This window comes from Dasypus novemcinctus, chromosome X, assembly GCF_030445035.2.
Source record: "Dasypus novemcinctus isolate mDasNov1 chromosome X, mDasNov1.1.hap2, whole genome shotgun sequence".
NCBI lineage: Eukaryota > Metazoa > Chordata > Mammalia > Cingulata > Dasypodidae > Dasypus > Dasypus novemcinctus.
Window position 1 is genome coordinate 171,567,087 of NC_080704.1, and position 72,089 is coordinate 171,639,175.

Here is a 72,089-nt window from a genome sequence, read left to right on the forward strand (position 1 = left end):
TTACTGTGGGGGGAGTGGTGGGGTGGGAGCGGTGGAGGTGAGTAGGGATTAATGTAATATTTTTTTAAAAATGAATAAATTGAGTAGAATTTGAAAAAAAAATAAAGTGATAATAAGATAATACTATGAAAAAAAGAAAAAGAAAGCAGGGCTTCACTCTGGACTAAATGCTCTGTCAGAAAGTGGGGCAATTTTAAGATTGGGTATCTCAATAAATCTTATCTCTAGAAACGACAGACTAGATAAAGTAATGATGAAGCTGTAATTGGATTTTTAAAAAGTAGCAGTCACTCATTTTAACAGAGATTTTTGGGATTTTGTGGGCGGCACAGTGATGTTGTTTTTGTCTGTACCTGGACAAAATTACAAAGTTGCTGTGTTCCATTTCACTTTGTTGTGGGCTCCGTGTAACCTTGTCTGACGCTGGTGTTCAGTGAGCTTACTGATATCCAACAGGAGATTAACATAGCCAGGCCAGCTTCCAGAGAGCAGGGCCAGCTCTTTATCTTTCTCACTAGCACTCCTGTTTTCATTGTTGTCTTCTTCTGATTCATCTTCCACACTTTAATCAAGAGGCCCTCCTAAAATCCTAAAATACAAATCTGCATCACACATAAATTTCTTCATGTAGTCTTTTTCTAAGGCCCCTGCCAGATCCACCCCCTGCCCCTTTGAGAAAGCATGTTGCCATTGCTATCACAAAATCACGTTTTACCTTGTTGAATTGCATTTTTTTATGTATGACTCAACACACCCCTCCCACCAATTCTAAGTTTTCTATATGATGCAGGTTGTCAATCAGCTATAATCTGAAAGTTACACCATTTTGGTTCAGATCACAAGAATGCAGGCTATAGCTGCATTGCTTATAAATCACCATGAATTTTAAAGACTGAGGTATTCAGATCAAAGACCAGTAGATGGTGTTGAATCATCATCAAAGGCATTTTTGCATAATAAGTGAACATTTCAAGCAATGCTAAAATTAGTCTTCAAACTGAGCTAAGCAGATTCAGCCCTGTCCCCTAGGAATTTACAACATATGATAACCAATCTAGACTAAGACATGCATATTAGGAGTCCAGTAGACACTAAGCAAATACAAATATTAAAATTAAGTAGTTATAGTACATTCATACAAAAGAAATAGTGAGTAAAGAGTAGTGATGAAGACAGCTAGAATTATAAGGCTTCTGTATTAGAGGACAGTAAACATGAACCTATCAGTTAATTAAGGAGAAATTCTAGAAGGTGGCATCAAAGAAGTTCATGTAATAGTAGAAAATAGAATAAATTAAATAAAGATTGATACCCTATCATGTGCATGGCACTATATTAAGTTCTAAAGAAAATACAAAGATAATAGTGGCAAATAAATGAGAGAAGTACGCAAACAACCACCAGACAAAATATGATGTGATAAACATCACATAAAAAAAGTGCAGGCACCTCTTGACATAGAGGTGCAATGGACACAACCAATCCAATGTCCACATAGAAGAGGTGGCATTGGATTGGGAAAAGTGGACATGGTGGACGATGGGCTTGGGGAAAGGCAGGAAGAGATGAGAGGTGGAGGCGTCTTTGGGACATGGAGCTGCCCTGGATGGTGCTTCAGAGGTAATCACCGGACATTGTAAATCCTCACAGGGCCCACTGGATGGAATGGAGGAGAGTATGGGCCATGATGTGAACCATTGTCTATGAGGTGCAGAGGTGCCCAAAGATGTACTTACCAAATCCAATGGATGTGTCATGATGATGGGAACGAGTATTGTTGAGGGGGAGAGAGGGGGGGTGGGGGGGTGGGGTTGAATGGGACCTCACATATATATTTTTAATGTAATATTATTACAAAGTCAATTTTTAAAAAAAGGTAAAAAAAAAATCAATGTAGGCCACAAATCTTTTAAGTAAAAGGATTATTTGAAAAAAAAAAAGTGCAGGCAAAATTGAAAGGATTCAAAAGAAAAAGAAATTATACACAGTTGGGGGGGGTCAGAAGATTTCACAGACAAGAGTCCTTTTGAAATTAAGCTCTGGAAGAATTCCAATAGCCAATATATTTCTGAAATTCAGGAATAAAGTCTGATTGGGGTTTGGAAGTTAGAATCACAGGTTGGAATAAAGGCATCTCTGGGGAGAAGAGATTAGCACAAAGGCTGAAATCCTGAGGAGCATCCATGTGTAAGAGGCTGGCAGGGAAGATGAAAGAGCCACTGAATGAAATTTAAGAGGACAGTTTTTATTTAAAAAATAGGAAAACAAGAGACTGGTGTTGTGGATGCGAAAGAGGGAGAGAATTTCAAGAACACTGAGGGAATCACTACTGTCAAAAGTTGAAGGTCCAAAGGAATGAAGACTGAAAATAAGCCATTGGATTTGGCAATCCTGAGGTCCATGAAAACCTTAGTGCAGTCACTACATTGAATTGACAAATGAATGGAACATGACAAGGAGAAAAGATATTTTTCTTTGCAGAACAAAGAGCAGCTTTAAAGAGAGGATTGAGTGAAGGAGGTTCTTTTTTTTTAATGTTGATAGTTACAAGATTAGGAGAGAAAGGAGATAATTGCTAGAGAAAGATCCAAAAGGGGCAGGAAAAGATGGGTTCCAAATGCTACTTGGATAAGAAATGGAGAGAAGGAAGAATAGAAATCAGAAGAAGGTAAGGATAGAAGGATACAAGTAAGTCTACAAAGGATATAAGAGGGGAGTTGGGTGAGCTCACTCCAGTTGCCTCTATTATCTCTATAATGTATGAAGGAGATAAGCATGGCTCTGGAATCAGTAGTCCTGAGTTCAGGTTCCAGTTTAGACAGTTGTTACCTCAGTGACCTTTAGTATATTATTTACTCTCTGAGACTCTGTTTTCAATCTGTAAGGGAGAGAAAACAATTCTTTCCTTGCAACAATCCTTAATGATAATGCATGTAAAAAACGTTGCAGAGGTCCTGACATATAGTAGTTACACAATAAATAATACCTATTATTATTATTGACAGCAAAAGATAGGAAAAGTATTATTATTATTTTCTAGTAACTAAAATGGGCAGACTAATACCTATCACACTGGTGTCCTGGCAAAATAAAAAAGATGATGTGTGTGAAACCCAAGTTAGTCTACTCCATTGCAAGGATTATCTTCTTCTAATATATACCAAGAAAAGAATTATCTCATGCCTGCTCCTCAGGCTCCCACATTGCAGCAATGACTCCTTGCTATTCACAGCTTGGCCATGGGCCACCTCTCTGAGATGCTGGTCATCTTTGGAAACTCTTGGACATAGTCATCTACTATGTAACATGCTGCTCCCAGATAAGGACAGCAGCAGTGGGGACAATATGGGGCAATTCACCTTTCCTTTTACCACTCTGTCCCTTTGTTCCTCACATCTACATCATCCAAAGTGGTGGCAGGTCAGTCTTTATTCTGGGGGGTGGAGAGTGACTAAAGGGAATTGGGACCTAGGAGGAAAAAGATTTAAATCCATATTCTTCATATGAATGTTCTGATAACCCAAGAGAAAAGCACCCCAAAAGATAAACTCTTCATAGAGTTCCCATTTTGAATATTCCCACCTCCTGGACTTCCCTGCTCAATCCCTAGATGCCTCCTCCTGGACCATCAGCACAACAGTCTGGGTGACTTTCTTACTCCCAAACCCGAGGAACCCAAGGTCTTCCTGCCTATGGGAACAGCAGATGAGTCTTTTGGGCCATCCAGAGGGTAATAAAAACCCAATACATACTACTCCCCCAACTTACCCTGGAAAAAACATTAGCATTAATTTCCAGGGAGTAAAAGCTAGATCCAATTTGAAAAAGAAGAAAAGCACTGTAAATTCAACATAATCTTCACAGATCTCTGTCCACAAAAAAAGACAGTGTGAGACCAGGAGGCAGAGGGGACAGAAGGCAAGTACAGAGTTTTTATCTGTATATTGAGGGCTTCCCAAAAACCCCACATAATCTTTGGAATTGCTGCTTTCCTGTACCTAGATGTCATATTCCTAGGTGTAATCAAACTCTTCTCTCTAGGTGAGAGGGAGTAAATTAAGGATTTATGTTCCTCCTGTCCAAGTACATCCCACCAATGACATACGTAAAGCAGCTACTGTAACACAGGGTATTTAGTAGACACTCAATAAATAGTCGCTATTGAGAAATATGAGGTTCAACCTTTATAAAAGCCCCACACTTTCTCAAGTCTAATTCTCTTGACAAAAACATAAGCCTGGAAAAGGCACGGAGGTAGGTAGGCACAGCGCAACTCTTTCACAAAAAGGATCGAAGAACGGGCAAGAACTTGCCCAAGGGTCTACTTTGGGTGTATATTTAGAGGGAAAGTGCTCTGCATCATCCAGGAGGGAACTGGACAGATAGATAAAGAAACCCAAGGAAAACCATGAGTTGCTTGCCCCTGTGACTGGAAGCAGCACATGTACCCTGCCCTCAGGGCAAGTGGACAAGATGAAGCCTGTCATTCACTGATGCCAACTGAGTGGGAGGGACCATTCCCTGGGAGGAAGAGGGATCCGCTGGAGAGTGGAAAGTGGTTTCCTTGTGGTGATTTTGGCCAGCTGAGCCCCCTTTGAATCACAGAAGGGACCTCGACCAGATAGAGAGAGGGGAGGGGGGATCTCCTCAGGTAGGCTGTCAAGACCAGCTGCCCAGACAAAGAGAGGACCTAGATTAGAGAGGAAGCGGGAGGCAGGGGACTAATCAGCAGGGCTCTGGCAAACTTTTAAACTCTAACTTTCTTGAGGGAAAGAGGGCTGATAGAGCCAGATAAGGGTTATGAAGCACAGTTAACCTGTAGAGCTAGTTTAGCTCAGTGGAATAATTCCTACCTTATATATACAAGGTTGTTGGCTTGATTCTTGGATCTCCTTAGAGAAATGATCCAGAGAGTGAGTCACTAGATTATCAAGCACCCAGTTGATACCTTATGACAGGGAACATAGAGACATTTTCATTTTGTTTTGTTTTAGGTTTTCTTGGATCTGTTATTTTTTAGTTTTTAAAGGTTCCTTTTTTTCTCCTCTTTTTTAACTCTCTAAAACCTGATACATCACCTGTGGAGGGCAGGCTACAGGGTGATTGATTGAAGAACACCAGCAGCCTGAGAAGCTCCCATCACACAGGCCTGAGATGGAAAGCTGGTTATCCTGGGTTGTTTGTGTTGTGGTTTGTTTTTGTTTTTTTTGTTTTTGTTTTTTTTTTAGTTGTTCCTGTTTTGTTTCTTGTTTGTTTTGTTGTGTTTCCTCTTTTTTTGTTACCTTTATTTTTCTTTTTTTTTTTTTTTAATTTTTTTATTTTTTATTGACTTTGTAATAATATTACATTAAAAATATATATGTGAGGTCCCATTCAACCCCACCCCCCCACCCCCCCTCTCCCCCCCCCCAACAACACTCGTTCCCATCATCATGACACATCCATTGGATTTGGTAAGTACATCTTTGGGCACCTCTGCACCTCATATACATTGGTTCACATCATGGCCCATACTCTCCTCTATTCCATCATGTAGGCCCTGTGAGGATTTACAATGTCCGGTGTTTACCTCTGAAGCACCATCCAGGGCAGCTCCATGTCCCGAAGACGCCTCCACCTCTCATCTCTTCCTGCCTTTCCCCATACCCTTTGTCCATTATGTCCACTTTTCCCAATCCAATGCCACCTCTTCTATGTGGACACTGGATTGGTTGTGTCCATTGCACCTTTATGTCAAGAGGAGGCTCAGATTCCACCTGGATGCTGGATGCAATCCTCCCATTTTCAGTTGTAATCACTCTAGGCTCCATGGTGTGGTGGTTGTCCTTCTTCACCTCCATCTTAGCTGAGTGTGGTAAGTCCAATAAATCAGATTGTAGGTGCTGGAGTCTGTTGAGGCTCAGGATCTGGCTATCACATTGTCAGTCCAGAGATTCAAATCCCCTAAATATATCTTAAACCCCAACATTAACTGCACCTCCAGCACATTAGCATGAAAGTCTTATGAAGGGAGATCCCATCTGAGTCCAGATTCATCACACATAAACACCATTTCCAAAGAGGGGCCATCTGCCCTGGTAGTTAACCCCATCGGCCATGACCATAACTCCCATGGGTCTCTTTAGCCCTCAAAGGAACCAATATCTGGGGGTTGTATCTGCTTTATCTGTCTCTCTGACTCTGCTCAGTTGTGCATGAGGGCAAACCTTCTGCCAGCCTCCAGACTCTTTTTTAGAAACTCGTAGCCATATAAACTCATTTCTCCTTTCCATTTCCCCCTTACTTTAGGTCAAACAGCATTTTAAAGTCATGGTATTTTATGTAGACATGGATATTCTGCTGATCCGCATTGAACCTTCCGTATAAGGTCATTTTCCAGTTGCATCATCAGTTGGTAGTTGATAGTGGTCCCTCGTTGCCAGGGAGGCTCATCCCCGGGTGTCATGTCCCACGCTGGGGGGAAGGCATTGCATTTACATGCTGAGTTTGGCTTCGAGACTGGCCACATTTGAGTAACATGAAGGCTGACAGAAGGAAATTCCCAGGCACAAAGTTGCTCTAGGCCTTGTTATTATTTTGGGTTTATCAGCTCACAAGCATAGTCATTAGTATCAGGGGCTCACTGTTGAACCCTCACTCCCTCCCGGTCCCCACCACTGTACCTGGAAGACTGTCGCTGCTCCCCTAGGGACCACGACAGAGCACCACTGGCCAGGAACCCAGTACCCCCCCTACTGTGGTTTTTAATTGTTGCCACTATGAGTATATCCAAACATTACCATGCACCCTGGACATATGTTCTGTACAGCTCCCTGTCAGTCATATATCATCTGTCATTGGTATCCCATACCAATATCCCTCCATTGCCATTGTTGAAACACTCTGTGATCCAGAACTCCCCGAAATTTGAAGCCCAATATAATGTCATGGTCCCTTACTAGGGAATGGCATATAGCGATGAGTTTAAAGGATAGATAAAGAACTTGGATAAAGTTAGATAAAGAACTTAGATAAAGAATGTTGACTTGAAAAAATTCCACATCCTATTTTTTTCTTTTTTTTTTTTTTTCCCCCCCCCCCTAATTATTCAGCTTTTCTTCACAGGAGTCCTAGACCACAGCAATGTATATATATAATATACAGCACTCCCACACATCCACCAGAAAACCTTTTCCCTTCCACAGTGATACTCTTACGCCCTATTCATATCATATTTACTTAAAGTGATGTACAGAGTCTGAGACATTAGCTTTCTAACAAGGTGACATCTGTGTTTACATTATGGTGCATACTTTAGGATACACAGTTCTTTACATTTTTAGTTATCCTATGTTTTACATTATGGTTTACATTATCAGTCTGTCATCTCCTATATGTTATGGTGTAATATTACATGTTTTATATCCATCCTTGTGTACTCTCAAGAAACTCCTCTCTTACCCCCCATTTACTTTGGTTCCACACATTTAACGTCCATTTTCCCTTCCACCTTGGTGCCCTCAGTGATAGCCAACCTCCGTTTCCTGAGGAGCCACTTCCAGAGATAGATGGAATAGTGTTCAGGGCCTAACTTGCTCAACTGCCCCAATGCCCTGGGAGCCACCCTTTCTCTCGAGGGATACAGTTCCCTCTATTGGATGGCATTAGTCCTCCCCAGGATGTGGGTCCACCCCCACTCTCACTACTTGGGTTTCTACCCCATGGTGTCACCCACTCTGGCAGAATGAGCATTTAGACATTCCCCAGGAGCCCGTCCTGCATCAGACCCTCCCCTCCGAGCATTCTAAACAGGTAACCCTCTTTATTATATTTTGATATGATTTTCTCGGCATTTTACTCTCCACCAACACCTGACCCTCTCCTGGTTCGTATGCTACCCCTCCCTCCCCCCACTTTTGGGCAACGTTACCCACCCGTCCCTCCCCAGCCACCCTCAAACCCGCAAAGCCCCAAGAAAAGGCAACCCCTTGCCCCCCTTTTATCTCTTCTTTGTGTTCATACTTACCACCATCTCGTCTTAAATTCCACCCCTGCAGACATCGGCTCATATCCTTCCTCCACCCTCCGATTTCCTGCAAGCCTATCGTTCAGTCTCTTGCTATCTAGGGCAGCTTGTTTATTTCATATCATTGAGGTCATGTAGTATTTGTCCTTCAATGTCTGGGTTGCTTCACTCAACATAAGGTTCTCAAGATTCATCCATGTTATCACATGTGTTTGTAGTGTGTTTGTTCTTACAGCCGAGTAGTATTCCATTGTGTGTATATACCACATTTTATTGATCCACTCGTCTGTTGATGGGCATTTGGGTTGATTCCAACTTTTGGCAATAGTGAGCAATGCTGCTATGAACATTGGTGTACATATATTGGTTTGTGTTCTTGTTTTCAGTTCTGCTGGGTATATTCCCAGCAGTGGTATTGCTGGGTCATATGGCAAATCTATGGCTAGTTTTTTGAGAAACCGCCATACTGTTCTCCAGAATGGTTGGATCCTTCTGCATTCCCACCAGCAGTGGATGAGTGTTCCCCTTCCTTCACATCCTCTCCAGCACTTGTATTCTTCTGTTTTTTTCATAGCTGCCAATCGTATGGGTGTAAGATGGTATCTCATTGTGGTTTTGATTTGCATTTCCCTGATAGCTAGAGATTTGGAACATTTTTTCATGTGCTTTCTTGCCATTTGTATTTCTTCTTCGGAGAAGTGTCTGTTTAAGTCTTTTTCCCATTTTTTAAATGGATTGTTTATCTTTTTATTTTCAAGATGTAGGAGTTCTTTATATATGCAAGTTATAAGTTTCTTATCAGATATATGATTGCCAAATATTTTCTCCCACTGTGTGGGCTCCCTTTTTACTTTCTTGACAAACTCCTTTGAGGTGCAGAAGGCTTTAATTTTGAGGAAGTCCCATTTATCTATTAGTTCTTTTGCTGCTCGTGCTTTTGGTGAGATATTCATAAATCCATTACCTATTACAAGGTCCTGTAGATGTTTCCCTACACTGCTTTCTAAGGTTTTTATGGTCTTGGCTTTTATATTTAGGTCTTTGATCCATCTTGAGTTGATCTTTGTATAAGGTGTGAGATGGTAATCCTCTTTCATTCTTCTACATATGGCTATCCAGTTCTCCAGACACCATTTGTTGAATAGGCCACTCTCTCCCAGTTGAGAGGGTTTGGTGGCTTTATCGAATATTATGTGGTTGTATATGTGAGGTTCTATATCAGAGCTTTCAATTCGATTCCATTGGTCTATGTGTCTCTCCTTATGCCAATACCATGCTGTTTTCACCACCGTAGCTTTATAGTATGTTTTGAAGTCAGGTAGTGTGATTCCTCCAATTTCGTTTTTCTTTTTCAGTATGTCTTTGGCTATTCGGGGTCTCTTTCCTTTCCAAATAAATTTCATAGTTAGTTTTTCTAGTTCCTTAAAGAAGGCTGCATTGATTTTTATTGGGATTGCATTGAATGTGTAGATCAATTTTGGTAGGATAGACATCTTAATAATGTTCAGTCTTCCTATCCATGAACAAGGAATAGTCTTCCATTTATTTAGGTCTTCTTTGATTTCCTTGAACAATCTTGTATAGTTCTCAGTGTATAAGTTCTTTACCTCTTTAGTTAAATTTATTCCTAAGTATTTGATTTTTTTATTTACTATTGTGAATGGTATTTGTTTCTTGATTTCCTCCTGATCTTGCTCATTATTGGTGTACAGAAATGCTACTGATTTTTGCGCATTGATCTTATAACCTGCGACTTTACTAAACTCATTTATGAGTTCTAGAATCTTCGTTGTAGATCTCTCAGGGTTTTCTATGTATAGGATCATGTCATCTGCAAATAATGAAATTTTGACTTCTTCCTTTCCAATTTGAATGCCTTTTATTTCTGGTTCTTGCCTCAGTGCTCGAGCAAGTACTTCTAAGACAATGTTAAATAGGAGCGGCGACAGTGGGCATCCTTGTCTTGTTCCTGAGTTTAGAGGGAAGGAGTCTAGGATTTCTCCATTGTAAACAATATTGGCTTTAGGTTTTTCATATATACTCTTTATCATGTTCAAAAAATTTCCTTGTATTCCAATCATTTGGAGTGTTTTTATCAAGAAAAGGTGCTGTATTTTGTCAAATGCTTTTTCTGCATCAATAGATATAATCATGTGATTTTTTTCCTTCAATCTGTTTATATGGTGTATTACGTTGATTGATTTTCTTATGTTGAACCATCCTTGCATACCTGGGATGAATCCCACTTGGTCGTGGTGTATAATTCGTTTAATGTGTTGTTGAATACGATTAGCAAGTATTTTGTTAAGTATTTTTGCGTCTAGGTTCATTAGAGAAATTGGTCTGTAATTTTCCTTTCTTGTGATGTCTTTGTTTGGCTTTGGTACTAGGGTAATGTTGGCATCATAGAAGGAGTTGGGTAATGTTCTTTCTGTTTCGATGGTTTGGAATAGTTTCAGCAGGATTGGTGTCAGTTCTTTCCGGAATGTTTTATAGAATTCACCTGTGAAGCCATCTGGCCCTGGGCTCTTCTTAGTTGGGAGATTTTTAATAACTGATTCTATCTCTCTGCTTGTGATTGGTTTGTTAAGATCATCAATTTCTTCTTTTGTCAATATGGGCTGTTTATGTGTTTCTAGGAATTTGTCCATTTCCTCTAGATTGTCATTTTTGTTGGAATATAGTTTTTCAAAATATCCTCTTATGATAGTCTTTATTTCTGTGGGGTCAGTGGTGATATCGCCTTTCTCATTTCTTATTTTGTGTATTTGCATCTTCTCTCTTTTTTTCTTTGTTAGTGTCACTAAAGGTTTGTCAATTTTGTTAATCTTCTCAAAAAACCAGCTCTTGGTCTTGTTTATCTGTTCAAGTGCTTTCTTATTTTCTATTTCATTTAGTTCTGCTCTTATCTTTGTTATTTCCTTCCTTCTTCTTCCTGTTGGGTTACTTTGTTGTTGTTTTTCTAATTCCTTCAAATGTGCAGTTAGTTCTTCAATTTTTGCTCTTTCTTCTTTTTTGATATATGAATTTATGGCTATAAACTTCCCTCTCAGTACTGCTTTTGCTGCATCCCATAAATTTTGGTATGTTGTGTTATCATTATCATTTGTTTCAAGGTAGTCATTGATTTCTTTTGAGATTTCCTCTTTGACCCACTGTTTTTCTAAGAGTGTGTTTTTTAATTTCCAAATCGTGGTGTGAAATCTGGGCTTCTTTCCCTTGCAAATCTCCAGCTTGACTCCACTGTGGTCAGAGATAATGTTTTGTATGATTTCAATCTTTCTGAATTCGTTCAGCCTTTCTTTGTGGCCTAGCATATGATCTATCTTGGAGAATGATCCATGTGCGCTTGAGAAAAATGTATATCCTGCTGTGTTTGGGTGTAGCGATCTATATATGTCTATTAGATCGAGCTCCTCTAATATACTATTCAGATGTTTTGTTTCTTTGGTGATTCTCTTTTGAGATGTTCTGTCCAGAATTGATAGTGGTGTATTAAAATCCCCCACTATAATTGTAGATGTATCTATTCTTTCACTTAGTTTTTCCAGCGTTTGCCTGACGTATTTAGAGGCACCCTTGTTAGGGGCATAGATATTTATGATTGTTCGATCTTCTTGACAGATTTTCCCTTTGACTAAAATGTAGTATCCTTCTTTGTCTCTCACAATTGTTTCACATTTAAAGTCTATTTTGTCTGATATTAATATAGCTACTCCTGCCTTTTTTTGGTTATTGTTAGCTTGTATGATTGTTTTCCAGCCTTTCACTTTCAATCTCCATGCGTCTCTGGGTCTAAGATGTGTCTCTTGTAGACAGCATATGGATGGGTCATATTTCCTTATCCAGTGTCCCAGTCTGAATCTTTTGATAGGTGAGTTTAATCCATTGACATTCAGTGTTATTACTATCAAGGAATTATTTGTGTTAGCCATATTTTGATTGGATTTGTGTTTGTCATATTTTGTTTGTATATTTTTTTTGGTCTTTTTTGTTGTTGTTGTTGGTCTTATACTCTCCTCCAACTTTGCCTTTCCTGTTTTTTCCTTTCTTCCTGCAGAACTCCCTTTAGAATTTCTTGAAGGGGAGGTTTCTTGTTGGTATACTCTTTCAGTTTCTGTTTGTCTGCGAATATTTTGAACTCTCCATCATGTTTGAATGCTAGTTTAGCTGGATAGAGTATTCTTGGTTGGAAATTTTTTTCCTTTAGTACCTTGACTATATCATACCACTGTCTTCTTGCCTCCATGGTTTCAGAAGAGAAATCAGCACTTAATCTAATTGAGCTACCCTTGTATGTGATGGTTTTCTTTTCTCTTGCTGCTTTTAGGATTTTCTCTTTGTCTTGAGCATTGGATAATTTGACAAGTATATGTCTTGGGGTGGGCCTGTTGGGGTTTATGACTTGTGGAGTGCGCTGTGCTTCTTGGATATGTACATCTGTCTCTTTCAGTAGATTTGGGAAGTTTTCAGCCATTATTTCCTGCAACACTCTTTCTGACCCCTTTCCCTTCTCTTCACCTTCTGGAATGCCTATAATACGTATGTTTGAGCGTTTTGCATTGTCATTCAGGTCCCTAAATCCTAATTGGATTTTTTCTATCTTCTTATTGACCCCTTCTACTATCTGTTTGATTTCTGATGTACTGTCTTCCACATCACTAATTCTCTGCTCTGTCTCTTCTAGTCTGCTGATATTTGCTGCAAGTGTATTTTTGATTTCTTGAACTGTGGTGTTCATTCCCATCATATCTGTTATGTTTTTGCGTATGTCTGCAATTTCCCCTCCAAGTGATGTCTTCATGTTGTTAACCTCTTTCATTACTGCATCAAATTTGTCGGTGATAAATGTTCTGAGATCTTTCATTGCTTGTGCCAAGTTTTGCTCCCCTTCGTGATTATTGGTTTGTTGATTGGATTCAGCCATGTTTTCCTGATTATTGGTTTGGTTCGTAGATTTTTGTTGCTTTCTGGTCATCTCTTTATTTTGACGAATTTAATCAGTTCCTTAGCTTCTTTGTCTGCTCTTGGAGGTTAATTAGTTGTTATTTTTGCACAGGTGTTATATCTTCTCTTTGTCACTTTTTTCTTCTTATTCTAGTTACTTGTTGTTGGTTAAGTTCACTTTAGAGGAAAGTATTAGTGTTGGGGAAAGGCAATTGTGTAAGCAAGGGAAAAGTGTAAAGTTGTATTGGTGATGTATGTTAATAAAGCAGGAATATGAGATCTGGAAGGATGGAGGTTAGATTCATGTAGATTGTATGGGTTATAGCTGTAGGTAGAGTACCTTTTATGAAGTTGATGACTGAATTTGGGAGGAATATGGTATGAACTACACAGCTATTGTTGTCATGAGAGAGGGAAAAAGAAAAGAAAGGTAATAGTTTCAAGAGTGGATAATAGACAGAAAACAGAACAAAGGTATTAGAAATTAAGAGTTAGACACTTTGTGGATCAAAGAACGGGAGGTGGGGGGTGGAATATAGGAGAGACAGTAGATGATAGTGGATATCAAGATGCAGGGGAAGGGGGATAGTGTAGGTAGCCTAAATCAGTTCACACAGAAATGAGGCAGTGGAGGATGGGAAAACCCAGCAAATGTGAGGTGTTCCCTGTAGCACCTATTGTATACTTGAATTAAAGTAAAAATAAGTGGAAGATGAGGGACAAGAGGGAAAGAGAAAACCGAAAAAAAAAAAAAACAAACTAATTATAATAAAGAAAAAAGAAAGGCAAGAAGAAAGGAAGAAAGAAAAAGCGGATGGGCAAACGGTGGGGAACGGATAGGGAGAAGAGAGATACAGGTACACACGTGTCACAATTGCAACACTATCTAAAACAACAACTTCCCCCCGCTTTGCCCTAAAACCCCCCCGTCTGTCTGCCCAAATGGGTCTGCAAGCACCTCCCTTCCCACAAACCCCCAATAGGCCGCCCAGGGCCCACGAACTCCCCAGTACTGCAGATGCTCAAAAAAAAAAAAAAAAAAAAAAAAAAAAAAAAACAGAAACCCCTCCGCAGGCCCGGCTCCGCCCGCCGCGGAGGCTTGGACCGGCTCTGCCCGGCTCCTCACGCCGCCTTGGCCTGGCCTGGCTCCGCCCAGCTCCGCTCGCTACAGCGGCCCAGCCGGCTCCGGCATCCACCTCCCGCCACCGCGGCCTGGACCAGCCCTGCCCGGCTCCGTACCCGCCGCGGCCTGACCCGGGCCCGCCCGGCTCCAAACGCTACCGCGGCCCGCAGCCGGGGCCTGCACCGGCCCCGCCCGGCTCCAAACGCTACCGCGGCCCGCAGCCGGGGCCTGCACCGGCCCCGCCCGGCTCCAAGCGCTACCGCGGCCCGCAGCCGGGGCCTGCACCGGCCCCGCCCGGCTCCAAGCGCTACCGCGGCCCGCAGCCGGGGCCTGCACCGGCCCCGCCCGGCTCCAAGCGCTACCGCGGCCCGCAGCCGGGGCCTGCACCGGCCCCGCCCGGCTCCAAGCGCTACCGCGGCCCGGCCCGGCCTGGCTCAGCCCCACCGAGTGGGGCTAGATGCCTCGTCTCCGCCTACCCAAGAAGGGAATCCTCTACAGGTAGCTGGGATCTCCGTGTATATTTCACAGACGAATCCTCTCTGTTACCTTCCCTCCAAATCGATGTCCAGACACCTCCGGACCAGCAAAAATCCCGAAACAATCCGGTCCCAAAGAGTCTCCAACGCCGCCCAGCCGATTCCCTGCAGAAGACTCTAACAGGGATGTTCACTCAGCCGCCATCTTGCCCCCTCTCCCCTGAAGAAATTATAAACATACATGAAAAGATAACAGATGTGATGGTGATGAATGATACAATGCAAGAAATAAAAAATACACTGGAAGCATATAACATAACAGCAGATTTGAACAGACAGAGGAAAGAAACAAGAATGTGGAAGATAGAACAGCTGAAATCAGACAGGTAGTAGAACAGATAGATAAAAAGATGGAAAATGCCCAGTAAGGAATTAGGAATTTGAATGGCAACATGAAATGAACAACATGTTATAGGCATCCAGGAGGGAGAAGAAAAGAGAAAGGGGGCAGAAGGAGTGTTGGAAGAAATAATGGCTGAAAATGTCCCAACTCTTCTGAGGGACATGGACGTACATGTCCAGGAAGCACAAGGCAAAACAGTGTAAATCCTAACATGCCTACCCCAACACATATACTTATCAAATGGTCCAATGCTCAAGAACCAAGAGAGAATACTGAAAGCAGCCAGAGAAAAATTATCTATCACATACAAGAGAAACTCAGTAAGATTAAGTACTGATTTCTCACCTGAAACCATGAAGGCAAGAAGGCAGTGGTATGATAAGCTAAGGTTCTAAAAGAAAAAAAAAACCTTCAGCCAAGAATTCTGTATATTATATTCTGTATCCAGCAAAGCTGGCATTCAAAAATGGGGGAAAGTTTAAAATATTCACAGATAAACAGAAAGTAAGAGAGTTTGTGGATATAAAACCTGTCCTTCAAGAAATACTAAAGGGGGAACCAGCTGTGGCTCAAGCAATTGAGCTCCTGTTTACCATATGGAGGATGCAGGTTCAATCCACAGGACATCTCGGTTATAAAAAAAAAAAAAAAAAAGAGAAAAGGCAGCACAGGCCTGTGTAGTGAGGCTCAGGCCCTGCATGGGATGGAGATAGGCACAGGCCCCTGTGCAACAAAGTGACACACCAAAAAAAAAAAAGGAAATTCTAAAGGTAGTTCTACAGGTTGAAAGGAAGAAACAGAAGAGAGAGGGTTGGAGGGGAGTGTAGGAAATAAAATTATTAGAAAGAATAACTAAAAAGATAAAAAGACAAGTAAAAACAACAATATGGCATACATAATTCTAAACAAAATATGGCTAATGTAATTAACTCCCTGAGAGTAATAACATTAAATGTTAATGGATTAAACACTCCAATCAAGAGATGCAGATTGTCAGAATGGATAAGAAAATATGACCCATCTATTAGATGGTATCTACAAGAAACTCACCTTAGACACAGGCCAAAAAAGGGCAAGAGTAGGTATACTAATATCAGAAAAAATAGACATTAAATGCAAAACTATTGTAAGAAACAAAGACTGACACTGTGTATTAATAAAAAGGATAATCTATCAAAAAGAAAGAACAATCAAAAACATTTATGCACCTAACCTAGGTGCTTCAAAATACATGAGGCAAACATTGGGAAAACTAAGTGAAGAAATAGATGTCTCTACAATTATAGTGAGCGACTTTAATACAACATTATCACCATTAGACAGAACATCTTGACATAGGATTAACAAAGAACCAGGGACCATGAATAATACTTTAGAGGATCTGGACCTAATAGACATATACAGAGCATTACACCAAAATACAGCAGGATATACATTCTTCTCAAGTGCACATGGATCATTCTCTCAGACATACCACATGCTATGCCACAGAACAACTCTCAGTGAATTCAGAAAGATCGAAAACATACAGAGTAATTTCTCTGACCACAATGGAATGAAGCTGGAAATCAGCAAGGGACAGAGAACCAGATTAAGCACAGATATATGGAAATTAAACAACACACTCTTAGACAATCAGTGGGTCAAGGAGAAAATTGCAAAAGGAATTGGTAACTACCTTGAAATGAATGAAAATGAAAATACAATGTATCAAAATCTATGGGATACAGCAAAAGCAGTGCTGAGAGGGAAATTTGTAGTCATAAATGCCTATATTAAAAAAAGAAGGAAGAGCTAAAATCAAAGACCTAACTGCACAACTGGAGGAATTAGAAAAAGAACAATAAACTAAACCCAAAGCAAGTAGAAAGAAGGAACTAACAAAGATTAGAGCAGAGATAAATGAAATCAAAAATAAGAAAGCACTAGAAAAAAATAAACAAAACCAAAAGCTGGTTCTTTGAGAAGATTAATAAAATTGGCAAACCCTTAGCTGGATTAACGGAGAAAAAAAAAGAGAAGATGCAAATACAGAAATAAGAAACAAGGAAGCAAGTATCACCACTGACCCCACAGAAGTAAAAAGTACCATAAGAAGATATTTTGAAAAAGTGCATGCTAACAAGATGGATAATTTAGAAGAAATGGACAAATTCCTGGAAACATACAAGCAGCCTACATTGACAAAAGAAGAAATTTATGAACTCAAGAGAACAACCACAAGTAACAAGATTGAATTAGTCATCAAAAACCTCCCAATAAGAAGCACCCAGGACCAAATGGATTGATGGGTGAATTCTACCAATTTTACAGAAGAACTAACACCAATTCTGCTTAAATTTTACTTCCAAAAATGGGAGTGGAGGGAACATTGCCTAACTCATTCTATGATGCCAGTATCTCCCTAATACCAAAGTCACACAAAGATTCTACAAGAAAGGAAAACTACAAACCAATATTTCTAATGAACCTAGATGCTAAAATCCTTACCAAAATATTTGCTAATCATATTCAACAACACATAAATTGAATTATATGCCATGACCAAGTGAGTTTCATACCTGGTATGCAAAGATAGTTCAAAATAAGAAAATCAATCAATGCAATACACCACATAAAGAGATCAAAAGAAAAAAATCACATGATCATCTCTATTGATGCAGAAAAAGGATTTTTAAAAAATACAGCACCCTTTCCAGATAAAAACACTTCAAAAGATAGGAACAAAAGGAAACTTCCTCAACACAGTAAACGGTATATATGAAAAACCCACAGCAAACATCATATTCAATGGTGAAATCCTAAAAGCTTTCCCTCTAAGATCTGGAACAAGAGAAGGATGCCCACTGTCACAGCTCTTATTTAACATTGTGATAGAAGTACTTTCTTGAGCACTTAGGCAAGAAAAACATATAAAAGACATTCAAATTGGAAAGGAAGAAGTAAAAATTTCACTAGTTGAAGATGCTATGATCCTATACATAGGAAGCCCTGAGAAATCTACAACAAAGTTTCTAGAGCTTATAAATGAGTTGAGTAAAGTCGCAGTTTATAAGAACAGTGTGAAAAATTCAGTAGCATTTCTGTATACCAATAATGACCAATCTGAGGAGGAAATCCAGGAAAAAAAATCCATTTACAATAGCAACTAAAAGAATCGAATAACCTAAGAATAAATATAACTAAAGAGGTAAAGGACATGTACACAGAAAAGTACACAAAACTGTTAAAGGAAATCAAAGAAGAATTAAATAAATGGAAGAATTTTCCCTATTCAAGGATAGAAGACAAAACATCATTAAGATGTCTATCCTACCCAAAATGATGTACAGATTTAACGCAATCCCAGTAGAAATTACCACAGCATTTGTTACTGAATTGGAAACGCTAACTATGAAATTTATGTGGAAGGGCAAGGGGCCCTGAATAGCCAAAGACATATTGAAAAAGGACATTGAAATCTGAAGAATCACACTATCTGACTTTATAAAATATTACAAAGCTACAGTGGTCAGAACAGCATTGTATTACAACAAGGATAGACAGACTGACCAAAGGAACCAAATTGAGAATTCTGATATTGATCCTTGCATATACAGTCAGCATATTTGACAAGGCCACCAAACCCACCTCAACTGTGAGTGAATGGCCTCTCCAAAAACTGTGAGTGAATGGCCTCTCCAAAAAATGGTGCTTGGAGAACTGGATATCCATATCCAAAAGAATGAGAGAGGAACACCATCTCACTCCTTATACAAAAATTAATGCAAGATGGATCAAAAATCTAAATATAGAAGCCAAGACCATAAAGATCTTGGAAGATAATGAAGTAAACATCTACAAGATCTTGTAGTAGGAAATGGTTTCATGAAATTTACACCCCAAGTATGAGCAATGAAAGAAAAAATAGATAAATGGGACCTCCTCAAAATTAATAACTTTTGCACCTCAAACATTTTGTCAAGTGAAAAGGTAGCTGACTCAATTGGAGAAAACATTTGGTAACCATCTATCCAATAGGGACCTAATATCCAGCTTACATAAAGAAATCCTATACCTCAAAAATAAAAAGACAACCCATTTAAAAAATGGACAAGTGATTTGAACAGACACTTCTCCAAAGAAGAAATAAAAATGACTAAAAAGCGCATGAAATGATGCTCAACATCACTAGCTATTAGGGAAATGCAAATCAAAACTACAATAAGATATCACCTTACACCCATTAGACAGGTAGCTATTAAAAAACAGAGGACTACAGGTGTTGGTTGGAGAAAAGGTGGAGGAAAGGGAACGCTCATCCACTGCTATCAGGAATGAGGAATGAGGCAGGCATTGTGGAGAACAGTTTGGTGGTTCCTCAGGAAGCTAACTATAGAACTTCCATATGATCCAGCAATCCCACTACTGGGTATATTCCCACAAGAATTGAAAGCACAGATATATGCTCACCAATGTTCATGGCAGCAATATTCACTATTGCCAATAGTTGGAAACTACCCAAATGTCCTTCAACAGATGAATGGATAAGAAAACTGTGGTATATAGGTACAATGGAATATTATGCAGCTGTAAGAAGGAATGCAGTATTAACACATAGGATAATATGGATGAATCTTGAAGACCTTATGTTGAGTGAAGAAGCCAGGCACTGAAGGACAAATATTACACAACCTCACTGATATGAATTAAGCAAAGTGAGCAGCATCTCAAAACTAGAATCTGGAAGATAGGTTTACAGAAGACAGAAAAGGAGAGGAAAGTTGTGAGCCAATGCCCAAATGGGCAAAACCTATGAAAAGGTGGAAGTGTATAATTGTGCAGTGGATGGGCATGACAGCAGTGCAGTGCTGCTGTTGGGTTTGGCAGTGCTGGTCTGTGAGGGGGTAGGATGGGGGGTGGGTTAGACTCTCCATGGAACTGGGGGGAGGGTTGGAGGAGGAAGAAGGTGAACTCTGGGGATTTGCAGGTCTGTGGTTGAAACTACAACATTAAGAATGTTATTTGGCAAATATGGCAAGGGATGGTTACAGGTTTAGGGAGTTGGATGTGGGGGTCATGTGGGACAGAGCACACCTGGGGCAGGATTCTAGGGAGTGTGTGAGTGTTCATCTTGTCATAGTGTGTTTTATCATTGGGTAGAGACCCACACAATGAGCGGGAAGGCTTTGGCTTCCCATTTTGAGGAGTCCTGCTATGTTCTCAACTAGAGGGGTAGGACTCACTTGGGAGCATAGGCAGGGCCTAAAAGGGGAGGGCAGGCCATTATGTCAAGCTCTCAATGTTGTTGCAAGTAACTATGAATCTTGTTTTTCAAGGAGTGAAGCTTAGTGGTTGCTGTGGGTTCTGAGGTGAGGAGGAGATGGAATAGCATAAATGGAACATGGAGCATTTGGGAGGTGTTGAAATTGTTCTACATGATCTTGCAATGAGGGATACAGGCCATATTAAATTATATCATAATTTATAAAAGTGTATGGTCCAAAATGTACACCATAATGTAAATCATTGACCACGACTAGGAGCAATGTTTCAATATTTGTACATCAATTGTAAAAAAATACCAATCATATATGAAATGTTATTAGTATGGGAAAATGGAACGGGGGGAGGATGTTGGGTATATGGGAATCCCCTATATTCTGCATGTGACTTTTCTGTAACCTAAAGTTTCTTTAGAGATAAAATGAAAAACATAAGACATTGGGGGAATAAACGGAAGAAAATGTCTCTGTATATAAAGGACAACAGATCTTACAGTGATGAAAGACATAATGTGAAAAAAATTTTTATTGTTTTTTTATCATTTTTATTATTTCACGTTTTAATTTTTTTATATTTTATTTGTTTTAAAACTATCATTAGTTCATTTTCTTGTTAATTTTCTTTCGTTATGTTGTTGGCTTCTTTTTTGAAAAAGCTTTGGATCACAGAAGGGTTATGACAGTGGAAGGGAAGGATCACTGGTGTCGGGTGTCAATGATAGGGGATGCATGGGAAGAGGCTCACCTGGGGCATACCCGTAAGGCATATGAATGTGTTCAAGTGTTCATGGGACATTGCCACAGTGGGTGCAGTTTCACACAATAACCAAAAGAATATCAAATTCCCATCCTGGGGAGCTCTGCCACATTCTCTAATGGGACAGCAAGAATCTCCTGAGTACAGGGGCAGTGACTAGTGAAGGAAGATGGACCACTGATGGGCCCTTGATATTGATGACTGTACTTAGAACCAGTTCTTTTGAAATTGAAACTTAGCCTAGTATTATAGATTGCCTAAGAGTTACCTCCTGAAAGCATCCTTGTTGCTCAAATGTGGCCACTCTCTAATCCAAACTCAGGATACCTTCCCCTCTCCCCACCAGTATGGGACATGACTCCTGGGGATGGGCCTCCTTGGCACCACCCTTGGTGCCAAGCACCAACTAGCAATGAAACTGGAAAAAGACCTTGACCAAAAAGGGGAACAGATAAAGACAAATGTTTCTATGGCTAAAAGACTTCACAGTGAATCAGGAGGTCATTCCAGAGGTTATACTTATTATGCATATCTCACCAGGATCTCATTAACTGCCCACAGTAAATATTGCGTCAAATAGCAGAGATCCTGGAGGATCTAGAGATACACAGGCACTATAGGCAGGGCAAAAGTTTGGCACCCTGCCAGTGGGCCCTACTTTGGAATTTGCACTCCCCAGTGTGACAGAGTTGGACCCAGTTGTGGTTCCCCACACATGGCTCTTCTGCCCCGTCTATTTGAACCTATAGTTAGTTCTAGAGTTGAAAGGTGTACATCCAAGAGACCTAAATCTTTGGGCTGCACATGTGCCATTTGGGCCCTGAGTCTCAAAAGAATTGCAATACCTACTCTCCAGTTCATTGGACTCACCCAGACAACTAATAAGGAGACAATGATGGACAGTGCTCATCCCTAGGAATAAAGTCTGCAACTGCAAGCAAGTAGTCCCATCCACCTGCCCCATGGGATCTAAGCCCCCTCTCAATTAGAGGTGGAGTGGGCATCACCATCCCTGAATCCTCAGGAATGGGGGATGAATGATGGACTAGAGTAGACTTGATGCTATTCTACTATAGGCTTATTGTTATTCTAGCAATGGAATAACTTTTATCATTGACGTGGAGAGATTGGCCACCAGAGGTTCTGAGGGGAGGGAGAGGTGTAATATGGGAGCATTTTCAGAACATTGGAATTGTCCTGAATGACTTTTCAAGGACAGAAACAGACCATTGTATAACTTGTCATAACTTACAAAATTTTGCAGGAGAAAGTGTAAACTATAAGGTAAATTATAAACCACATTTAGTGGCAATGCTCCAATATGTGTTCATCAATTTTAACAAATGTACCACACTAATAAAGGATGTTGTTAATGTGGGAAAATGTGGGAGGGGTGGGGAGTCAGACATATGGGAATCTTCTATATTTTTTAATGTAACATTTCTGTAATTGTTTTTCAAAAGTCTAATATAAAAAGTAACAAAAAATCAAAAACTAAACATAAGCCTCATGGACTTCAACATCAAGTTTTTTACTGTGAAACTGGTTTTATTCTTAGGTTGTTTGCAGCTTGTGGATTCAAGCTAAACTCTTAACAGACTGTCAGACCGCCACCTTTGTGCCCCTTCTCTTTACAGTGAGATTTTTTTTTCTTTAAATGTGAGTTGTTAGATGTGATTAGGTCATGGCAAAAGAAACTGAAAACCCTCACCTTTAACCTCTTGGGTGAAACCTTTACAAGCAGAGTTGAAGTTTCTTTGTAGTTTTACTCTACATCATTTAAGTTAAAAACCAGCAAACAAAAAAAGCAATCATACCTTTTTTTTTTTTTTAGTTAAAATATACCTCAATTCCTTCCCAATTGATTAAACATGCTCAGGTGTAGAACGAAAACTATCAGAGAAAGATAGCAGGCTAAATGCTAAATTCAGAACTTAGAAAAAATGGCTTTGGTTTCTGATTTCCCATTTGTAATATTTGAGCCCTTATTCCTAGTATTTATATCATTATGTTCCTCTGACGTTTAGTTTGAGCTTTCAGAGAAACAAATGCATTTCCATCAATTTCCTATTCAGGAAAAGGTGAAAAGGGAACTGTATTAGTCAGCCAGAGGGTGCTGATGTAAAATATCAGAAATCGGTTGGTTTTTATAAAGGGCATTTATTTGGGGTAGGAGCTTACAGATACCAGGCCATAAAGCATAAATTACTTCCCTCACCGAAGTCTATTTTCATGTGTTGGAGCAAGATGGCTGCCAAAGTCTGTGAGGGTTCAGGCTTCCTGGGTTCCTACCTTCCAGGGTCTTGCTTCTCTCTCTCCCTTGTGCTTACTTTCTGGGGCTCCAGCTTAACACGTCAGCATCAAACTCCAACATCAAAAAAAAAAACAAAAACCAACTCTGTCCTTTGCCAAACCTTGTGGGTCAGGTGTGTGACAAACCTTGAGGGCCAGGCGGGTTGAGACAACTAATAAGGAAAAGTAAGGATACTAAAGGCAAGGAAGAAGAATAGAGCGATAAAAAGGCACAGACAAACTGCTTCTGTTTCCTTCCCCTCCCATCTGTACTGAGCATTGTTCCTGGAATAATTTTCCTAAAACAGCTATTTCTTCCTGACTTTCCAGTGCTTTTAACTAACTTTTTAGCCTGCCTTTCAAAATGCTGGCACCTAGTGATTAAGTGCATAGAGCTTGAAAAAAGATGGTGGACTGAAGGCATGATATGCCTCCATGTCCTTGTGAAACACCAAGAAAATGAGAGTAAAAAGATTGACACATGCACATACAAAAAGAAGACACAAAAGGAACAAAGTTTTTGAAGCTGGAAAGCAGAAGAACAGATGGAACTCATTTAGCAGACCCAAGAAACCTGAATTCTAAGCAGGTAGTAGTAGAAGCTGAGAACAACCTGAATTATACAGAAGACTCTCCCAAAATCCCAGGAATTGACTGTACCAGGTTACCTTGGGAAAGAGAGAGTGAAAGAGAAGTTGAAAACAAGAGAAGTGGTTGAATGTCTGTTTATGAAGTGACTAGAGCCCTATACTCCATGTCTGTGTGACTGACTGAACACCTTTTCCCTCATTTAATCAGAAGACCAGAAGTTTAGTCCTTAGAAAGAATAAAACAGTATGGCCTGAGGGACACTAAGCACAGATGAAAGTGGGGATAAAAAGCTGACAAGTAAGATAAAGTAATTTTATTTTATTTATTCATTTTTTTAAAAATATTACATTCAAAAAATATGAGGTCCCCATTCACCCCCACCGCCCCCACCCCACTACTCCCCCCACAGTAACACTCTCCCCCATCATCATGACACATCCCTTACTTCCTTACCATTGTTCCCTGAAAACTGACATGTGGGGCAACCAATCAGAAGAGCAAACAGCTGGGGCCCCACCCCAACACCATGAAGGGGAAGGAGGAAAGACTTTAAAAAGGCCTGACCTAGGGCCCCATGTGCAAGTCTTACTCTGCAACACTCCAGCGGTCTGTGCCTAGACCACGTACTTTTCTCATTTTCTTGTTTCTTAATAAACTCTTTACTCCCTTACCTACCCTTAAAAAAATGTCCCTTACTTAATATCGAGAACCCACCAGTCTTCTTCCCCAACTGGGTTTCCAGAGTGCCAGCAGCCATTTTGTGCACTCCAGGAAGGAGATAGGAGGATTACTCCCCACAGAATATAACTAACCCAAGAGAAAAGAACCAAAGGTACTGGATCTAAAGATACTGGCAGGCAGGGGTCCCCCAATGAAATAGTCCAACCAGACCACCTTCAATGAAATCCACAGCCAACAAGCCCCACCCACAAACCAAGAGCCTCCAATCGTGTTTTTGAGGCCTCTTTCCTACACATGAACGGACATCGAAGAATCACAGACATTGGAGGAAGCTAACATGAAAGAGAGCACTCCAAACAAGCAAAAAAAAAAAAGAGGGGGAAAAAAAAAACCATGAAGGATACAAAGCCTATGCAGGGAAAAGAAAACTTCAAAAAATTAATATGGCAAAATTACACCTAAGGTAAACTATGGACTACAGTTAATAGTACTATTTTAATATTCTTCTATCAATTGTAACAAAGGTTACAAATTCAAGTGCTAACAATAGGGAGGTATATGGGAACGCTATATTTTTTTACATGATTTTTCTGTAAATCCACAACTTCTCTAATTTAAAAAAGTGTAAATAATAATAATAGGACATATTTCACAGATCTATGTATTGAGTGCTTTTTAAAAATTGTTTAACAAATCAATTGTATTGATACATATTAATAAATCATAAATCCATCCAAAGTGTACAATCAATGGTATTCATTATAATAACATATTTTTGCATTCATCATGTTAATTATTCTTACAGCACTTTCATTATTTCAATAATAATAAATAAAAAACAAAACTCATTACCTCTCAATTTTTCTATGCTTCCCCTACCATACATAGCTGCTATTCTGTTTCCTTCTCCCTAGTATATTGATATTTATATTTTGTAAAAACAGTTTTATATATGCATCACTGTACTGGGTGTTTTAAAATAGGTAATCCATGTAAATTGCTTCACACAGTGACTAGAACACAAAATCAACAAATGCTGGCTACTTCTGTTTTTTGGGGTTTTTTAAAAGATTTATTTTTTATTTATTTCTCTCCCCTTCCCCCCGCCCCCAGTTGTCTGCTTTCTGTGTCCATTCACTGTGTGTTCTTCTGTGTCCGCTGGTATTCTTGTCAGCAGCACAGGGAATCTGTGCCTCTTTTTTTTTGCGTCATCTTGCTGCGTCAGCTCTCCATGTGTGCAGCACCACTCCTGGGCAGGCTGCACTTTTTTCACGCTGGGCAGCTTTCCTTCACAGGGCGCATTCCTTGCGCATGGGACTCCCCTACACGGGGGCATCCCTGTGTGGCACCGCACTCCTTGCGCGCATCAGCACTGCACATGGGCAAACTCGTCACATGGGTAAGGAGGCCCTGGGTTTGAACCCTGAACCTCCCATGTGGTAGACGGACACTCTATCCATTGAGCCAAATCTGCTTCCCTACTACTGTTTTTAAAAAAGTATAATTATTATAAAATGCTATCATTAATTGTAACAAATGTTCAACACCAATGCAAGGTGTTTGTGGTGGGGTGGTGTATGGGAATCATGTATTTTATCCATGATTGTTCTGTAAACCTACAATTTCTCTAATAAAAATTTTTTAAAATTAATATCCACCAAGTCATGATAATGTAAACACTGACTAATGGTCTAACCCATACATATGGAAGACAGAGAAATGGAGAAATAAGATGTGTGCTCATGTGTGGTAGTGAGTGGATGCACAAAATCAATTAAAAATCTTTTTGGTTTTGTTATGACTGGCATGATTGTATAACATAATTATGTCTAGTGAAGATTTGATGGAACTCAGCTATAAAATCATCTGATTCAGGTACATCGTGAGGGTAAAACTGTGAATAACTTTTCAGATTCTTATATTGCTGTTTTTCTATTCAGGTTTTCTACTACTTGAGTTAATTTTGGTAATCCTCCACTTTCTAGATTTTAAATATACAAATATAAAATTGCACTTAGAATTCCTCTTATACATTTTTTAATTTGCCCTGATTTTAATTAGTCTACTTTCTCATTCCAAATACTATTTGTGTGCTTGTTCTTTTTTCATAATCATAACTGTCAAGGTTTATTTCTTTTCTTACTCTATCCAAAACCAGATTTCAATTTTATTTATTTATTCTAGTGTATTGTTGTTTCCTATTTTGTTATGTTTATTTCTTTATCAATTCTTTCTTATTTCTTTGTGCTTATTTTTCTGTTCATTTTCTACCATCTTGAGTTTAGCACAATTCATTTTTCCAATATTTCTTGTTTTCTAATAGATACTTTAAAGGCTGTACCTATTTCTCTGAGCATAACTTTGGGGCATCCCATAGGTTTGGATATCATAATACACTAGCTGATTTTCATTTGTAAATAAATCGCAATTTTGATTCTGAATTCTTCTTTTACCTAAGAGTTATTTAGAAGGGTGTCTTCTCATTTCCAGATGAATAATTTTTTGCTGTCATTTTATTAAATTCTTATATTGCTATATTATGCTAAGAGAAAATGGTTTTAATTTTTGCTTTGGGAAATTTATTGTCTTTTTCTTGGTAGCCTAATGCATCCTCTATTTTTGGAAATGCCTTATACTTGTCTGAAAAGAAAAAAAGTCCTTCTTTGCTAAGGGCATGCATGTGTTGGGTGTGCATGTGTGTGTTCAAACTTTTAAACTCGTCAATTTTTTATTCTAACATGTTTTGTCTATTTGATCTATTAATTTCTGAGAAAGATATGTTAAAGCTTATTTGTATAACAACATTTGCGCAACATTGCAGAATGAGGCTAAGTGCAGAAAAGTTTATATTATATGTTCTTGGAGGATAATAGCTTGTATCAATATAAGATACTATTTTGCTAGGTGACTGAAATGCATTATAGCAGAAATGGGTTGGCTTTTATAGTGGGGATTTATTAATTTATAAGTTTGCAGGTCTGAGAACATGAACATGTCCAAATCAAGGCTTCATCAGGTAATGATTTCTCCCCAAAGACCAGCTACCAGTGATCCTGGACTTTTCTGTTACATGCCATGGCACATGGCAGCTTCTGCTGGCCTCTCTCTTTTCTTCCAGGATTTGTTGCTTTCAGCTTCGGGCTTCAATGGCTTTCTCTCTCTTCATCTGAATTTTGTTCTCTTTTAAAGGACTCCAGTAAGAGGATTAAGATCCACACTGGGCCATGCCTTACTGAAGTAACCCAATCAAAAGGCCCCACCTATGATAGGTTTACCCCAACATAAATGGATTAACTCTAATAACATAATTTTCTGGGGTACATCCAGCTTCAAATTGTCACAGATGTATTTCTGTGTCCTGTTTAATTCTGTTTCTAGTATCCCACATTTGGCATTTGAATTGAATTATTTTGCATCTGGTATTAACTTAGCCACACCTCTTTGCTGTTTAAAAAAGCATTTGGCTGGTATTTATTTCTGTATTCATTTATTGTCAACCTTTTCAGTTTCTTTTATTTAGTTAGTTTTTTCCCTGAATAGTAGGATTTAACCTATACATATTTATATGTTTACTTATATATTTTTTGTATTTAACTTTTTTATTGTGATTATCTTACATATGCAGAAAGTATACAAAATATAAATGAATTATCACAAAGTGAAACTCATCTAACCAAGAAATAGAACAAGACAAGAAATAGAACACTACCAGTATCCCAAATACCCCTCTTATAATCCTTCCATTCACTACTCCATTTCTTCCCCAAAAGATAAGCATTGCCCTGTCTTAACAGTATAGTTTAGTTTTGCCTATTTTGGAACTTTGTAAAACTAGAATCATACAGTATATATTTTCTTTGATAAATATTTTTAGAAGCAAAAATCAAGTACTTGTATGTACCACTGGTCAATAGGATAGGATAGTTGAAATAGAAATAACCAGGACATATGCTCAATATAACTTTGTATGTTTATGAGAAAAGATTATCTCTAGATTACATGCCTACTGTACCAGAAAAAAGAACAAGGCCACACCTCCCATGACTGAATAAAGGGAGGTGGAGATGGTGATATTGGCAGATATTGATTGATTGTGCTTCAGTTATGATCAATAAGGGAGTGTGTAAACATGAGCCTGAGAAGTCCCTGAAAGTTGGGAAAAAAAAGCCAGCTAGGGTAAGAACAAAGTAGCTGTAAGAGTCTGTAAGTGAGGGCAAGCATTTGGTTACAAGTTACCACAGTGATGTAAATTGCTCAGCTAACATAACGAGTAAAGGAATGGAAATAGGATAAACAAATGAACTATAAAGAAGGGTAAGCATTTAGTTGTAGCAGTACTGCAAATCATTCAGTTAACATAAGATAATAAGGAAAGGAAAGGAGATAAGCTAAATAAATTGGCTGTAATGAGGAGCAAGAAAGGCGTCTGTTTACAGCAATGTTATAAAACCCTCAGTTAACAAAATATACAATAATAAGTAAATCCACTCTAGTCAGTGGTTACAATACCTCCAGGGGTCTTTCCTGCCCATGGTTTCACATGTAGCAATCCAGTGGCCCCTGGCTGTTGGTTCATTATTTTAGTTTCCTGGTTGCCAAAGCCAATTATCGTGCAATAGGTTGGTGTAGACAACAGCCATTCATTAGCTGATGGTTTTGAGGATAGGAGAAGTCCAAAATCAAAGCATTCTCAAGGTGATGCTTTCTCTCAGAAGACTGTGGTATTCTGGGGTCAGCTGCTGGCCTTGGTCTTTGGCTCCTCTGTCACATGGCAATGCACATGGTGGCCTCTCCTGGCTTCTCCTTACCTTCTGGGTTCTGTTGACTTCCAGCTTGTGGCTGCTCCCTGTAATTTTCTCCCTATCTGTGGCCTTTCCTATAAGGCCTTCACAAAGAGGATTAAGACCCAACCTGATTCAGCTGGGATTAAATTTAAGAACATGTTTTTCTAGGGTAAATAACTCCTATCCACCACATTCATATTGATGCATGAAAGAGTAAGTTCAGAATACAGGAAGTTGGCATGGTCTTTCTCTGCAGTTTCCCAAACAGGCTGCTCTAGTGAATGAGAGGTGCCTTCTGTGACCACAGCTCTATGTAAATGAATGGAGCATGAAACGTGTCTTATGGAACATTTACTTAAAGATATCTCAAGCTTAAGTGGACCATCATCATTGAAATTGCCAACATATTGAAGGATTTATTTCTCTCCTAAGTTTAACTCTCTTTCTTTCCTATCCCACCCACTCTTACCACCACCCCACCCTCCTGGGTCTGTCATAAAATCCAAAACTACTTCAAGTTCTGTTCGACATCTCTCTCACAGTCCTCACCCATACTAAGAACAGTTGCTAGGTAGTGATTCACTTTTTTAAAAGTGCAGTTTTCTTATTGTTTTTCTCTCTCCCCTATGGGTAAATGCTATGAATGTCTTCAGCATAGTAAGAGGGCAGGGTACTCTGAGAGGGAATGGGGAAGAAGGGCAACTAGTTCTGTGATTCTAATTTAGTTTTCAGTTAATTTCACTTGTAGTTTTCCTAGGGCCCCTTCTGCCTCCCAGCATTTGTGGACTCTGCATTTGGAGTTGCTCTGGGTTTGTTCTTACTTCAGCAATTTTCTCCTATGTGTGATTTGGAAAGTGGTTTGCTTTATTCTTGTCCATCTGATTCTGTCTGCCTTCTATCTTCCAGGAACTCCTCATTCTTCCCAGTCCATTGAAGGTATACTATCTTGTTTATCAGCACTGTTATTCATTTGACAAAGATTTATATAGCATATATACTGAACCAGTCACTGTTCTAAGTACTGGACATTTAACAGTGAATCCAAAAGAGACAAAATTGCCAGCTTTCAAAAAGCTTACTGTTATGGATTGAATTATGTCCCCCCAAAAGACATGTTCAAGTCCTAATCCAGGTCTTGTGAATGTGAATTTATTTGTAAATAGGAACTTTCAAGATGTTATTAGTGGGAAGGAGATGTGGCTCAACTGATAGAGCATCCGACTACCATATGGGAGGGTCCAGTGTTCGATACCCAGGTCCTCCTGACCCATGTCGTGAGTTGGCCCACACACAGAGCTGCCGAGTGCAAGGAGTGCTGTGCCACACAGGGCTGTCCCTGCGTGGGGGTGCCCCACGTGTAAGGAGTGCGCCCTGTAAGGAGAGCCACCCCGTGTGAAAAAAGCGCAGCCTCCCCAGGAGTGGCACTGAACACATGGAGAGCTGACGCAGCAAGATGACTCAACAAAAAAGAGACACAGTTTCCTGGTGCTGCCGAGGGTGCAAGTGGACACAGGAGAACACACAGTGAGTGGACACAGAGAGCAGACAACAGGGTGGGGGGCGGGGAGAGAAATAAAATAAATCTTTTTAATAAAAGATGTTATTAGTGAAGATGAAGTCAAACTGGATTCAGGTGGGCCCTAGTTCAACATGGCTGATGTTTATTTAAAGAGAGGAAATTTGGACACAGACAGTAGAAAACAGACAGAAAGAGAGATGGCCACATGACAGGGGCAGAGATTGAGTTATATCGCAAGCTAAGGAACATCATGAATTGCCAACCACCACCAGAACCCTATAGATGTCAGAGGAAACAGGGCCCTGCTGACAACTTGATTTTGGACTTCTAGCATCCAGAACTGTGAGATAGTAAATTTCTGTTGTTTTAAGCCAATATTCAGTGGTACTTAGTTATGGCAACCCTGGGAAACTAAGACATTTACTTTCTAGTAGAGAGATATAGACAACAAATACATCATAAAAGTGCCCAGTTTATCAGATGGTGGTGAGTGCTATGGGGAAAAATATAGCAAGGAATAGAGGAAAAGAGTTCCTGCTTATGTTGGGTGATGGGGAGGTATACCAATATTGGGGTGTTCTGGGAGGACCTTGCTGTGACATTTGGGCCCAAATTGAAGGCAGTGAAGGAGATGATGGAGGAAGCCATGCAGATATCTAAAGAAAGAAATCCAGGCTGAGAGAGCAAGTTTAGAGATTCTGAGGGAGGAATGTGCCTGGTGCACTGTAGGAAGAGTATGGAGGCCACAGTGGATTTGCCTTTATGTCATTTTTAAAATAATTTTAAGAAATTTGGAACAGTAGGTGTATTAGTCAGCCAAAGGGGTGTTGATGCAAAATACCAGAAATCAGTTGGCTTTTATAAAGGGTATTTTTTTGGGGTAGAAGTTTACATTTACCAGGCCCTCAGCATAAGTTACTTCCTTCACCAAAATCTATTGCCACGTGTTGGGGCAAGATGGCTGCTGACATCTGCCAAGAGTTCAGCCTTCTTATGTTCCTCTTTTCCTAGGGCTCTATTTCTCTCTGGACTCAGTTGCTGAGCTCTCTCCACAAGGCCAGCTGTAGACTATCAGAAGAATGGCTCTGTCTCTCTCCCCAGGGCTTCTGCCATGTCTAAGGAGCTATCTCTATTCCTCAGTGTTCTTCTCCTGTGTGTTCACTTCCTGGGCTCCAGCACAAAAACTCCCAACTCTGTCCTTTGCCATGTCTTTTATCTGTGAGTCCCCACTCACCAAGGGGTGGGGACTCAATGCCCTACTGACATGGCCCAATCATAATTTAATAAGTAAAAGTAAAACCTCAGACAGACCAGTTTACAAACATAATCCAATATCTATTTTTGGAACTCATAAGCAATATCAAACTGCTCCAGTAGGGGAGGTATATATTTGTGCTTAGTCTGCCTACTTTCATCTACCCTTCCATTATTATTTCACTCTCTGATTTATTGGCTTTATTCTCCATACAACTCTTCAACAATTCTTTATTGTTCTATGGTCCCTTATATATTGCTATGCAATGTTGTTATATAACCAACAGTATGCTGGAACCAACTCAAACTGGATTGTGAGAGCTGATGGTTAAATATTGAGGAATTTTGCAAGCTGATAGTGAAAATATTGGTAACTTGCAATTGGCCGTGAGGGAGGTATTTAGCTCATGGAATCACCAAAAACTACAAATCAGGACTTTTTGTTTGCTTCAGAGCACACCATGATGTGTCACTTTCATAATACGTAACTTTTCATGTGTGTGTCTTAATTTCCAAAATAGATTCTAAGTTTCTTAAAGATTAGGGTCGTATTTTGTATGTCTTGATATCATCAACAATAATGAATAGTGTTATATATATAAAAGATATACTGTAAATATTTATCAAAGGAAGGTAGAGACTAGGGCAGTGAATCTAAAGTTTCCTATTTCAAAAGGTAGCCAGGGAAGATATAGACAGGGCGGCAAAATTGATGTCACTGAACCTAGAAGTTATCCATTGAATCATTTTTGTAAGCCATACCAATTAGTCACACCATGCCTTAGCTTTTTCAACCATAGAATTATGACATTTTATAGTTATGGAATAGGTTTAGGTTTGTGGATTAGTTGGGGGCAAGTTCTATTGTTGACTAGAATTCACTGATAAGCTGACCTTATTCAAATTACTTGATTTCTTTAGCCCTCAGTTTCCTTATCTCTAAAATGTATCTGATTTTAATGCACATCTTTAAACTCTCCTCAACATTACTATAATAGTACTGGAATTTTTTTAAATTTTAAAACATTACAAACATGTAAAATGATCTTTGTATTATATAGATGTTACCTATATTATTATAATATTCTATGATGAATATTATATTGTTATAATATCTATGTTTAAATATAGCACAGTTCTCTGTACATAGATGGACTCAATAAATACATTTTAAATGAATAAAAGAAGGATAGAACAGATGAATTAATACATAAAAAAATTATTTTACTGGTTCTCAAAATGTTCATAAATTTTTGTTTGCCAAGGTCATTTATAAGTCTTACCACTGCTAAAATATTGATATTTTGGTTTCTGGCATGAATGAATGTTTCAGTGATGACATTTGATAATCTAAAATAACCTGGGATCCAAAACTTCTTCAAAAATGAAGCCAACAAAATAACCAAATAAAATTAATAAGAAAATGAAATAATAATGATAGTTTTAAAAATGGCAAAATATAAGAAATTAAAAAGAATTTGAAATAAAATAATTTAATTTTTTAAAATTTTGGCATGATCTCTTTCATCACTGTAAGATCTGTTGTCTTGTATATACAGTGACTTTTTTTCCATTTATTCCCCCAATGTCTTATTTTTTTCATCTTATCTTCAAAGAAGCTTTAGGTTACAGAAAAATCAAGTACAGAATATAAGGGATTCCCATATACCCAACATCCTCCCCCTTTTCCCATTTCCCCAATTAATAATACTTTACATGTGGATGATACATTTTTTACAACTGATGTACAAATATTGAAGCATTGCTACAAACCATGGTCAATGATTTACATCATGATTTACATTTTGGTATATACACTTTTATAAATTTTTATGAAATTTAACATGCCTGATCTATCATTGTAAGATCATGTAGAAAATTTCCAATGCCCCCAAAATGCCCCATGTTCCATTTATTCTATTCCTCTCTCTCCCTCCCCTCAGGACCCATGGCAAACACCAAGCTTCACGCCTTGAAGAACAAGATTCATAGTTACTTGCAACAACATTGAGAGCTTGACATACTGGCCTGTCCTCCCTAATAAGGTACTGCCTATGCCCTAGAGAGACACCCTTTCCTCTATTTGAGAAAAATGTATGACTCCCCAGAATGAAGGGTTACAACTGTGGCAGGGGAGAATAATTGATACAGGGTGTCAGTGATGGGGGATGATGAGAGGAGGTTCACCTGGGACATTCCTATAAGGCATATGAATGAGTTGAAGTGTTCATGGGACATTGTTACGGTGGGTGGAGATTCACACAATAAACAAAAGAATATCCAATTCCCATCCTGGGGAGTTCTGCCACATTTTCTAATGGGACGGCAAGAATCCCCTGAGTACAGGGGCAGTGACTAGTGAAGGAGGATGGACAATTGATGGACCCTTGATATTGATAACTACACTTATAAACCTTTTCTTTTGAAATTGAAACGTAGTCTAGTGTTATAGTTTCCCGAAGAGTTACCTCCTGAGAGTCTCCTTTTGCTAAAATGTGGCCTCTCTCTAAGCCAAATTCGGCACATAAATATATTACCTTCCCCCCAGCATGAGACATGACTTCCAGGGATGAGCCTCCTAGCACTAAGGGACTATTACCAAGCACCAACTAGCAGTGGAACTGTAAAAAGACCTTGACCAAAAGGGGGAAAGTGTAAAGACAAATGAGTTTAAGTGGCTAAGAGACATCAAAGTGAGTTGAGAGGTCATTTCAGAGGTTATGCTTATGCACATCTCAGCAGGATCTCATTGATTGCCACAGTAAATACTGCCTTAAATAGTGGGACTCCTGGGGGCTCTGGAAACATCCAGACACTATAGGCAGGGCTGACAGCTCAGGAATTTGGCACCTTGCCAGTGGGCCCTACTTTCGAATTTATGCTCCCCAGCGTGACAGTGTTGGACTCAGTTGTAGTTTCCCTACACGTGACTCTTCCATCCTTTATATTTGAACATATAGTCAGTATTAGATTTGCTAGGTTTATGTCCAGGAGACTGAAATCTTTGGGCTTTTCATGTGCCGGTAAGGCCCTGAGTAATAACAGAGTTACAACACCTAGTCTCCAGTTCATTGGACTCACCCAGGACAACTAACAAGGAAATGATGATGGACAATGACCATCCCAGGGAACAGAGAGAGTCAGCAACTGCAAGCAAGATAGTCCCATCCATCTGCCCCACGGGATCTAAGCCCCCTCTCAATTAGAGGTGGAGTGGGCATCACCATCCTGGAATCCTCAGGATTGGGGAGTGAACAATGGACTAGAGCAGACTTACGGTTATTCTACTACAGACTTATTGTTATTCTGGCAATGCCTCCACATCTCATTGATGTGGAGGCAGTAACTGTTGGAGGTTCTGAAGGGAAGGAAAAGGAAGGAACGGGTTAATATGGGGGCATTTTGTGAGACACTGGAATTGTCCTAAGTGACATTGCAATGATGAATACAGGCCAATGTATATCTTGTCATAACTTACAAGGTTTTGTAGGAGAGAGTTTAAGCTATAATCTAAACTATAATCCATACTTAGTAGAAATGCTCCAATACATATTCACCAATTGTAACAAATATACCATACTAAGGAAGGATGTTGTTAATGTAGGAAAGTGTAGGAGGGGTAGGAAGTGGGGCATATGGGAATCCCCTACATTTTTTATGTATCATTTATGTAATCTAAGTGTCTTTAAAAAATAAAATTTAAAAACTTTTTAAAAATAAGAAAAAAATAATGTGAGTTGGGCTTCTTACTAAATTTAGCACCATTCTTCCCATTCATCCAATTTCATACCATTGCCCAAAGAATCTAGTTAACAGGCAGTAGGATTTGCCCTCCCAGATATCAAGACTTAATATGAAAACCACAGTAATTAAGATAGCTATTGACACATGGATAGACAAGTAGATCAATGGAATTCTATATAAAGAGCCCAGAAACAGACCAATGCACATATGGAATCTTGATTTACAACACAACTGGCATTGCTTAACAGTGGTGGAAAAATAAAGTGGTGATAGGATAATTTGTTATCCACATGGGAAAAAAATTAAACTCATCTCTACCTCACACCATATCAAAAACTTAAATATGAAAAAACATAGGGAAACGGACTTTGGCCCAGTGGTTAGGGCGTCCGTCTACCACATGGGAGGTCCGCGGTTCAAGCCCCGGGCCTCCTTGACCCGTGTGGAGCTGGCCCATGCGCAGTGCTGATGCACGCAAGGAGTGCCATGCCACGCAGGGGTGTCCCCCGCGTTGGGAGCCCCACGCGCAATGAGTGCACCCGTAAGGAGAGCCGCCCAGCGCGAAAGAAAGTGCAGCCTGCCCAGGAATGGTGCCGCCCACACTTCCCGTGCCGCTGATGACAACAGAAGCGGACAAAGAAACAAGACGCAGCAAAAGGACACAGAAAACAGACAACCGGGGGAGGGGAGGGGAATTAAATAAATAAAAAATAAATCTTTAAAAAAAAAAAAAAAAGAAAAAACATAGAAAAAATTATTTGGGAGTAAGAAAAGATTTATTAAACAAGACAGAAAAAAAACTCAAATTATAAAAGAAAGGACTGATAAATTTGACTATTTTAAAATTAAGAATGTCTGGCACAATAGGACACCATAAAGAGATTGAAAAGAAATAGATAAAGCAATCTACAAACTGGGAGAAGATATTCCCAATACATTCAACCGACAAAGGATTAGTATCCACAATTATAGGAAATGTCTATAATCTGTAAGAAAAAAAAATGGGCAAAAGGCATGCACAGACATTTCACAGAATAACAAAAACGAATGGCCAGGGGGAGATACTCAGTGACCAGGGTGATACAAATTAAAATCAGAATAATATACTATTTCTCTCCTAGCACAATGGCCAAAAATAAAGTATAGCTGGTGCTAAGAGAGGATGACTATTTGAAACCAGTGGAACTTTTATACATTGCTGGTAGGAGTAAAAATTGCTACAACAGCTTTGGAAAGCAGTGTGGCCTTAACCTAGTTAAATATGCACATGTTTTGTAAGACAACAATTCTATTCCTATATTTGGATGTAACAGTCAACACTATTTAACAAGCAGTAAATCATAGGTACCAATCAATCAGAAAGCATGTCAGCCTATATTTAGTAGTAGTGTGGACCTATTGACTATTAGCATTAATAATTGCTTTAGTTTGCTAAATATGGCTAGGAGTAATATACTAGAAATCAGTTGGCTTTTACAATGGGATTTATTAGGTTAAAAGCTTACAGTTCTGAGGTTGTGAAACTGTCCAAATCAAGGTCATCATTAAGAGGTGCGTTCTCACTGAGCTGCAGCTGTGGGCAATCAGGAATCTGGCAGGGAATAATAGGGGCAGCTGGTCACTTCCTTTCACCCAGCTGCTTCAGCTTTGGGCTGCTCCGTCTGTGGCTTTTCTCCTGGGTTCATTGATTTCAACTTCTAGAGGTTTCTCTCTGCCTCTGCTGTTCATTTTTTTCCCTGTGGCTTTTTGTTCCTCCGATTATAAAGGAATCCAGTAAGAAGGCTAAGACTCTCCCTGAGGCACACAATCAAAGGCCCATAGCCAAGTGATTTAATAAAAAAGTCCCACCTACAATAGGTTTATATGTATAGGAATGGATTAGTTTTAAGGAGAGGATTTTCTGGGATCCACCCAGCTTTAAGGTGTCACAAATACATATATATAAGAGAAACTTGCATGTGTGTACCAAAGTGTTACCAGGAGCATTTATTTTTTATTTTTCATTCATTTTTTAAAAATATTACATTCAAAAAAATATGAGGTCCCCATGCATCCCCCACCCCCCCACACCCCCCACTCCCCCCACAGCAAAACTCTTCCCCCATCATCATGACACATCCATTGCATTTGGTGAATACATCTCTGAGCACCACTGCACCTCATGGTCAATGGTCCACATCATAACCCACACTCTCCCACATTCCATCCTGTGGGCCATGGGAGGATCTACAATGCCAGGAGCATTTTTTGTAATATCCATCAACCATTTAATGGATGACTATATTGCAGTGTATTCACACAAAAGAGTAAGGGAAATGAATGACTATACCTACATGCATCAACATAGATGAATCTCAAAGACATAGTATTAGATGAAATAAACCAATCTCAGAAGAATAGAAGATTATATGTACATAAAATGATTTCTTCTATATAATAAAGATCAAAAACTGGGAAAACATCATTTCGACCACTTCTCCCCAGGAAACAAGACCTTGACCCTGTCCTCTAAACATAGAAGCTCAAAACCTGAAGACTTCAGGGGTTATTCAACTTACCCATTTAATTTTGTAAATGAAAGAGAATAAGTACAAGACTTGAATTCACAAAACTTGGATTCTACGCTTGGCCCTCTAAGTAATAATTTTCTGACAATAGGGAAATTATTTAATGTCTCTGGGGATAATAGTAGTTGTCCTTCCTATAACTAAAACTACAAATATGAGATATTATAGAGGAGAAAATGAGAATATATGATTTTTAAAGTTTATTAAATTTTAGTAGTAATTTCTTTGACATTATAAAGACATGCATATGTGCATTAAGTTAAATATCATACATTTAATAGAACATTGCAGATCCAAAATGCACATATGACCCATATTGAAGGCACATGACTATTCTTTAATTAAAGAAATATCTTGATAAATGAGTTAAAGTGCCTTAATGGACATTTTGCACCTGTTTTTGGTCTCTCACAGACCAATTTCTGCTCACCCATTAGGAGAGTGGAAGCACTGCTGAAAGGAGTAAGACTGGGTGGGAAGATGCTAGGTTTAACTGAGAGAGATACTTATCTGAGACAGGCTAAGGGGAAGAAGTCAAGGGGTAAAGTGAAGGTCATAGCAGGAAAAATGATATCGAGCATGAATCTTCAAAAATGTGAGGCTCTGACGAAAATGAGAGCATGAATTCTATACTTAGCAGTTAGGAGAGTTAGTCCCAGGACAGAAATAGATACTTGGAAGTGGTCAAGGAACATGATTTCAATCTAAGGCTGGGAAGAGTGAGTGTGGGCTGGAGCTAGGCAAGCCTGGATCCCTCATTCACATATCACAGTTGGTCTTCCTGTCACAATTTATACAGAAGCAACATTAAAGAGTATGGTAGGCTTAAAGCAGTGCTCCTTCTCTACCAAAGAAATGTTTTAAATCTGGAGAGAGGACTATGAGCTAGTAACAACTAATAACCATACTAATAAATAATGTTCTTTGAGTACTTATTATGTGAATAATGTTAAGGACTTTTTTTTTCTTTTTTTCTTTTTTTCTTTAACAGGGAAGAGCGCGAACGCAGTCCCCCACTACCACAAATTATGCAGGCGAGTTTCCCACATTTGGGGAAATCGCAGGGGTCAGCACTTCCGGAGTGCAATGGATAAGCCTCGCCCTGGGAAAACCATCTTCGTGATCATGGTATCTCCCGTGCCAGGTAAGTATGTTAAGCACTTTTCATCATTTAATTATCAAAAAATCCTATGATGTGATTGGTCTATAAACCCATCACTTCTCTAATAAAAAATTTTTAGTAGAAAGGCTTTTATACTACTAATCAAAAATATTATGAAGAATAATGAAAATTGAAGATTACTAATTGGTTACCAGTGGCATTAGAATTCAGCACTTTCCTTAATTAATGCCAAATCTGCATTTTATGACCCTCCCTTGAAACAATTTAATTCCTGCTATAAAATATTGCAAACAAATATCTGGGTTTCAGTAAAGACAGTTCTCTATAAATATACTTGAACCTGAAAACAAATACAAATTTTTTTACAATTTAGAGCAATAATTCCATTACCACCATTCTCTACTTCTATAATATATGCCCTTTCCTCAGAGGCATGCATGCCATCTCAAAAAACAATTGTTTTCCCACATAATCAGCTAATGGCAGTATAGGAGTCAGTAGTCATTAGAAGGCATTTAAAGCAGTTGAAAATCCATTCATAGTGCTTCCTGTTTCATAGACCATGAAAATTAATGTTATTTCTGTACTATATAGGTTGCTTTCAGTGCCAGAAGTTAAAGGGCATGAAGAGGGAGGGGACATTTATAGGATTTTTTTCAAGTTGGAAGAAAGATGGCATGCTAAGGAGCATTAAAAAATTCAGATATACAAGGTGTTTTTGGATTTGCAAATTTTTTTCAGAAATTTACATAGTATATAGAGAAATATAAAGCTATGAGCAATAATAAATTTTTATGTAATTTTTAAAAATCTTATGATGTAGTTACTAAAATTAGCTCTATTTTAGGATAAAGTAACTTCCCTAAGGTCATAAAGCTAGTGTGGGCCAGAGCCAGCACTTGGCCTCGGCCTGTATGACTTCATAGCCGTGCTCTTAACCACTAAACACTGTCTCTTAATTCTTACCAAAATATTACTTTTGGTGGCCTCAAGTTTTCATTCACAGCCCCCAAACCATGTGCTCCTTTAAAATTAGATTAAAATTGATTATCTTTTTAGATTTTAATTAAGCAGTTGTAAGAACATTAATATTGACAGTGAGATGTTTTCCCAATTACATTTCAGTTTAACAACATAAGGATGACTGAAATTTGAGCTCAACTTGGCTTTTCAGGTCCTCTTGTGGTACAACTCCATTACTACAGTTTAGGTTTTTAGATATCTTGTCATTTTGGAGTTTTTCCAAAAGTGAATTGTAAAGATACAAAAAATCAGCATTAAAAAGCCTTTAGTCTAAGGGATATTTTAGTCTGCAAGATATATTATTGAGAAGGGTATTTTGTTGAATAACTTTTTAAAATGATTATGTTAATAGCAGAGATATAGTTCATGATATAACCATCTTCCAAATAAAATTTAAACCTGATTTTCTATACCATAACTATACATCTGTGTTGTCTGATACGTTAGCCACAGACCATATGTGGCCATTGAGCACCTGAACTATGACAAGTGCTAATAAGGAACTACATTTTTTAATTTTTATTTTGCTGTATTTGATTTTAATTTAATTAAATTTAAAAACTGAAGCAGTGTACGATATTTTTCTGTTAAACACATTTGTACTATTTTGGTAGGACTCCATTTCACTTTGTTGAAAATTTAGCAACCAAATTAAGATGTGGTATAGATATAAAAGACACTGCAGATTTCAAATAGTATGAAAAAGAAAAACGTAATATATCTCATTAAAATTTTATATTGACTGCATAATACATTTTGATATATTGCTTCAAATCAAATAAAATATTTAAATTAATTTCACTTGTTTCTTTTTACCTTTCTTATGTGGTTGGTAAATAATTTAAAATTATATATGTGCCTAACGTTATATTTCAATTGGATAGTGCTGCTCTAGAGTCTTTAAACACAGAGTTCCTAGTGGAGATCCTGATTTGCAGAGACAATCTATAAATGGGATATTATGCCCTTAGCTAGGGCCACAGTCAGATCTAATCTTCATTGTATTCCAAGCTGCATCTCTTACAGCCCAGCTTCCCATCTGTGCTCAGGAAAAGGACACAGGTATTCAAAGAGATGGATTGCCACCCCATCTCTGCACTCAGGGTAGCAGGGGCTGTCAGCACAGCAGTGTCCAGGCAAAGGCTTCTGGCTGGCACATTTCCAAGCATTGGCCCCAATCTCTGTCCTCACATTATTGGATATTTCTGTCCATTTGTGGCTGATCTGACCTTTTAGTGGTGTTCAAGCTAGCTGCAGGCTGATTGCTTTAACAATGTGTAGACATTCTGCATTATTTTAAGTAACTTGAGGTGAAAAAATTCAATTGGATAAAAAATACACATATAATTCCAAAAAATCACTATTATATCTGTCAAATAAAATAACTCTTGAATTCTATAATATAGTTTCAACGTTGGTACATTTTGAAATGTAAACAATGGTTTTACATTTTGAATCAAGTTTCTCATCAATGGCGACCATCAAGAATTTGAAGATGATCTTTTAAAAAGGCTTGATCAGGATTTGCAAGGAGCCTTTCAAGCACAAAACTTTGGTTCCTTCAATGAATGGCATGAAAGAAAATTCCTTGGATTAAAAAGAAAAGGAGAGGGGAGGGGAGGGGAAGGGAGGGAAAGAAAGTTCAGCGCATGAGGCAAGATGTTCAGAAGCAAACAGAATTGTGACTGCCCCTTCCATAATGAGAGAATCAACTCGCCTTATAAAGTATTTGGCACAATGTGACCCCAGGTAAGTGCTTGGCAAATGTCAAGCCTGCTGCAATGCCCAGCCCCTCCTCTGCCCCCTCATACTTGCCAGGGATTTACTTTGATTTCTCAAGAAAGAAAAGAGTTTCACGCTTTCATTGTTTTTGACAACCTTGAGAGTTTCGAGAACTGGTCAGGTATTTTGTACAATAACCCACAGTTGAGACTTTCTGATATTTTCCTCATGATTAGCCTGGGGTTAGTTTGGGGGAGGAAGATCACAGAGGTAAAGTGCCATTCTCATCACAGCATATCAAGTCATACTATCAACATGAATTATCACAACTGATGTTCATGTTGATCACTGAGTTATATATTGGAAAGTGATTAAAATGGGAAATTTTGTTTTATGTAAGTTACTAGAATAAAATTTTTAAAAACCTAGGACTGTGCAACACAGTGAACTCTAATGTAACATGTGGATGATAGTTAATAGTATAATTTTAATAATATTGTTTCATCAATTGTTACAAAGTTACCACATTAATGCAAAGTGTTAATAAGGAAAACCGTGTGTATAGATGTGGGTATGTAAGAACTCTATTTTCTGAATGATTTCTCCATAAATCTGTAGCTTCTCTAATTTTAAAAAAGCAGTTAAGGGAGGCAGACTTGGCCCAATGGATGGGACGTCCGTCTACCACATGGGAGGTCCACTGTTCAAACCCCAGGCCTCCTTGACCCGTGTGGGGATGGCCCATATGCGGTGCTGATGCGTGCAGGGAGTGCCGTGCTGCGCAGGGGTATCCCCCGCGTAGGAGAGCCCCACGCTCAAAGACTGCACCCCGTGGGGAGAGCCACTCAGGGCGAAAGAAAGTGCAGCCTGTCCAGGAGGGGCACCGCACACAGGGAGAGCTGATACAGCAAGATAACACAACAAAAAGAAACAGACACAATAAGATGATGCAACAGAAAGAAACACAGATTCTCGGTGCTGCTGATAAGGATAGAAGCAGACACAGAGGAGCACACAGCAAATGGGCACAGAGAGCAGACAACTGGAGGGGGGAGAGAAAAAAAAAGCAGTTAACACCCAAAAATGTGCTACATTTTTACATTATATAATGATGAAAATACATTAATAAAAATGAAATACGAAGTATTAAGAATGAAATTAAATACTGAATTTGAAGAAAATAATAAGAATTTTAAGCTTCCTTTTTTTTTTTTCATTGTGGAACATTCATTTTATTTGGCAAATACATTTTTGAGCACTGATGCAGTGCATGGATAATAGTTTACACTGAAATTTACTCTTCCGCAGTCCATTCAGTGGGTTATGGCAGGCTATATAATGTCCAGGCCCTGTTCCTGTAATATCATTTAGGACAACTAAAAATCCCCAAAATATCCCCACATCACATCACTTCTTTCCTCTCCCTGCCCTCAGCAACTACCGTGGCCACTTTCTCCACATCAATGCTACAATTTCTTCCATTACTAGCCACAGTAGTTCTATACTGGAATACCAGCAAATCTACTCTAGTTCATATTTTATTATTTTATTCCTCCATCCTGTGGACACTGGGATGGTGATGTCCACTCCACCTCAAAATCAACAGGATACCTAGATCCCACATGGTTCATGGATGTGATTCTCTTGCTTGCAGTTGTAGGCACTCTTGGTTCCCTAGTGTGGTGGTTGACCATATTCACCTCCCTCTTAGCTGACCTAGGCAAGTCCAAATAACCAGAGTAGGAGGTGCAGGTCTTTTAAGCTTCCTTTTGCAAATACAACTTTACAGTTGCTTTGCAGCAAAACTCCTCAAAAGGGTTATGATGGTTAGAATGATGTGTCAGATTGACCAGATAAAGTTACCCAGTTGTTTGGTCAAGCAAGCACTGGGCTAATTGTAATACAGGGGCATTTCATGGACTTTAACCATCAGAGAGTTCATCGCATAGATGGCTGGTTACATCTACAATCAACTGAGGAGATCACGATCAGCGATGAGTGATATCTAATCAGCTGAAGGCCTTAAAAGGGGAAGTGATTGGAATCTGAGCCTCCTCTTGACATAAAGGTGCAATGGACACAACCAATCCAGTGTCCACATAGAAGAGGTGGCATTGGATTGGGAAAAGTGGACATAATGGACAAAGGGTATGGGGAAAGGCAGGAAGAGATGAGAGGTGGAGGCGTCTTCGGGACATGGAGCTGCCCTGGATGGTGCTTCAGAGGTAATCACCGGACATTGTAAATCCTCACAGGGCCTACATGATGGAATAGAGGAGAGTATGGGCCATGATGTGAACCAATGTATATGAGGTGCAGAGGTGCCCAAAGATGTACTTACCAAATCCAATGGATGTGTCATGATGATGGGAACGAGTGTTGTTGGGGGGGGGGGGAGAGGGGGGGGTGGGGGGGTGGGGTTGAATGGGACCTCACATATATATTTTTAATGTAATATTATTACAAAGTCAATAAAAAATAAAAAAATTAAAAAAAAAAAAAAAGAGAGAATTTCCCGTCTTTACTTCTGACAGCCATTGTCTCCTGGAGAACTCATCAAGGACTTTCATCATAGCCCCTGGCTTCAGCCTGCCCTATGGGATTTGGACATGTGCATCCCCACAGTCTCATGAGACAATTTTATAAAATCTCATACTGTTTATAGGTATCTCTTGTTCGTTCTGTTTCCCTAGAGAGCCCTAACTAATACAGCTTGGGACTGGGAGGGTTCTTGAGAAACAGCATCTTAAAAAGGGATTTCTGAAATGTTTCGGGTATTTTTGCAATTGGCTCTCTACTCTGATTAGATTTGAGGATTCTAATAACTCCCTTTCCAATAATCAAGAGGCCACTGGCAGTCTATAGTGTGAATTAGCAATAGAGATACCCAAATTATCACCGCTGGATATGAACTACCTCCATGTTTATAAGAGACAAGGATCTGGGTGAGAGTGTTTTTAACACCTTACAAGATGTACTTACCAAATCCAATGGATGTGTCATGATGATGGGAACGAGTGTTGTTGGGGGGGGGGAGAGGGGGGTGGGGGGGTGGGGTTGAATGGGACCTCACATATATATTTTTAATGTAATATTATTACAAAGTCAATAAAAAAAATTATGGTTAGAGGTGAAAAAAAAAAGAGTTTCATGGAGTTAAAAGGTATACTGATATTGGCTGGCTATTCCTAATTATGCTAGATACAGTTACAAAAGAAAGAGATGAGCTGAAGGCTTCAAATTTGCAACTTATGCACTGTATGAATGATGAGAAAAGCTTCTATGTGTGCTCTGAAAAAATACCTTGTTTTGTGCAGCTGCAGAATTGAGAGCTCTGAAAACCAGACTCAGAGTCTCATTGTATGAGTAGCAGAGCTACAAAGGAAACTAAAATCTCAACCTTGCAGGGTGTCTGCTGTTAAAGTGAGGGCACTGATCAGAAAGGAGTGGAATCCTGAGGCTTGAGATGGAGATATATGGTTTGAGGATGATAACAATGGGGACATTGAAACCATAAATTCTGCTGAGACTTTGCCAGCTAAACCTGTAATGGTGTACTTTGAAGAGAACATCTAACTCAAGCCTGCATCACCAAACCCCCAGCCTGCCCCAAGGAGTCCATACCCCCTCCCTGACCTAAGGAGGGTACCAATGAACCTCAAGCCTGTACTACCCAATCCCCAGCCTGACCCAAGGAGTCTGGACCTCCTCCCTGATCTGAAGAAACCATCACCCAACCTCAACCCTGCCGTGAGGATCTACCATCAAACCCCCATCTGAAGAGATTAATACTGTCTCACCAGATGAAACTGCAAGGGAATGCCCTGAGATAACTGACTTGCAAGACACTTCTAATGCTTCTCCTTACCCACCTCCACCACCCCTCTTCTCTTTCAGACCTATAACTAGACTAAAGTCAGAACAAGCCCCCAAAGGTGAAGTACAAAGTCTGACCCATGAGGAAGTACACTATACTCCAAAAGTGTTGCATGAGTTTTCCAATTTATATAGACAGAAATCAGAGGAATATGTGTAGGAATGGATATTAAGGGTATAGGATAATGGTGAAGGGAATATAAATTTGGATCAGGCTGAATATATTGATATGGGCCCACTAAGCAGAGATTCTGGAGTCAAAGTTATAGCTTGAGTGGTGAGAAAGGACTCTAACAGTTTGTTCGGGAGGCTGGCTAAAACATGGACCAAAAGATGCCCTAGAATGTCTGAGGTGAAGATGCCTGATTTGCCCTGGTATACTGCAAATGAGGGGACCCAAAGGCTTAGAGAGACTGGAATGCTAGAATAGAGCCATCATTTAAGACCTGCCTACCAACACCAGGAATGTCCAGAGGACACACCTTTTACTAGGACTGTGAGAAATAAATTCGTAAGACTAACTCCATCTTCGTTGAAGAACTTTGTGGTTGCTCTTCTCTGTAGGTCAGATATTACTGTTGGAACTGCTGTCCCAGAACTAGAATCTTTCAACACTATGGGGATGATTGGGTCCTGGGCTGGCAGAGGCCAAGTAGTAGCACTTAATCACCAAAGACAAGGAGGGTGTGGCTATTACAAAAGGCAGGCTCAAAGCAGCAATCAAAAAGAGTCTAAGTCACATAAACATATGGCATTGGCTAATAGATCATGGGGTACCTAGAAGTGAAATACATGGGCAATCTACTAAATTCCTACTTGATATGTATAAGCAGAAGGATTCTAGGTTGAGTGAACAAAACCCTAACTTGAATTACAGAAACAGAGAGTCACAGCATAACCAATTCCCAGACTTGAGACAGTTTGCAGAGCCAGAGCCCCTTGAATGAGGGGAAGACCAGTGCCCTTGGGGAAGGATACTGTTACACTACCAAAAATGTATACTGTTATTCTTCCACCCAACTTTCCCCAGAAAACTATGGCCTTTTACCAGAGTAACTATGCTTTGGGGAAAAGGAAATGATCAGACATTTTGGGGATTCTTTGGCACTGGCTCAGAAGTGATAATAATTCCAGGTGACCCAAAACATCACTGTGGTCCAATCAGAGTAGGGGCTTATGGAGGTCAGGCTATCAATGGAGTTTTAGTTTGGATCCATCTCACAGAGGGTACAGTGGATCCGCATACCCATTCTGTGATTATTTCTCCAGTTCCTGGGTGCGTAATTGGAATGGACATATTCAGTAACTGGAAGAATCCCCACATTGGATTTCTGACTTGGATTCCTTGAGGAATTGCAGACATGAGTGCCACCATCATGAATTTGAAAGATGCAGGGGTGATGATTCCCACCACATCCCCATTCAACTCTAATATTTGGTCTGTGCAGTAAACAGATGGATCTTGGAGGATGACAGTGGATTATCATAAATTAAACCAGGCGGTGACTCCAATTGCAGCTGCTCTTCCAGATGTGGTATCATTGTTTGAGCAAAAGAACACATGCCCTGGTACCTCATATGCAGCTATTGATCTGGCAGATGCTTTTTTCTCAATGGCCATTAGTAAGGACCACCAGGAAAAGTTTGCTTTCAGCTGGCAAGGCCAGCAATATACCTTCTCTGTCCTGCTTGAGGGGTATCTCAATTCTCCAGCCCTATGTCATAATATTGTCTTCAGGGATCTTGATCGTCTCTTCCTCTCACAACACATCACATTGGTCCATTATATTGATGATATCATGCTGATTGGACCTAATGAGGAGGGAGTAGCAATTACTCTAGACTTATTGGTAAGGCATTTGTGTGAGAGAGGATGGGAGATAAATCTAACAAAAGTACAGGGGCCTCCCACATTCATGAAATTTCTAGGTATCCAATGGTGTGGGGCATGTTGGGATAGCTCTTCTAAAGTGAAGGATAAGCTATTGCATCTAGCCCCTCCTATGATCAAAAAAGAGGCACAACACTTAGTTGGTCTCTTTGGTTCCTCATTTGGGTGTGCTACTTGGGCCTGTTTACAAAGTGACCAGAAAAGCTGATCATTTTGAGTGGGGACCAGAACAAGAGGAGGCTCTATGACAGGTCCAGGCTGCTGTGCAAGCTGCACAGCCACTTGGGCCATATGAGCCAGCAGGTCCAATGGTGCTGGAAGTGTTAGTAGCAAATAGAAATGCCACCTGTAGCCTTGGCAGGCCCCTATAGGAGAATCATGATGCAGACCCTTAGGATTTTGGAGCAAAGCCCTGCCTTCCTCTCCAGATAAATTCTCTCCTTTTGAGAAGCAGCTTATGGCCTCCTACTGGGTCTTAGTAGAGACTGATGATTAACCATGGGCCATCAAGTTACCATAAGACCTGAGTTGCCTATCATGAGCTGGGTATTGTCTGACCCACCAACCCATAAAGCTGGGCATGCACAGCAGCACTCCATAATAAAGTGGAAGTGGTACATACGAGATAGGGCTCAAGTAGGTCCTGAAGACACAAGTAATTTACATGAGAAAGTAGTCCAAATGCCCGTGGTCACCACCCCTGCCATGTTACCTTCTTTTTTCCAAACCACAGGTATGGTCTCTTGGGGAGTTCCTAACAATTAGTTGACTGAGAAAGAGAAAGGTCAAGCCTGGCTGTTAGATGGTTCTGCATGATATGTAGGTACAACCCAAATGTGGATAGCTACAGCACTGCCGCCCCTTTCTAGGATGTCCCTGAAGGACAGTTGTGAGAGCAAATCCTCCCAGTGGGCAGAATGTCAAGCAGTGCACCTGGTCATTCATTTTTCTTGGAAGGAGAAATGGTCAGAGGTATATTTGTTCATTGATTCATGGGCTGTTGCCAATGGTTTGGCTAGATTGTCAGGGACTTGGAAGGAACATGACTGGAAAATCGGTGACAAAGAGGTATGTGAATAGACCTTTCTAAGTAGCCAAAATAACCCCATGAAAATCCCATTAAAATATTTGTAACCCATGAATGCTCACCAGAGGGTGACTTCTGCAGAGGAAGATTTTAATAATCAAGTGGATAAAATGACCCTCTCTGTGGCTAGCACTCAACTTCCTTCCCCAGCCACTCCTGTCATTACACAATGGGCTCATGAACAAAGTGGCCATGGTGGTAGAGATGGAGGTTATGCATCAGCTCAGCAACATGGACTTCCCCTCACCAAGGCTGACTTGGTTAGAGCCACTGCTCAGTGCCCAATCTGCCAGCAGCAGAGACCCACACTCAGCCCCCAATACAGCACCATTCCCTGAAGTGATCAGCCTGCTACCTGGTAGCAGATTGATTACATTGGACCTCTTCTATCATGGAAGGGGCAGCAGTTTGTTCTAACTGGAATAGACACATACTCCATATATAAGTTTGCCTTCCCTGCATGCAATACTCCTTCCAAAGCTGCCATATGTGGACTTAGTGAGTGTCTTATACACCACCATGGTGTTCCACACAGCATTGCTTCTGATCAAGGAACCCATTTCACAGCAAATGATGTGCAGGAATGGGCACATGCTCATGGAATTCACTGGTCTCACCATGTTCCCCATCATCCTGAAGTAGCTGGAATGATAGAATTGTGGAATGACCTTTTGAACATTCAATTAGTGTCAACTAGGTGGTAATACCTTGCAGTGCTGGGGCAATGTTCTCCAGGAGGTTGTGTATGCTTTAAATCAGCGTCCGTTCTATGGTGCTGTTTCTCCCATAGCCAAGATTCACGGGTCCAGGAATTAAGGGGTGGAAATGGGAGTGGCACCACCTACTATTACCCCTAATAATCTACTAGAAAAATATTTCCTTCCTGTCCCTGCAACCTTAGGTTCTGCTGGTCTTCAGGTCTTAGTTTCAAAAGGAGGAGTGTGTCCACTAAGGAACACAACAATGATTCCATTGAACTGAAAGTTAACAGCCACCTGGCCACTTTGGACTCGTTGTGCCTCTGAATCAACAGGCAAAGAATGGAATTACTATACTAGCTGGGATGATTGACCCTGACTATCAAGGGGAAATAGGACTACATCTACATAATGGAGGTAAAGAAGAGTTTGCCTGGAACACAGGAGATCTCCTAGGATGTCTCTTAGTACTACCATGCCCTGTGATTAAAGTCAATGGAAAATTGCAACAACCCAATCCAGGCAGGACTAACAATGTCCCAGAATCTTCAGGAATGAAAGTAAGGGTCATCCCACCAGGCAAAGAACCACAGCCAGTTGAACTGCTTGCTGAGGGTAATGGGAACATGGAATGGGGAGTGGAAGAGGAGAGCAATGAATATGAACTTTGACCATGTGACCAGTTACAGAAACAAGTACTGTAATAGTCATGCATATTTCTTCCTTGCTTTGTTATGAATATATTTGTATATATACATAAAACTGGTATCTTTTTTCCTTTCCTAACCTTTCCCTTTATTATATGACATAAGTTGTATTAGTTTCATGTCATAGTATTTAAGGATGTCAAGTCTAAGAGTGAATATTATGCAGAGACTTGCACCTTATTCTGGAGGGATTTAGTGTGTTTCTGGTTGTACACAGGATAGTTGAGTATTGTTAGGCTGTATATATATATATGTTATTGCTTTTTATTTAGAAACTAAGCATGGTTTAAGGTGATGTGTATGGCTGACATATTGACAAGGGTTAGACAGTGATAATTAGGCTAATGTGTGTAATCAGCCAGTAATGGTGCCCAGTTGTTTGGTCAAGCAAGCACTGGGCTAATTGTAATACAAGGGCATTTCATGGACTTTAACCATCAGTGAATTCATTGCATAGATGGCTGGTTACATCTACAATCAACTGAGGAGATCACCATCAGCAATGAGTGATATCTCATCTAATCAGCTGAAGGTCTTAAAAGGGGAAGTGATTTCAGCATTTAAAGAGAGAATTTCACCGGACATTGTAGATCCTCCCATGGCCCACTGGATGGAACGTGGGAGAGTGTGGGCTATGATGTGGACCATTGACCATGAGGTGCAGCGATGCCCAGAGATGTATTCACCAAATGCAATGGATGTGTCATGATGATGGGGGAGAGTGTTGCTGTGGGGGGGAGGGGGGTGAATGGGGACCTCATAGTTTTTGAATGTAATATTTTTAAAAAATGAATTAAATTTTTTTTTTAAAAAAGAGAGAATTTCCGTCTTTACTTCCGACAGCCAGTGTCTCCTGGAGAATTCATCAAGGACCTTCATCATAGCCCCTGGCTTCAGCCTGCCCTATGGGATTTGGACATGTGCATCCCCACAGTCTCATGAGACAATTTTATAAAATCTCATACTGTTTCCAGATATCTCCTGTTGGCTCTGTTTCCCTAGAGAACCCTGACTAATACAGTTGTCAGTACTCTCCCAAATTCCTCTCTTTCTAATTCCAATTGTTCCTTCTTTCTTTTCTTTTTGTTTTTTTTTTTAATCACTTTTTATTTTGAAACATTTTGAAGCTTATGGGGTGATTACAATACAAACACAGTAGAGAGAAGTACAACATACCTCTATCTCCCCAGATTCCCAGACCCACCAATTACCATTTTGCCACATTTGCCACATTGTTATATATATATACATGATATATATATATGTATGTATTCATGAGATGATGCTGTTTCCAAATACCTTTTTCTTTGTTTCATATTTTATAAGCTTTGTCTGCTTTTAAAAAATTTTCTTCTTCTTATTTTTTTTAATAGAAGATACATGGATCACACAAAATGTTACATTAAAAAAAATGAGTTTCCCATATACCCCACTCCCCACATCCCCCATTCCTCCCACATTGACAACTTCTTTCATAAGTGCAAGTAGCTTTTTCTTGATTCTTAGCATTTTCTTTATTTCTTGATTCAGGTGATGCCCTGTTACTGCAGTCCCAAAATTGTTTTTTGGAACTTTGACAAAGATGTTCCTGACAGTTCTTCCTGGATGTTCAAAGCTTCTATAAGGGGACAGAGCCCTGAACCTTCTCACTCCAACATTTTAATCAAGGCAGGCCATCTTCCTACTTTCTTCAAATTGTTTTATTAACTATCCCTGTCCTGTCCACCCTTTCCCACCACCTACCCAAGTCCCCATAGGCAACTATGTGTATTAGTTTCTCTGTTCTCCTTCCAGGGTTTCTTTACGAAAATGAAAGCATTTATGAGACACAGTTCTATCTTCCTCACCCTGTAGTACCTGTAGTATGGGACATTCTATATATTGCTTTTTTTCCCCCTTTTTAAAATCATGGTAAAATATGCTTAACATAAAATTAGCCATTTTAACTATTTCGAAGAGTAAATTTCAGTGGCATTTAGTATATTCACAATGTTGTGCAAGCATAACCTCTATTTCTAGAACTTTTTCATCACCCCAAGTGGAAATCTGTACCTATTAGAAGTCACTTTCCATTCAACCCTCCCACTAGCCCCTGAAAACCACTAATCTGCTTTCTGTCTCTATAGGTTTACATATTCTGAATATTGCATATAAACAGAATCATGTAATAGGTCGCTACTGGGGACTGAATTATGTCCAACACAAAAGGCATTTTTAAGACCCAATCCCTGGTCCTGTGTGTATGAACTCATTTGTAAATAGGATCTATGAAGATTTCATTAGTTAAGGTGTGCCCAAACTGAATGAGACAATCCAATATGGTCAAAGTCCTTACAAGCAAAGGAAATTTGGCATGGAAGTGAGAATGTTATGGGAAAAGCAAGAAGCCAGAAGTCAACACAACCCAAAAGAAGAAAGGAAAAGACAGGCATCACCATGTGATGGGACAGCCAAGGAACCCCAAAGATTGCAGCAGCCAGCCCCACAATGCCACATTCTTCAGGGGAAAAAAGCATTGCCTTGCTGACACATTGATTTTTGTCTTCTCCCAATCTCAAAACCAGGAGCCAATAAATTCTCATAGTTTACCTCAACCCATTGTATTGTATTTGTTTTAGCAACCAGGAAACTAAAACGGTGTTCTTTTTTTGTTTGGTTTCTTTCTCTTAACATAATGTTTTCAAGGTTCATCCATGTTGTAGCATGAATCAGTATTTCATTTCTTTTTACAGCTCTTTACACTTAGAAATGTATCCAAGAGAGCATAGAGATCATCCTCATTAATTTTTCAGCTGTACCCTGTTCTATTGTGTAGATAAACCATAATTTAAATAGCCTACAATTGCAGAACATGGGCTCATTCACTATTACAAACAAAACCACAATTAAAATACATATAATTGTGTACATGTGGAGGTGTAATTAATGAATGGAGTCCCGGGAGCAATGGCAATTTGGTAGGGATAGCCCTTTATAGAGGTTATACTATTATGCATCCCACTAGCAATGTCTCTCTGTTTCCATGCAGTTTTTCTTCCCATTCTCATTTGATCTTTTTTTAATCAAGATTTTGTATGAAAGGACAGGAATTAAAGAGGTGTAGAGGCAATAGAAAGTATAGCATTTAAGGAACTATTCAAATGATTCAATATTGTTCAAATATAGTAGTGGGGGAAGTAGGGAGACAGATGTAAACACAGATGTAAAGACGGGAGTAAATGCAATAAATTAGGCTGGAGAGGTATAAACACACACACACGCACACACACTAGAGGAATATCAATAATTTAACTCAAGTATAGTTTGCAGTTGCAGAGGAGGGTGGGAAATCAATGTAAACACAGGTGTAAAGATGAGGGTAAAACCTGAGTAATACCTAATGCATTTTTAATGGAAGGATGAACCAAAAACTAAAAACAAGATGGTTACTAACAGGTAGAGAGAGAAAAAGTTGTAGGGAACATCAAGGATAGACTTTACACTTGTCCGACTATGCCTTGTTTTTTAGAATTGATTTTGGAGCTACATAAGCATAAGCCAAAATTAAATTTTAAAAAGCCCATAAAAATCAAAAGCAAAACAAAGAAAAGGAACCTAATTGTATAGTGAGTAGGTAGCATAACCTCACAGAGAAGAGCTATACTATTGTTTTAATTACCTAGGTTTGCATAAGCAAATACCATGAAATAGGTGGGGTTAAACAATGGGAATATATTGGCCCACAGATTTGAAGCTGGGAAAACATTCAGACCAAGGCATTATCAAGGTGATACTTTCTCTCTAAAGACTGGGGCATTGTGGGACTGGCTACTGAAGATCTTTGGACCCTCTGTCACATGGCAAGGCACATGGTGACATTTCCTGGTCTCTTCCTTCTCTTCTGGGTTCCATTTCAGCTTCTTGCTTCCTGTGGCTTTCTTGCTCTCTCTCCCTCTCTATCTCCCTCCCTCCCCCCACATCACTGAATTTCATTCTACTTATGAAGGACTCCTGTCCTCCAGAAATAAGTTTAAGACCCATCCTGATTGAGATGGGCCACACCTTAACTAAAGTAACTTCTTCAAAATGTCCTACTTACAATGGGTTTGCACTAACAGGAATGGATTAAACTTAAGAAATTTTCTGGGGCATATACAGCTTCAAACCACCACGATTGTTCTGGTTTTGCATACACGTGAAATTTTCCTTAATGAGGAGAGAGGGAGGGAGAGACCAGAAGGCTAGTGAGAGAGAGAGAGAGAGAGAGAGAGAGAGAGAGAGAGAGAGAGAGAGAGAGAAAGAGAAAGCAGAGAAATGGAAGGAAAATGTAAAGAATGTGGAGTCACAAAAACCATTCTCAAAGTCTGAGGGTATAATCTAAACAGAAAATTGCTGCCCAGAGGTCAAGTAAAATAAGGACTCTGAAGCATCCAATGCACTTAGCAACACTGAGAGGGAGCAGATTTTTTTTTAAGAAAGCATTTCATGTGGTTTGAAAAGGGCAAATGTACCATCAATGCAACAAGATGTAAGGTAAAATCAAGCCTGCATCTACAACATGGAAGAACCCTAAAGGCATCATGTTAAATGAAATAAGCCAGAAATAAAAGGACAAATATTGTACGATTCCACTTATATAAAATACCTAGGATAAGAAAATTTATAGAGACAGAAAGTAGATTAGAGGTTACCAGGGCCTGTTAATGGGGTGGGAGAGTGGAGGGACTTGGGGGGGTTATTGCTTAATAGGCACAGAAATTCTGTTTGGGATTATGAAAACGGTTTGGTAGTGATGGAGGTGATGGTAGCACGATATTGGGAATTGTATATGTGAAAGTGGTTAAAATGGAAAATTTTGTGTTGAATGTATGTTACCACAATAATTTTTTTTAAATTAAGGAATGGCCTGCATAATCCAGAACATGTGAATGTGGTTCTCTTTCTTGTGACCTTCCATGCTTCCAGATTCTAATCCTAAAGCCATTTATTTTCTACCTTCCCCCAATTCAAGTTGAGTTCCACCAAATGAGATGTGAGCTCCTTCCCTGAGCCTCCAAGTTTCTGAAGGCCTCTAATAAGCCTCTCTGACGGCATCAGGAGGAATAAAGCAGGTAGGACTTGATCTGCTTAAGACGCTGCACCATATTTTATTATTATTACTTAATAAATATTAATGTCATGCTTACTAAGTACCAAACACTATTCCAAGCCTTTTGTAAATACTACTTCATTTAATCCTCTTATCAGCCCTCTGAGATGAGTGAGCTGAGTACTGATATTAGGAGTTTTTTTCTGGCTTTATTACTTTCTTCCCATGGGACCTTGAACGAACTATTTCCCCATTCTGTGCGTCATTTCACTCCTCTGTAAAACAGGGGCTTTGAGCTGGGGATTTCAGAAGTCCTTTTCAAATTTTAACATTCTATGAGCTGTGGTGGTGATAAATCAGCATTGACCACTCACTTGATGGTCCCCACTTGGAAGGTCAAAAATGTTGAATCACCACAGTACCACAGATATTTACTCAGCATTTACTTAGCAGATGCTGAGTAAATATTTGCTGAATGAATTAATGAATGAACATTTAGATCATCTTAGTCCCATTCTTAAAGACCCTGCTTTAACACTACTCCATCCAGAGAGAAAAGTGCTGACCTTTCGGGAAAGGTTGTGTGTGTGTGTATACAGGTATCTATGTGTGTGTTTTAAAAGTCATGCGGCATTCCTGTCTAGATTCTCTTTTCTCAGGAAAAAGAACATTGTGGTCACTTAAAAGCTTTCAGTATGGAACTTTTCTGCAGCAGAAAAGAAAAAACACAAACAAACAAAACAAAAAAACAAGGTCAGGTACTAAAGGAAAAGATTTTTGAGAGCTGTCTAAAGTGGCCTGAGGCTTTCAAGAAAGTTGACTAAATAGTTTAAACACTAAAGAAAAAATCTTCACACCAAGGTCTGCTGCTGATGGATCCAATTAGATGCCTGTTCCTTCAGGCTGTTCACAGTCTTCTTAGAGCATTATTACATAGGTTTGCTTCTGGTCAATCAACAAATCATTAAAACTTGAATCTCAGTTCTTTGAACTTTCTCCTATAAAATTATTGAGGTCAAAGAAAAACGCAGTAGCACCATGACTTAAGAAAACTGAAACACAAAATACATTTATTAGGCGGAGATTATTCACATTACCAAAAAAAAGTTCACTGAATGCTGAGTTCCTTTAAATAGATTGTTCCCTCAGTGCCCTTAGGATGTGACTGGATTTTCCAAAATTGTATCTACACAAAGCTTTTCAGGAACACACATGTTTTGTAAAGTGAGGCTCAGCTGTATTTAATACCTCCCAATTGTAAGCCGCCACTGGCTGCTATGTGTATTCATTAATTGTAACAGTTGTTTGGACTAAAAACTCAGTTTGTGAAGGGTAAAAGTAAAATCTTCCCATTGGAAGCTTTCCAGTAAATACGCTACAGAAAGTTCACATTACTGAGGGGAATTTAAGTTAGTTTCACTGAGTACTTGTTGGTCTCATCATAGAAACATTGCCATTTTTATCACAACCCCAGATTAATTTCTGGGTGATATTGTTCCTGAATATACAGGTACATTTCAGTATAACTCCTTCTAAGTCAAGGTTATCAAAAACCCTGAGGAAATACTCTTTGTGTGTCATTAGATGTTTTTTTATTGTTCTTTTTTTTTTTTTAATTTTACCCAAATGCAGCGGTCTTGATTATCTTTACATCATTTAGAAATATTTTCCTTTGTGGTATATATGTATCAGATAGTTTCTGTTCTAGATTGTAGAACTAAAAGGACACAGTGTAACCTGAATGCAGAGGTAGTGAAGAAAAGGAAGATTTAAAGCAGAAACACTTGAAAATGAGAAGCAGAAAGTGCTGCTCCTGAGGGAATTGTCTTTCTCATGGCATGCTGCCCAGAAGCTGCTATTCCTTCCTGGCTAAAGCCACAGAGAAGATGCAAAACAGAGTCCAACAGAGCTGAATTGTGGTGGGAAACAGAGCTGTGTGGAAGTCAGCAGTTTGCAAAGCTGGCATGTCCGGTGTGAGAGCCAGACAGGCCAGGAGGCTGCACGGCTCAAGCAGGGGCACCTGGGCAGGGCAGCCCAGAACCAGGACTGCCAGGGCAGCCCAGAACCAGGACTGCCAGGCAGAGCCGGGATCAGTATTCCCAGGGACGGGGCCATGCTGTGGTCATGTACAAAGGGTAGACTTGCTCAGGAGGATCAGGAGACTTAGAGGCCACCTTTTAGGGGGCAGTGCAGCATCAAGAGAACCCAAAAGACAGCACAAGACACAAATGTGCAGAGGCCAAGAGAAACCCGTGCAAATGGTGATGGCCGCAAGAGCAGCTGGAGCTGTGTCATGGACACAGGGCAATTGCAGAGGGAATCAGGGAGCCCCAGATGTCCGGGAGCAAGTTCCAGGGAGCTATGCAAAATAGGGATAACGGGCTGCCAAGAGGGAAAAAAGAGGCCTGAAAACCAAACCAAAGCAAAACAACCCCTAAACTAGAATTGAGACCTTGCCCACTATTTTAATATTTTGTTTTGTGACACGGCATGAATGAAGTCCTATGGAATGAGGTAGGAGAGACAAAGACCAGGACCTAGAACAAGTATGCCTGCTATGGTGGGGCATGGACTTCTGGAAAAACTTGTTTCCTGAATGACCTACCCAGTGGGAAAGCCTCCCAACAGCTCCTGCTCCCTCCAGCCAGTCCTTCCCCAGTTTTCTCTGCGGTGGGTCAGGATTTCAAGATTTCAGCTGCAGGGCCACTTCAGCCACCTCCTGTCTGCAGCTGAACTCCCTCCAGGCAAGCTGATGCCAGCAATTAACCCTGCAGGTCACAGTTTCCCCCAAGGGATGTGACACCTGGTTCTGCAGTTTTAGCAAGCTCCTAGGCTGAGTTCTTTTGCATTCCATAGCCTTGTTTATTAAACCCCACATGTACTAAATAAAACTGTCAGAAAATTTTCAAGCTGGTTTCTCACGAGCACAAATATAATCCTGTAATCCTCAAGAAATATTTTGAACAGATAAACAGTACAGCATAGCATCTCACATGGCCAGGCACCCGCAGGCCAGTCCAACCCCCCAAGTACAAGACTCCCCACAGCAGTCCAGGCTAGTTAGTGGGCCCCATCCAGTGCAGTTAACCTTTTCATGTCAATCCATGTCCCAACCCTCCACTGGCACTAGAGCCATGTTTTTCTTTAAGTCGTTTCTGCAGGTTACATGCAAAGAAAGAATAAATAAAGTTGAATGGAATAGCTAATTTTCAACAGAAATGCTGTCAGTAACCACAAGTGCCAAAAAAGGGTACTTGAAGGTAATATTTGTCTTTGATAAATCAAAATACAGATGTTTTCCCTTTGAATAATTAAAAGTTGAATACAAAAGTCTGATGTTTTAAAAATGCTCCTCTGCTTAAAGGAAGGTTTTGAGAGTGTTTAGGTAGGGTTTTTTAAATAAAATATTACTTAAAATTGGGAATGAGTGTAATATTCCACTTGCCCAGTGGCATAACTCTGCAACTTTAACAAACAGAAGCTCAAACTACACCTTAAAAATAAGTGAAAATGGGCCTGCACCTCTAATGAAACACATGCAAAGGCCATGCACTTTATTTTGTAGTATATAGGAGAGCTCCTCTTGGATTTTTGTACTAGGGTCTATTAGTTTTGTGTCATGTGCGATATTTAACCCTTTTCCTCATCTAGTTTCCCCTGGTAACCATTAAGTCTTTCTGAAATTGCAGTCAAATTAAATACAATGAAAAGGTGGAGGAAGAACACTGTGAGAAGTAGGTTCACTGAAATATGAACTGCCCCCCCCTCAAGAGGAAAGCATTCTCTGTTGAATAAAGCACAGAAAGTGCATGTGGCAGTTTAGAAAATGTCCAACTTGAGGCAAGGAAAGGGATAAACTTCAGTTATATGAAAAATGCAGTCACAGAGGCTACTCCACTCCTTCACAGAGAATTCCCCACTTCTTCAGGGAGCATACCCCGTGCCTTCACAGAGAATACCCCGTTCCTTATAGAGCTGGAAAATAAAGCATAAGAATGATTCTCTCTTATTGAGCACCTTCAATCAGGTAGTCAGTCCCTGAGTGAACTCAGTTTCAAATCCAGGATTGCTGGGCTCTAAACTCTTTCCACCATTCGCAATGCCTTATAAATGAGGTATTTATGTACTCCCACGAGGACCATTAAGTATATTTATAATACGCAAAGTGACAAAAATTGAGAGTCTCAATCACAATAAAGAGAAAAACAGAAAAGAACAAAAAAAAAATATAAGAAGCCAATTCCAACTGTAGCTTTGTGCAAAAAGAATCTAAGACGTTTTCAATGTTTAACAGAATAAGGCTTCTACAAATTGTCCTTTTGTGAAATTTTACATATATAGCACTGTTAAATGTGTCTCTAAATAGAGTATTTTAAGGAAAAAGAGACCAATTTGAAATTAGATGTTGTTTTCTTAAGAGTAAAACCAGATGGCTGGCTTCATGGTCCCCAGAAGCGTTTTATCTGAACCTTTTTCAAAGGTCCAAGAAGAGAAAAATACATTAAAACTGCAGAAGAAACACACTCCATGGAAGCAAAGAGCAATTCCTATTTCCCAAACTTACTTGTTCCACAAAAGATAATGCCACTAGCTGCCCCAGCTAGACCAACTGTCCCAGACCCCAAATGAGTTGTATTGTGTCACCATTGTTTTAAATGGCCCATCCACCCAATGCTCTCTGGACTTTCACCCCCACCCCAAGACTCTGATCGCTGCCCACTCTCACTCCACACTGCACCCATGACGCTTCTCGTGGTACTTCTCACCTCCCCTTAACCTCCAGCACCTTGAGACAAGCTATTTGGGGAAAAAGCCTGACGTGGTTTCAGGTTAACCGTGCTTTAGAGGCACAGAGGAGAGACAATAAGAGACGCAGCAGATCAAGGAGCTGAGGTGGTGCAAGAGAATGATCACCTCTCTCCCACTGCAGAAGGTCCCAGGATTGGTTCCTGGAGCTGCCTAATGAGAATACAAGCAGGCACAAAAGAACACACAATGAATGGACACAGAGAGCAGGAGCAGACCATGGAGGGAACAGTTGGGGGAAGAGAAATAAATAAATAAATCTTAAAAAAAAAAAAGAATGTATGTTGTTGATCGCCATGTGATGTAACCCAGGCTGTACCCTCTGGATCCCATACACTCACTACTCAAAGTTTAGACCCTGGAATGGCAGCAACTCCTAGGAGCTTGTTAGAAATGCAGAGTTTTAGGCCCCACTCCAGACATGCTGATTGAGAATCTGTACTTTATCATGTGATTTTTATGTGCATTAAAGTTGAGGGAAAATTGCTTTAGGTTATGCTCACAACTCCACTTTGTACCTGCTCAGCTCTCTTGAACTTTTCCTAATCCTTGAACTATTGAGACCAGAGAAGAATGTCTTTGTCACTTAAAGCTAATTGACAACTTTGGGAAAAGAAATATACTTTCTTATTTTGTCATGTTTAATGCCAAAAGTTCAATAAAGAGTTATGATTTTATTAAGACTTCATACAACTCAATGATTTTTTAAAAACATTAAAAATGGGCAAAGGATTTGAATAGACATTTCTCCAAAGAAAATATACACATGGCCACTAAGGGTATAAATAGACATTCAATATCATCAACTATTAGAGAAATACAAATCAAAACCACAATGAGATATCACTACACAAAAAAAGGAAGGTGTTGGCAAGGATGTGGAGAAATTGGAACTCTCATATACTGCTGTTGGGAAAGTAAAATTGTGCAGCCTCTGTGAAAAAGTTTGGCAAAATGTTAACATTTTATATTTAACAAAATGTTAACTATAGAGTTAGCATATGACCCAGCAATTCCACTCCTAAATATATATCCAAGAACGAAAACAAATACACAAACAAAAACTTGTACATGGCTGTTCATAGCAGTATTATTAATAATAGCCCAAAAAGTGGAAATAACTCAAATATCCATCAACTGATTAATGGATAAACAAAATGTGGTTTATCCATACAATGGAATATTATTCAGCCATACAAACGAATGAAATACTGATACATCCTACAACATGGATGAACTTCAAAAACATCTCCATAAGTGAAAAACTTCAGACACAAAAGACCAAACACTATAATGATTATATGATTGTATTTCTAAGAAATGTCCAGAACAGGAAAATCTATAGAGACAGAAAGTGAATTAGTGGCTGCTGAATGCTAAAGGAGCTTGGGGAAAATGAGGAGTGGCTGCTAAAGTAAATGGGTTTCTTTGAGGAGTGATGAAAACGTTCTAAAATGGAATGTGGTGATGGCTGCACAACTCTTAATACCCTAAAACCCAGTGAATTGTACACTTTAAGTGGGTGGTAAATTGTCTGGTATGTGAATAAAGCTTACATATATGACGACATGATTTTTCCTCAACCAGTATATATGAAGAATCTTTAACATTCATTTTATTTGCTACTGAATTTTTAAAATTAGTTATGAAACACTGTTGGCATTGGGATTATAGTCAATGTGCCTTTACTTCTTCATTTAAGTGTGTATTCTTCCAAAGGTGCTGAGTAAAGTCAAGAGTTCATGTTATTATTGACTCCCAGCAACAGGAAGAAATATTTAGTAATCATATTTCATCATACAATGTATTTATACTGACATATAGAGATAAAACTATCTCAGCATGCGGAAGTATTTTCTTTTCATTTTTAATTTATAAAATTATTTCTCCATTATGAAACAGTGCATACTCAGCAGAGATCATGTGGGAAAATGTAGAAAAGACAAGGAAAAAAACCAGTCAGCTTGATTGCCACCCACGAGATAACAACTGTTAACATTTTGGTTTATTTTTTCCCCTTTGTTTTGCAACACATATTTTTAACATAATTTTGATAAAGTGGTTTACTTCCACATTTAACTACTGTTTGCCTTCATTAGAACTTTGAGGAATGAACCTAGCAAAACTTGGACTAGGGCACTGATCTGTCCCTCAAACTTCCTCCTCCCTCCCCTCTTACCTTCTTTGACCCTGGAGCTCGGCATCACCAGCAACTGAGTCTGGAGACAATGACGCCCTTAAGAACAGCTACCAAGCAAGGCTTGAAATATCCATTCATCATCAGGAAACTTACTGTTGTAACTTTGCAACAGTTCAACATCATCTTTGCAAAGGAAGTCAGGAGTACAAATGGAGACCTTAAGGGACACAGCATTCTTCTTATCAAGCAGTTGATCCCTTGACCACCTCAAGGAAATCCTTCCATGCTGTTGCGATCTCCTCGCTAGATGCCCTGTTACACAGAGCGACACACACAGTGACCAGCTCTCCGGAAAACAGAAGGCTCCTTCTCCATTGTTAAGGCATGATTGCTTAGAGTGTAGGATCATTTCAGGCCCAGCGTTGTGGTCTAAAAGCCAATGACTCCATGTAACATTAAAAAAATAAATAAAGACCAAAAAAATTCCAAAATTAAAAAAATATATATTCATCAAAAATAATAATAATAATAAGGCAAGTTAAAAAAAAACCAATGACTCAAACTACATCTATAAGCAGTATGGAGCTGATGCCTATATAAAGCTTCATCAAACAGTAGCCTCATCCATTCCAAAGGTCTCCAGCAGCAAAAGACAGATAGGTCCAGAGCTCGCAGATAAAATGTATGTAAAAGCCTTCTTGTAAAATGGAGTTCATGAGGACAGTGTGCGTGGGAAACATGCACTTACTGTGCCTATCTGCTCTCTTGTACCATTTGATCCAACGAAGCCCAAAGGCCCCAATTGCAAAGGCCTGGTGAAGGTAAGATCCACAACATGTGCATTGCAAGATTTTCCAAGGCAAAAGAGTGACCTGAGGAAGCCGCTGAGGTGTTTGGTACACATCACACAAAGGGAGACTGGTTGCTAATACCCATTTTTTCCTATTATGTGCTCATTATTAAAGTGCATTAGTCGCCCTTGCATACAGATGGAAATAACGTGTTTTTAAAAAAGAATAAAGCACCTGAAGTCACTTGTTGTTTGGATCTAGCTGCGATCAAAAGAACTATTAGGACAAAGGCAAAATGAAACGGATTACACAAAGCCTGTAACATTAGTCACTAATAACACCCTGTGGGAGAACCAAATGTAATAAGATGGGTACATAGTATGATGTCAGATTAATCCATCTTTTAAAGGACTATTGTACTAGGATAAATGCAGTGAATCTGTTTCCGAAGGTTGGAAGTTATGAACAAAAATCTCAAGTCATGCAGTTTACTGAGATGATCTGAAGTTTAAGTAGCCAGACCCATAGTCAGGAAAATATTTTATTGAAAATGGGAAGAAGCACAATCCAAATCTTGAGCTGGAACTGGCTGAATGCTGGTGATTCCTGGTCCTTGGCTATTCTGTCACATAGTGATGCACGTGACAGCCTTTCCTGGATTCTCTTCTGGGTTCCATTGACTTCCAACTTCTGGCTGCTTCCTCTGGTTTTCTACCTCTCTGTGGCTTTTCCTATAGGGTCTTCAGTAATAGGATTAAGAGCCATCCTGAGTCAGATGGGCCACAACGTAACTGAAATAACCTCATCAAAATGTCCTATATACAAGGGGGTCAAATCCACAGGAACAGATTAAGTTTAAGAACATGATTTTCTGGGATACATAGCTCCAAGCCACCACATATATGATTTTGTAGAGTTTTCTACATTTGCCTTGATGAACAAGAACCTCCAAAGTGGGCTGTCTTAAAGAATAGTCATCTAATGCAAGAATGATGAGCAGAGTTCAGTAAACAAGTGATTGAACATGCAGGTTCCTTCCAAGTCTAATTTTCATCCAATCTATTAAAGTATATCAAAGCATTTGTAAGTCTGAGCATCCAATAATTGATCCAATACAGAGAAGACAATTTAAAGATGGAGAAGTATTGCATAGTCATGCAATTATTTTCCTGATTTAGAGTTCTGGTTTCAGGATAACTGGAAAACATTATGTCACATTTTTCATGAATGTGTATGTTGGGTGGGGGGAGAAAGAGAAGAGAGAGAGAGAGAAAGAAAAATGGTGCATTTATAGATTATTCTTTAGGCCATTCTTTCATTCTATTTGGAGCAGAGAAAAATAATTTTGGAAATTCATTCTTAATTTCAGTTAGTCATCTTTCTATATCAAAGACAGATGGGATTAGATGCAAACATATGGGAAGATATTTTTTCTAAGCTTAAAATTCTTGTATATTTGTATTTTTTTTCATTATTATACAGGGTTGGGCTCTTACTTGGCTGTCACCTAAAAGTAATTTCCTCTGGGACATAGAGAGTATCCAGTTCTAGGTTAATCCCACTGGCAGAAAAGTGCAGAATATAGGAGACATCTTCACTAAACAGGCTCTTTATTCACTAAACTTCATAAAACTGTTTTTGACAAATGGGCTGAGAGAGCAGTTCCAGCTGGACCTCTCTGGTGGTTCTCTCTTACCAATCTTTGGACTCTACATCATGCCTACAGGGTTTTTCATAGCATAACTGTTTCCAAAATCCATCTCTGTGTTGTCTTTCTATTTGTACATTCATACTAAACTCTTTTTTTTTTTTAATGAAATGAGTGTCTTTGTTTCACATTTTCTCCTCCAGGCACTTGAGGTTTGTTTGCCATAAAACATTTCTGGCTGTATTAGTTAGCCAAAGGGGTGCTGATGCAAAGTACCAGAAATCAGTTGGCTTTATAAAAGGTATTTATCTGGGGTAAAAGCTTACAGTCCCAAGGCATTGGAAAGTCCACCTCAAGGTACCATAAGAGTTACTTTCTCACTGAAGTCAGCTGTCACATATTGAAGCAAGATGGTGGGCAATCTCTGCCTGGTCTCTCAGGGCGTCCTATGTCAGTCTCTGACATAGGCCTCATTTCTTTCCGGGCCTTCCCAGCTGCTCAGCTGCTCTGTTCTCTTCAACTGCAAGCTATCAGGCCAATGGCTTATCTCTCCCCAGGATACCAAGATCAAACATGACAGAGCTCTCTCTCTCCTTTTTTTTTTACCCTCTTGATTTTTTTTGTTTTGTTTTGTTCTTCTCTTTCTTCTTGTGTCTTCTTGAGTGAGGGCCCATTAATATCAGCCCACCAAGGGGGCAGGGACTCAACCTGAGTCACACCCTACTGGCCTGATCGAATCAAAAGCTCTAAACTGATTTTATCAAGCAAACTTAAAACATTTGGATTTAATGCAGTCAAAGGGTATCACACCCAGAAGAACAGATTAATTTACAAACATAAATTTTCTCTTTTTGAGATTCATAAATAATCTCAAACTGCCACAGTGGCCTTTAAACAGGCCCCCAAAAGTCTGTCTTATCCAGATTCCACAACTGTTCACCAATGATCATTTTAACATGAGATAACATCTTCCGTAGTTGGAAGGCAATCCTGGGTTGTTGGCTTTTTGCGTGTTCAGTAATAGTAGGTTAAATGTGTTTTTTCTATTCCTTTGTACCCACTTTTCTGACTCACTCCTCCCTAGGTCTCAGGTAAGAAATCAAATAGGTTACAATTCTAAATACTTTAAATTAAAATGAAACCATGGAAGATCAAGAAGAAAATATGGAAAAATACATTTTATCAGAATGGACCAGGTTTTAACAAGCAAAAAAAGAGAAGAACCCATAAAATAAAAGATGTACAGACCCCCCAAAAATTATAAATCTTCTGCATTGAAACAAGGTTAAATTGCAAACAAGAAGCTAGGAAAATACATTTGTGAAACATATGTGATGCAAAAAAAAGGGTTTATATTCTTAATATACAAAGAACTTTTTCAAATCAATAGGAAAAAATACAAACATTCTACTGAAAAAATAGGCAAAGGACATTTTGACTTGCACTGACAACTAAGAATAGCAATGTGACACATTCTTGCAAGCAAGCATCTACTGTGGGAGAGAGGCATTTCTAGGAAAATTGGTTTCTTGATTTTTTTTTAAAAGGAGTGCTCTCACCCATATTCTTCCTCATTCTTCCTCCCTTGGACAAGGATGTCATGCTGGAGCTGGGCACTCATCTTTCAAACATGATATCTTTGAGCTGCTGAACCAATACCAGCAACTGCTTACTTCCATACTCGTATTTGGGTGAAGAAAAATAAACCCTTCTTAGTTTAAGTCACTATTAATGAGGATTTCAGACACTTCAAGCCAAAAACGTTCCTCACTGACATTCATCACATGAGTAAGCAATCCACATACAAAAAGTAAGATACAGATGAACAAAAAGCATAAATGTTGTTTCACCTCACAAATAATAAATGAATTGGCCATTCAGTACTGTTTTTTCAATTATAAGACAGACCTCATTTTTGAACATTTTATTTTGTTACTGACATTACACCATGTTTCTGAGTGTAGGGAAATAAGGATTCTCACACACCACTGGTGTGAGTCAAAATTAACCAAACTACTTCAGAGGGAAATATGGTAAATGGTACCCAAAAATCGTGTAAATATTCTCATCCCTTAACACAGTGATCCTACTTCTAAGAAATTAGTCAATAAAATAAACAGAAATATGGACAATGTCTTTAAACCCAAAGATGTTCATAACAGTATTGTTGACAATATCAAATAATTTGAAACAATCTAAGTTTCCAGAAATAAGCGTTTGTTTAAATGCATTCTGGTCCATCCATTCAACTTAATAACTGTATAGGCATTACAAACAATGGTGTAAATCAGTGGCTTTTAAACTTTGCTGCATATTTGAATCACCTGGAAAGCATTTATAATTCCGAAGGTCTGCCATAACTCATATCCATTAAATCAGAACTTCTGGAGGTGGGATCATCAGTGCTTTTTAACCACCACACACTGAGTGGTTCTAATGTGCAGCCAAGTTGGGGAACCACTGATGTAGATTTATATTTCCTGACATAGAAAAATATACATATTCACTAGAATTTGTTTAATGATTAAAAACAGGTTCCAGAACAGTCTGTATAGCATGTGCTCATTTAAAAATATAAACGTGTAGGACTTCTGAGTAGAGATGATGGTTTGAACACCCACATTTGCTTTTGCTTCCTCCTGCAACCCCACTAAAACAAGAATTAAAATACACAAAATAACAAGGACAAAAATAATGGGAGAGGAGGAAACAACAACACAATTTTGGAAGCTGCAAAGCATTTGAGTGGTGATTGTCTTAGGAGAACCAAGAAAGTTGAATCCTAAACTGATAATTAGGAAAATTAGCTCAATTTACAACACAGAACCCCACACTGATGATAAACTAATTGGTGGAAGCAGTTACCTCTGGAAAGGATAGCTAAAAAAAGAGGTCACTTGAAGGTTTACTTAGGAAGACATTAAAACTGCAGATCCCTTCCCAGGAGTTGGAGGTTTATTCTCCAGAGAGAATAAAACAGAGGGTCTCTAGACAGGGGCTTACAAGACACAGTCGTGGGCTGAAGATACTATACTGAAAGAAGACAGATTCAGTTAATGTTGAGATCCCCAGCTCTCTTTGTCTAACCAGCTCCCAGAGCTATGGCAGCCAGGTTTACACCCTCCAAGAAGGGGTTTAGAAAAAATTGGATCACACCAAGAAGAGAGACATAAGGGTCCTACCCCCAAGATGGCCCAGTCATACCACCCTGCAGTAAAACTACAAATTGACAAGGCCAACCCATACCCTCTGAGCTTCCAAATGATGTTTGGTCCCTCACTTTTAAACATTAGCAGACAGCCAAGGCTTATCAGATATATGTGCAATACTTCCTGACATAAAAGATAGAATCCAAAGCAAACAAACAGAGAAAAAAAAACTGCAGGGATTATTCATGAAGGGAAAAAAACCCTTCTAAATCACTGATATGTGCTATGACATGGACAAACTTTGAAAACATTATGCTGAGTGAAAGAAGCCAGACACAAAAGATTACATATTGTATGATACCACTTGAAAAAAATGTACAGAATGGGCAAATCCATCAAGACAGAAAGCAGATTAGTGATTGCCAGGGGATGGGGGAAGAGCGGAACAGAGAGTGACTATTAACGGGTTTGGGATTTCTTTTTGTGATGATGAAAATGTTCTGGAATTCGATAGTGGTGAAGGTTATACAACTCTTTGACTATACTAAAATCTACTAAATTGTAAAGGGTGAATTTTATGGTATGTGAATTATGTCTTAATCAATCTGTTATAAAATTGTATAATTAATACCCTTAGAGAAATGAGAAGATATTTTGTGTATGTTGTATGTGTGTATGAAATACAAACAGAATACTATAAAACAGGTATCATTCAAAAAACAAAACAACAAAAAAAGAGCCTTGATAATTAATCACATTATGGTAATTTTAAAAACTCACTATAAGGATTGGATACATAAAATCGAGAAAAATACCCTAGAAAGTGGAGCAAGGAGATGTAACAAAATATCAGAGAGAAAAGTTATGACAATTTTAAGTCCAGGGGGGATATGGCCCTCAAATCATGGAGTTCAATAGAAAGAGTAGGGAACAAACAGAGGGGAGGTGTTTTAGTTATCATTTGTTCCCTAACAAATTCCCCCAAAACTTAGTGGCTTAAACAATAGTCATCATCTATTATCTCTTGTGGTTTCTGTGAGACAAGAACTCAGACAGGGCATAATGGGGACAGCTTGCCTCTGATCCACAGTCTGGGGCCTCAGTAGGAAGGCTCCAAGGCTGGCGGCTAAAATCATCTGAAGCCTATTCATATGTCTAGTGGTTGATACTATCTGTGGACTGAAGCTCTAGCTGGGGCTGCCCATTGGTACACCCATGTGGCCTGGGCTTTCTCACAACATAGTGGCTAGATTCCAAGAATAAATGTTCTGAGAGAGAGAGACTGGGATGGGGGAAAGGGGGGGAGGTGGAGAAATCCAGGCAAAAATAAAAAATCATATTTCTTTCTGTGACCTAGCCTTGGAAGATGTGCAGTGCTGCTGCTGCCACATTCTGTTGGTTGAGGCAGTTACAAATGTCCACCCAAACTCAAGAGGAGGGAATATGAACATCCCATTGTAGGAAGAGTATGTGGGATATAATATATACTGGTATGGTCCTCTTTGGAAAATATAATATGCTACAGGGGAAAAACTTCAAAGGAATATCAAAAGACAAGAAATTTCCCAGAACTGAAGGACATGAGTTTCCAGATTGACCATTAAGAACCCAATCCAATTGCATCCAGCATCCAGGTGGAATCTGACCCTCCTCTTGACATAGAGGTGCAATGGACACAACCAATCCAATGTCCACATAGAAGAGGTGGCATTGGATTGGGAAAAGTGGACATAATGGACAAAGGGTATGGGGAAAGGCAGGAAGAGATGAGAGGTGGAGGCGTCTTCGGGACATGGAGCTGCCCTGGATGGTGCTTCAGAGGTAATCACCGGACATTGTAAATCCTCACAGGGCCCACTTGATGGAATAGAGGAGAGTATGGGCCATGATGTGAACCAATGTATATGAGGTGCAGAGGTGCCCAAAGATGTACTTACCAAATCCAATGGATGTGTCATGATGATGGGAACGAGTGTTGTTGGGGGGGGGGGGAGAGGGGGGGTGGGGGGGTGGGGTTGAATGGGACCTCACATATATATTTTTAATGTAATATTATTACAAAGTCAATAAAAAATAAAAAAATTAAAAAAAAAAAAACCCAATCCAATGGATGAAAACAGAATGACGCAAAATCATCTCAAAGAGAAATTAAAGAACACTGAAATCAAGGAGAAGATCCTACAAACTTCAGTTAATTTTTGACTGTCTATATCTTTTCTCTCTGCGAACTCCTATGTCTCTGGTAAGACTATCTATCATCATATAGCTCTGCTTCTCCTACCTCAGGAGTATACATTTGCCCCAGGTCTATCGAGGTAACTCATATACTTCTGAACATGCTGGTTTGTTTCAGAGATGGACACATATCACACATAAAACAAAGCCTGCTTCTTTTTCAGGGATTGATAAAAACATTGGTTATGAAAGAGCCCCTTCTGAGGTTGTCAGCAGGAGAGACAATGTAGGCCTGGAGCTGCCAGGGGCTATCTTTGTGGTCAAGTTGAGAAGCTTGTTTGAGAATGAAGCCAACATCAAGGAATATAAAGCCAAGAGACAGAAAGATAAAGACCGAATTAAGCTGGCCTTGTTTGAAGGTCTGGAGCTAGCACCACCCTTGGCCACCCAAGGTTAAGTAAGCCATCCGATTCTCTTTCTTGCTTAAGTTCATTTGAGATATGTTCTGTCCCTGAAAACCCAAAGAGTCTAGACTAATTGAGTAATGCATTGCATTGGTTAACAATATGAGACAGTAATCACCCAGAATATGCTGTGTAAACTTCGTCAGTTTCTGATAGTAGCAAACATTTCTAGGATACTCAAAAAATTCAAGTAACCAACTATAAAGGCTTCTGCCCCCAGCATTTCCTCACACTTCAGTGAGGCCTTTGAAGTGAATAAAGACATAACCTATTAGTCTACCAAGTGATTTTGTATCTGGAATTCAACATTAGTGATGGTTGTACCAAAAAAGTTAATTTTAATAAAGGTATGGTTATTTTAAGAAATGGAATATGTCCTAACTTTGAGCTCTAAATATGTGGTTCAGGGGAAGCGGACTTGGCCCAGTGGTTAGGGTGTCCGTCTACCACATGGGAGGTCTGCGGTTCAAACCCCGGGCCTCCTTGACCCGTGTGGAGCTGGCTAACACACAGTTCTGATGCGCACAAGGAGTGCTGTGCCACTCAGGGGTGTAGGGGAGCCCCATCACAAGGTGTGCATCCCATAAGGAGAACTGCCCAGCATGAAAGAAAGTTCAGCCTGCCCAGGAATGGCACCACACACATAGAGAGCTGACACAACAACAAGATGATGCAACAAAAAGAAACACAGATTCCCGTGCTGCTGACAGCAACAGAAGCAGACAAAGAAGAATACGCAGCAAATAGACACAGAGAACAGACAACTGGGGCGGGGTGGGGAGGGAGAAAAATAAATAAATAAATAAATAAATAAATAAATATGTGGTTCAGCTGAAGACATGATAAAAGGAATTATAAGTCTGAATTGCTAAATTTCACAAATCATTTAGAATCTCCTAAATTTTCCAAACATTATTTTACAATCATTATAATTTACTATTCATGGTCTATATATATGTATCTTCCTCAGGATATGTTTTCAAAATTAAAAGAAAAAAATGTTTTCAATCACTGTTGGCAAACCATGAGCTTAAGTGGGACTCAGTTTAGTGTGAGGTTCTACTTTGTATTTTTCTTTTGGAAAATGAATATATACATTTTCCATTAGAAAGGCAGGAAGGCAGGGAGGCAGGGAGGCAGGGAGGCAGGGAGGCAGGGAGGCAGGGAGGAAGGGAAGAAGGAAAGGAATTTCCAGAATGAAGAATCAAATAAACTGTGTATCACTAGGTATATATCCAAGGTCACTTTAAGCAGATTTAGAGCAGCCAAAACACTAGATCTAGATTTTTGGTTTTGTTTATCTAAATTTAACTC

General features: G+C 39.4%; 1 non-coding gene across 1 annotated transcript; it reads right to left on the reverse strand.

The window, feature by feature from the left end:
• Positions 1–39,395: 39,395 nt before the first annotated feature.
• Positions 39,396–39,559, reverse strand: LOC111760558 (U1 spliceosomal RNA). The gene has a single exon (XR_002794203.1). It is a non-coding gene; the product is annotated as a U1 spliceosomal RNA (small nuclear RNA).
• Positions 39,560–72,089: the final 32,530 nt, after the last annotated feature.